Source organism: Lytechinus variegatus, chromosome 1 (assembly GCF_018143015.1).
Source record: "Lytechinus variegatus isolate NC3 chromosome 1, Lvar_3.0, whole genome shotgun sequence".
Classification (NCBI taxonomy): Eukaryota; Metazoa; Echinodermata; class Echinoidea; order Temnopleuroida; family Toxopneustidae; genus Lytechinus; species Lytechinus variegatus.
This window is the reverse complement of record NC_054740.1, coordinates 67,627,708-67,699,796: the sequence shown is the minus strand read 5'-3', so window position 1 is coordinate 67,699,796 and position 72,089 is coordinate 67,627,708. Positions and strand designations below refer to the sequence as shown.

General features: G+C 35.8%; 4 protein-coding genes across 6 annotated transcripts; 2 read left to right on the top strand and 2 right to left on the bottom strand.

The window, feature by feature from the left end:
- Positions 1–525: 525 nt before the first annotated feature.
- Positions 526–9,447, bottom strand: LOC121420641 (tyrosyl-DNA phosphodiesterase 2-like). Its single transcript, XM_041615308.1, has 5 exons — positions 9,282–9,447; positions 3,993–4,146; positions 3,278–3,494; positions 2,256–2,426; positions 526–1,105 (listed from the first exon to the last, which is right to left on the bottom strand). Exons 2-5 carry the CDS (start codon positions 4,121–4,123, stop codon positions 800–802), a joined length of 825 nt encoding a protein of 274 aa, XP_041471242.1. The 5' UTR covers positions 4,124–4,146; positions 9,282–9,447; the 3' UTR covers positions 526–799.
- A 70-nt stretch (positions 9,448–9,517) lies between these two features.
- On the top strand, positions 9,518–24,994 carry LOC121420652 (translocator protein-like). The gene is made up of 4 exons (XM_041615317.1): positions 9,518–9,602; positions 17,916–18,138; positions 18,850–18,956; positions 24,175–24,994. Exons 2-4 carry the CDS (start codon positions 17,925–17,927, stop codon positions 24,346–24,348), a joined length of 495 nt encoding a protein of 164 aa, XP_041471251.1. The 5' UTR covers positions 9,518–9,602; positions 17,916–17,924; the 3' UTR covers positions 24,349–24,994.
- Positions 24,995–29,732: 4,738 nt separating this feature from the next.
- LOC121420632 (60S ribosomal export protein NMD3-like) lies at positions 29,733–40,931 on the top strand. Its single transcript, XM_041615299.1, has 11 exons — positions 29,733–29,878; positions 32,106–32,240; positions 32,873–32,966; positions 33,675–33,884; positions 34,228–34,406; positions 35,079–35,175; positions 35,884–36,001; positions 36,976–37,127; positions 38,102–38,263; positions 39,857–40,064; positions 40,415–40,931. The coding sequence occupies exons 1-11, from the start codon at positions 29,838–29,840 to the stop codon at positions 40,555–40,557; spliced, it is 1,539 nt and encodes a 512-aa protein (XP_041471233.1). The 5' UTR covers positions 29,733–29,837; the 3' UTR covers positions 40,558–40,931.
- Positions 40,932–46,967: 6,036 nt separating this feature from the next.
- On the bottom strand, positions 46,968–65,958 carry LOC121420609. 3 transcript variants are annotated; one of them, XM_041615275.1, is made up of 3 exons: positions 65,869–65,958; positions 58,403–58,620; positions 46,968–48,803 (listed from the first exon to the last, which is right to left on the bottom strand). In XM_041615275.1, exons 2-3 carry the CDS (start codon positions 58,560–58,562, stop codon positions 48,475–48,477), a joined length of 489 nt encoding a protein of 162 aa, XP_041471209.1. In that variant the 5' UTR covers positions 58,563–58,620; positions 65,869–65,958; the 3' UTR covers positions 46,968–48,474. The 3 variants fall into 3 exon arrangements, with proteins under 3 accessions (XP_041471209.1, XP_041471222.1, XP_041471216.1); XM_041615288.1 differs by lacking the exon at positions 65,869–65,958 and adding an exon at positions 65,652–65,688; XM_041615282.1 differs by lacking the exon at positions 65,869–65,958 and adding an exon at positions 61,797–62,029.
- Between the last annotated feature and the right edge of the window lie 6,131 nt (positions 65,959–72,089).

The window sequence follows — 72,089 nt, the reverse complement described above, 5'->3', positions numbered from 1 at the left end:
AATTCTGGGAAATCAGAAAATGACAATTAAACATAGGAACTTTCTACATTCATGTTATATTTAAAGAATTGTTTGTTTCATATGTAGCTCAAAATTTTCTGCTTGCGCTCTGCATAGCATTTTGTAATTTTGTTGCTATTTTTCAAAAGTGCATTCAAGAAAAAAAGGTTAAATTTCTTGATTTTGGTCACTTGGACCAACTTTAGACTCACTTTGTTAATGTCCGATTTTTAATGAAAAATAAAATTTGAAAATTCGAGGAAATGTCTATGAATTTCGGGAAATTTGAGATACAGTTTCGGGACACACTGCTGCAAAGGCAAGGGAAATGGCAGCTAAACAGCCACTCAACACCTGTGCGCACAATCTAATTGCATTCAACATGAATTTTGAAGAACATTATTATTTTTACGCTCAACTGTATTTTTGACGACTTACAGCGTTTGTTTACCAAGGACTTCAGGAATGCTTTCCTATACTCATGAAATTTGGTCTCAAATATATTTAATGCACACCTAGAATATTTCCCCACAATGCACCACATGAAATTGGTTTGTCTGCCTTGCTGGTCTCTGATAGAGCTTAGTCCATCACTTGATGAGGGTTTTGACCTTAAAGTTTAGTTCAGGCTTTCCTATGACCCAGGAAAAAATGAAGCCAATCATCTGAATACTTGAAAATATAATCTTACACGGAGGTAATGCTTGACCGATAAGTGAAGGCGATCTAAGCAGTCTGTCAAGGTCACATTGAGCAAGTGATGGAGCACTGAAACTTCCAGGTTTGAATATCACCCCAGTCACATTTCTCCAGGCAAAATATCAAAGTCACACACAATCCCGTAGTGGTCACTAGGGAACCGTCCACAGCCCGGCAATCTGTCTTTGCCAATCAGTGTGAAAGAACTTATGCTCAAGTTTGTACAGTGCCCTGCTGCGGGTCGTATGTAGAGGCGATCAAAGCGGATTTTGGGTTTGTAACGTCCCGATTCCCAATCCAGATTATCATTGGTGGTGGTGTCCCAGGTGAACTTTGTCTTAGGATCAGCTCCGCAGGCTTCCCATAAGTCTATGATTCCTTTAGGCACTCCACCCATGCTGGTAATCTATAACAAAGAAAGAATAGATATAACAAGTCTCTACCAAAAAGTTTGATCGTATCAATGAAAGTATTAGCTTTTGCCAAATTCTACCTCCACGTCCAGGTAAGTCTTTAAATATCCGTTTTGAAGCGAAATGGAAGATGAAAATACGAATTCATAAGAGGTTATACCCCCTCCCATTTTTCAAGCATAAGCTACACAGAATGTTAGCAAATTATGTACTCTTTAGGTGTGTACAAAATACACATATTTTTAGTGTGCTTAAAAATCTTGGAAGGTGTTCTGTCCCTCCCAAGTTTAAACAATTTGTATGATTTCACAGCGAAAAAACAAGTTTCAGAATGTCTGTTATTAGATTTGATGACATGTCCACTTGCTCAGGAGTGTTTCATATCACAACTTAACCCATTTGGTCTAATTGCCACTTAGTCTAACTGTTGTATGGTTTAATACTCACTTGGGCTGTGATATCTGAGATATAGGCTCGTATTCTGAAGTCAGGTTTAACCTAGACGACTCAAAAATTCTTTTTATATTGTATTTTTCTTATATTTACTATTTTGTTTCCTTTTGCTTTCATAATGAAGAAATATATTTCAAAATACTTCAGTTATCATTCCCGGACAATTTGAGTGTCATGTGAGTTAATAAACTGGATGGGTACTGTTAGGGATTTGTGCCCCATTGGCTATCCATAGTTAAACCAAAACTTTAAACCAGGATTTAATTCAAACCAGAGTTGAGAATACAGGCCATATAGTCTAATTTGCACTTTGTCAAATAACAATTTGGTTGATAAACAGTTCATCTAATCAGCAGGTAGACCAAGTGGGTTATAGCTAAAATGGGTATATAGCTCTCCATAAGGTTCCTCTGATTGGTATGATGACATGACAAAACATTCATTTTCCACAACCAACAAATTTTACCTGCTTTTGGTAAGGTTTCACTTGCTGATCTTCAAAACTTACTTTGACCTTAATCCTCATTCTGAACCAAAAACTCTATCGCAATCATTACATTGACATTATGTTTTAAGAGGGACAAGCAGAGGAGCGATTGTTGCAAGAACAATTGTTGCAGGAGCAAACTTGCGTCTCATTATCATGGAAAATAGACCAAACAAAATAAAAAGAAACACAAAATTTCAAACCTCTTTATCTCTGAGATTAGTATCCCCTCCAAAGATTACTACTCTGTCAGGGTCCTGGATCTGCACCTCTCCTAAAGCCTGCTGGAACTGTGCCTGACGCTCAGCCTGTGCTGGGGCAGTACTCTCAAGGTGTGTGTTAAGGAGAGATATGTACATATTCTTGTAACAAGCCTGAAAGGAAATGAAGAAGTGAATGATCATAACAATGCACAATCAATAAATCAATCTATCACTCACCACATTTCTCAGACTGTAGATTTTCTGCCCCATATTCCAGCTATTGACTATTTATCCATGCAGTTTAGAGCTTCACATGCATTGAGGAACAGAGGTTTCAAATCTTTCCCCCACCAACTTGTCCAACAGATCCTTAAACCTTGGCTTCCACTATTCAAGTTGGCAGCCAGTTCTAGTCCGATATTCTCCTAAGCTCTTATATCTAGATTCAATTGTTTAGTGGAAAGTTTTTAACTTGTGTCCTCTTTTTGATGAATTGATTGCAGGTGCCAAGATTGTAGAATTAACAAATTATTCAACCAGTAAATCAGTCACTTATCTATTCATTCAGTCATGAAGCAATCAAAAGCTGAAAGACCCTGGACACCACTTTGAACAGTTCATGTTCTGGCTTCCGCAGTAAAATATAAATTATACTCCATAAATAGACAGACAAGCTGACTGATGTCTTATAATAATAAGCTTCATAGCTTGCTCACTAGACAGCAGGCACTGTGGCAATGACCACAACAATGTTCTGACATTTGACCTATCAAATTAGATGAGGGTCTCAATCCTTTAGTGACCGCTACAGTAAATTATGATGAGAAAAATATAATATTCTACAATATTCTAGAATGAGGCACTATACTCATGCACCAAATTTTCATCTTCACAAGCAATCATCGGGCATGCCATTCTTACCACAAGCAGTGCATCCTTGGTAAACTGCCATCAGAGCTTTGCGTCCATTTATCATTACTTTTCATTAAAGAATCTCTATGTTACATACTAGTCAGACTTACATTGACCATCAGTAGGTTTCTACCCATCTGGGAGTTCACGAAAGGTTGGACCAAGCTCTTGGTGATGCGGCACTCCGTTGAATTCTTCACTAGCGTACAGGTGAAGTAACTAACTTGGTTGCCTTCATAGATGGAATACTTGGAAGACAGTCTTGCCTTGAGGATTATGTTGGTCGAGGGAACCACCTCTTGGAGGAAGACTACATCTGGAGCTAACCTGAAGATAGAATAATGAACACAATCACCATTTCTAATTCACTGTCCCAGCAAGGCAATCTCCACAGTCTCAGCCTCAGGCACTCTCTGCCAGCTAGCATCTCTGAGACTACGACTATAATTTATGAGCAAATGTGAAAATAAAGTATGTTTGCTTTTATAAACGAAAAAAAACTCTTTTCACCATGCAATTACAGCTAATAATAATATAAACGAAAAGCTTCAGTCTCTGTACCATAGGTTGTTCTGCTGAACTATGTTGGTTACACTTACTTACATAAACTCCAAGAAGAGACCTATAGCTATTTCTGGAAAACAATAATATTGCTTTAAATTTGACCAATAGAAAATTTATGAATAGGAATTCTGTGTAAAAAAACAGGAGTTCATGCCTATTGATGTACAATCATTTCTGCAACATGAGCCCCAGATCAAAGCCTACTTGTAGTCAAGTGCATCCATTACCCCCTGGTATAGTCATTTGATACAAAGTCCTTACTTCATTATGGTATCACAAGCTGCCATTGTCCTCTCCTCGATGTTCCTCTCATCCAGTCCGTCAATGTTCCATGATATCAAACGAAAGATATTTGAATTCTCACTGGCCATGTCTGTATGCGATGATGCCATCTTGCACAATCCAAGGCTTGACACTGAGGATACAAAGTAGATCTATAAATAACACTGATAAAGGGATACAACATTGTCAGATAAAAGTTAAAATGATCAGGAGAAAGAAAAATAGAATAGCCACACCACTGTAGGCCTTCCTTAGCCTTATCTTGGTCTATGAGATGGTATGCTGGCCTCATCTTTTTAAAAAATACCAGGACTATGATAAAGAGCATAACTTATCATAATAAAGAATTATACATCAAATTTAGAATGTATTTACACTAAATTTTCAATGTGCAAGAAAATGAGAGGAATAATGCAAAGAGGAAGTAATAATAATATAATTTCATTTACAAAGACATTAAGAAAAAGGAATATGAATGGCAAAAATATCATTGCTGCAGCAACTTGTTTTCATCGAATCTTCACCAATCAAAATTTCTAATTTTTCTGCTTCTATCAACAAAAAAAAAAACTTCCCGACTCTAAGCTGAATGTGGATAAGCCCCGAGGACGAATAATCCAGCCTGGATGAGTGCAATTTTAATCAGCATGCAGTTATCTTTTGACTATCAAAGGCCATAAAAGGCAAGCAAACATGCTCATCTCATAATTGCAAATGTTGAACTGTTCATTTATACCAAGCAATGTGTGTGGCTATAAATGGGCTATTTTGCAATTTTGTAGTAAAGACACCCAAGTGTGGTGCGCATGGGCTGGCTGTATTATTTGTACACTGCCTTTAGAGTTTTAGACCCTATGACAACATAATTCAAACTTTTTGTCAGGGTGAACTTCCCTCCAAGAAAGCTGCACTGGTCACAGGCTATAGGCATAGCGCATCTCGAATAGTCTCGATCTTGACCCATCTTACCACCTGCATGGTCACATGCTGGAAAAAGGTGACTGGTCACTGCTGCAAAGTACTTTGGTGTCACTATCCAACAAAACATGGACTGGGACAGTCATATCAGTGGGATCTGCAGTAAAGCCAGCAACACCCTTGGCTTCCTTTGAAGAAATCTAAAAATAAGCTCTACAAAGATCAAGGAGAGAGCTAATAAAGCCTTTTTGTGAGACCTGTGCTTGAGTAAGCCTCCTCAGTCTGGGATACTTCTACAAAGAAACATATCGATAAGCTGGAGTCTGTACAGAGACGTGCTGCACGTTTTGTTATGAACAGGTACCACAAAAACTTCAAGTGTTAGTGAGATGATCAAGACCTTCGACTGGCAGACTCTCCAGCACAGAAGAAAGATCACATGCCACTCTCTATGCTCTTCGAAATAATCAATAACCTAGCACATTACCAAATTATGATTAACTCAAAACTTGTCCCACTACCAATCACTAACTCGCCTACATCGTTTTCAATTAACCTTATTATGTTTTTCTGTAAGTGCTTGGAGAGAATTTACTTTTTATATTATTCAACTAAAAGTTTTGACTCATCTGACTTTACTTTGACTTGAGCATGTCAATTGTATTACACTGTTGTGGAAACAGGCCTAACAAAGTTATGGGTTTGACTAACCCAGGGAGCGGGCCAGGACTCGTAATACTAGGCAGACATGGGTACTGTAGCGCCTGAAGGTTCTAATGTAGAAGGCGCAGAAGAAAAGAGATGAAGACAAAGAGAAAACGAACAGAATGTAAATAGAAGATCAGGAGAAAACACAAGAACTGTAATCCAGATTAATCGGTATATTGACCTATATAATCAGTTATTATTGTTCATGATTGGATTGTTAAATACTTACTCAATAAATTGTGTTAATGTGAATGAAAACCAATCACAGAAGGATTCTTATTTTAGCGTGAATCAATTGTGTGTGATTGATGTATACGTGAGTTCAGTGAGAGCTACATTGGAGCACACAGAGAAGATTGATTCGGCGAGATTTGAGAGTGTGGAGTGTTTACAGTACTCTCCAAAATGGGGTAGCAACAGCACTTTAAATAAAAGGGGTAAAAATAAATTATGCACTTATTACCTGCCAAGTAATGTTTGGACCTCATTGGTACTAGCAGTGCCCGCTGCCTAACTGGTAGTAATATTACACGAATGAGGACTCCTGGGGCCTGTTGCATGACAAGATGAGCGATACGTAGGAACGTCCTAAGACCATTCTTCCGAGATAGGAAGATTGCCGACAAATCAGCGCATTCCGTTTCACAAAGGCAATTTTGTCTTCCAGGTCCGCGACATTGTTTGATATTGATAGTATCAGAAAATCATCGTCACCTAAACCTTTTATTTCGGAATGACGACTTTTCATAGAATCATTTATTTCAATAAAAGGAGATCAAATTAGGTTTTATTTATTAACGATTGTAGAATTGATGTATGGAACTTACTTTATGAGGTAAAAAGAGAAAAAACTTTAAAGATTCAAAATACATATCTGAATAAAATCAAATTTTCATTATTTCCCTCATTTAGAACACGGTGTCCTTTTAGAGACACCCTTCATCGATATTTCAACGAAGAGACCCTTGTCCGATATAAAAATTGATTTAACTAAGTAATTTCTACATTTTATTAGTTCAATATTCTGTATTTTAAGAGAATACTTATATATAATGATAATTTTGCAAATTATGCGTTAATATGTTAGTTGTTGAGGTAAAAATAGGGTTTGAATGGAGTAAACAAAATCAACAGTGTCTAATTGTATGAGACTAAAAAGGAAAATATGAGAGGCTGCGTGTGAAAAATCTAATCTTTTTATTTCATTTGTCAGATATATCGCAAGAAATAAAAATGTGAGCGCTTGGAGTATAAACATACCTCAGTTTCATGATGAGTAACCGAAGACAAGGAAAATATGAACATTGCTGCAAACATGTCCAAGTGAATAAAGTAGTGCTTTGCAATAATAAATAAAACATGGAAAAAGTTGTGCAATTCGCAATGGAAAAAATACTATTAACAGATATAATGCTAAAAATTGGTCATATTTAATGTTGATCACTTAATTTTATTGAAGTTTATATAAGAATATAAGGTTTAAGAATATACAAAATATATATGATTAACATTTCAAAGTTAAGGAGTAGAGACCACTGTGATTCTTTTAACATGACATAAGAGCCGAAAGGTGCCTACCCTACGATTTAAAATGCACCTCTTCGTATGGACTTTCCATAATATTTTCTTTGATGAACTTATCTTCATTTGTAATGTTTGTGATGGATTACTAAGCTATAGGCCTAATCTGTATCTTAAATTTAATTAGCTATTTTGTTACTGCAGACTTTTGTTTTGTTTCACATCTCAAGTTATCCGAAATCCAAGAATTAATTTTCATTGCTGATTAAAATTAATCTCATCAAAAAATAATAATAATGAAATTAAAATAAATGATTTAGCATGTTTAACATCTTAGTTTAGTAATTTTTTTTTTTGCTGAACGTTATAAATGTAGGACTGTTATTTGACAATTGATTTCCTTTAACAGTTTAGTTATTTACAGTTCAAGCTTTGGTATTTAGTTCAGCTTTGTTTAAATTCTCCATGCTTCTGTTGTCATCCATTTAGTTGTCATCCACCGCTGCCACCAGTTGTAGGGTTGAAGAAAATTATATGTTTGGAGTTGAAAATAAATGAAGTTCTAAATCATGAAACTGAAGGAGGATAAGTAAAACTGAGACGCAAAATGAAGAGAACTTAAACCGAAGGAGTCTGGTTGTACACTGCTATATTTGCTGGGCTTCCTTGCCTCAGTAAAACTCATACAAAATTAGCATATATTCAAATTACACAAAATCAACCAATGAGAATAAAGAGAATGGAGAAGCCAACTGAAAGTGGAAAAGTCCAATTCATAAAAATAACCAATAAGAGATAGAGGATGGAGATGAATAAGATGTTGTGATGATTACATAATAAGAATGTTGAACAAAAGAATCAGATGTGAGAATGTAATGAATGAACACATCTGAATAGGAAAGGAATGACAGGAGAAGCAGGTTGAAAGTCAAATGTTACTAAATGGATGACAACAGAAGCATGGAGAATTTAAACAAAGCTGAACTAAATACCAAAGCTTGAACTGTAAATAACTAAACTGTTAAAGGAAATCATTTGTCAAATAACAGTCCTACATAAACATGTTTTTTTCCTTCCATGATTTCTTTTAAAGAAATTTGTTTTCATGTTGTTTAATTATCTATAATGAGAAAGCATTAGGGGTTAGAGAGATAGGTTATTTTTTTAATGGAAAAGGGGTGGGGATAGGAGTAGGGAGAATAAAAGAAAACATATTTTAACAAATATTTGGGCCTACCCCCCGAGAAGTTAAAATGACATACGTTTTTGGTCGTCTTGTCTACCAGTAATTGATGACAACAACGAGCCCCCATATAAAAAATAACTTGGCGCCATCCCAGCCCAGATAAAATGCATTATCAACCCCCTAAAAAAGTATGTTTAAAGGTGATATGTCAGTGTGGCTTGCCATAGATGCATTTTCTCTCAATGTTGATGGTGGTGGGCAGTGTGCAAAGAAGATCATGCCTACGTAGGACATGTCTGGAGGTGTCTTTCCAAGGACCATTCTTCGTATCGCCCAAATCGGCTTTGTGAAACAGTTGAGCAATATCTCGTTCTTACGTAGAGACCCTTTCATGCAACACTAACAGGCCCCCGGGCTCCGGCCCGCTTCATTCATGGTTCGATCCCTGGCAGTAGAGGCGCACGGCCAATATGGGAGACAATCTCCCATATGGGAGATTTGCTTTGCAAAAGGTCAAAAGAAACACCAACAAAAGCATGATTTTTCCACCCAAAATTTTGTCTCACTGAGGTCAGAAGCCCATTTGTTTTGTGTGTGATCGACAACAAAAATCCTTATCAAAACAAAAGTAGACGGTGAATTTTTAAAGTAGACGGTGAAAAGGGGTAATTTTTCATGAGGAATCTGCTTATCACATTTTTATTTGCCGCCAAGGTTTTGCCGCAAATGTAAACAAAGGAAATTGGTCTCCAAAACTAGAGACTGTCTCTGATATTGAAATTGGATACCCAAATTCTTTACAAAAGTCTAGTCTGATATTGGAGATAATCTCCCACATTGGAGACAGTCTCCAATATTGGCCGTGCGCCTTAGACTTAGTCTTAACTGCCTGGGTTAGGATTTTACATGTCCTCCTACTTTATTTTCAAACTTACAAGTTACAAACACAAGCTGACACAGTCAAGATCAACTCAAAGTGAATAAGAAACTTCAGGTGGTCATCCATGCATCCATCCTCACTAGTATTAGGCCATCCCAGATCTCATCTCTCAGTGGCAATAATAATGCAGGAGCTGAAGTGAAAGGGACTTAGTTTTACATTGATGTAAACAATATACACGTGGGTTGGTCACGTGGGTGATGATAGCATGTCACGTGATGTGTGATCCTTCTGACGTCATCATTCAATCATTACACAATTTTCCAAGTCCACCGGCAAGGCAACGACTCTCTGACTTGTCTCCAAATTTTGTAATGTGAGTCGTATTTATTCATTATTTATTTATTGTATAAAGCTTATTTAAAAAATATGCATTCCGGTCTGCCTACATTCCATTAACCATCTCGAGCTTGCACTTTGTAAGCCCTTTTTGGGACTAATATTCGCATCGCCCGATTTTTACTGCACTGTGACTGTCTCGGGTCTGGACCTGGCCTGGCCCTGCCCTGGCCTGGGACCGGGCACGGCGTCCGACTAAATTACGGTACGGTACTACTGTAACTACCGGTATGGTAGTGTCCCAGGGCAGGGACGCGTGCTCCGACGCGGAAGCGACAGTCCCACACTCCACAGCACAACCCGTCGCATAGTATGGCATAGACGGGAATAACCGTCGTTTGCAGAGATGCCAAGTTCAAAGACCATCTATGCGTACATGCGTGAGATTTTCTGTGAATCTGACTCTGAGTGAGATCACAGACATTGTGTACAATGTATATGGGGATAGGCTGTGATCACTCTAGGCGACTCCGCAATACTTACCCTAGACCAAAAGCTTCGGTCTCTGTTATGTTGGTTGTTCAGCTGAACTTCGTTGGCTTCACTCACCAAATACATAGACCGAAGTTTAACCGTCGTCTGTACGGGGGCTCAATGGCCACGGCTAATTTCTTGTTTTTCTCCTCAATCCCGTGATATTTTACACAAACAGTGCATTCATATGCACCTTTAGGTGATAATGTTTAAGTAACGACAGTTTCTTACCCTAAATTCCCGCTTTGAAACTGGCATTCAGAGGATTGTCTCTAAAAGTTGACACTTGCGACTCGGAGAGAGTGGGCAGCCATCTTGGTAATGAATTATTCATGAAAAGTGGCCGGCGAAAGTTAGACTCCGCCCCATGACCTTTACGTCACACATATACAGTGCCCGGATGTTGAAGTTTTATCAGCTTGCTTGGCGAGCGCGAGCAAACGTTGAAAGGAAAAGAATATTAATATTCATAAGCCTGACGTAAAAGAGATGATCTGATTGGCCAACGGTTTCGATAAGCAGTTGACCCGGAAGTTCATCTCACCTCATATGTTTGTGTACATTATCGACTTCGGAGGAACGAGTGAATGGGGAGCTACACGACAGCCGAGGAAAGTCACTGTTTTTGTTCCTTTCGAATTGATGTTTTACCACTTTGATGCCACTTAATGTCTAGAGGAAATAACAAGCTACATTTTGGTAAGCTTCTTTTTATATATATCTTTTTCATTAAGATAAAAATCGATGAGCCCCGCCGGGGGGATTTTGCATTGTACCTCCCCTAATGGCGGGGACACGCTAGCGAGCCGTCTGTCGACGAGGAGAAATTAAAAAAATAAAAAATGTTAAAAAACTCCTCGAAACAGACGGCTGCCAGCTGTCTATACTTACCCGTGTTAGGAAACTGGGACTCCACTCACTCGCATTTGGGCCGCCCTAGCTTAGAACTAAGCTTTCTTTCCGTAAAAAAAAATTATTCTTATGATTAAATAAATATTAATTAATACATGAATACTGTTAAATCGGTACTCACCGGTTCTCTTCTTGAATTTTCTGCCAATTTCCCACGATGTTGGCTACAATTCCGCGTTAAATTTTGTCGCCATAGAGAGCTGTTCATGCAACTTTATTTATAAATGGAGCGCCCTTTACGAGAGTTGTTAATGCCGCGGAGAAATCGTTAGGCATTTTGGCCTGTGTTCAAGGCGTAGCTGTTCTATTTTTTTATAAAATTATGTGTGAGATCGAAATCTCAGCGAGTAAACACTCTTCCAATATGGAAGAGTGTATACTCGCTGTGATATGATCCCGATAGGGAGGCGCAACACCCCCACCCACATGGGCGCAAACCCCAGGGCCGGGGGACATGTCCCCTCACCCAAAATAGTAGGGGGCACATTATGAAATGTCCCCCTACTATTTTTGGTCATTTCGTTCAAATTCGAAATGTATTTTGGAAGAGACGATCTTACTTTTGGCATGCCCCCTTTTTTTGCTTGTTTGCTTGTCAAATTTCTTTTGGTCAAGATGACCTTCTTTAGAGGGTGATAAACCTTCTTTTTTTGTTTGTTTTTTTCTTGTCAAATTTTCCAGCCCCTGGTCCCCCTACCTTTGGGGAGAGATTTCCGCCCTTGCAAGTGATTGTTTGCGAATCTGCACGGGCGTCGATCGAGGGCTGGGGATGAGGAAAAGCGGTGAGACGAGAAAAAAAATAGAACTTAGATGGGAAAAGGCGACAGAAAAAAAGTGAACGAAAGAAAAATTAATGGAAAATAAAAGGGAAGAGTAAATAGGGAGAAATGTGATGGGTAAAATAAATTATGGGAAAAGAGGACAGAAAAAAAGTGAACGAAAGAAAAATTAATGGAAAATAAAAGGGAGGAGAAAATAGGAGAAATGTGATGGGTAAACAAAATTATGGGGGAAAGATTCTGGACGCACTATTCATGTTTTATCATGAAAAGGATAAGTTATTTATCCGCGAGCAGACACTTTTTGATATTGTGATCTGAAACTGCATGGATAATGATTTAAATAGAGAACAATCTGCGTATCTGAATTAACGTGTGTTTTAGATTTCGACCTAGAATTTGGGTATTCTAAGTAACTTTCTTATCATGAAAATCAATAAAGAGAGCGCAAAGCGCGAGCTAAAAATATATGATATTACAAAGGGTGAATTTAAGCTCTGTAATGCAAACACTTTGTGGGAAAATTGTGAATTGTGATGGATCACAGTTAAAAAAGAGCTGATGTATTTTATTTTTATTACTTTGAGTTTTTACATAGGACCGGAACATGCTATGAGGGCATTATGTCATCATATGAAAATGATGACCATCTTCCTATTTCTCTCGCATGGGAGCGCGAAATGTGTTAATTTTATGGCCTGAAAACTGGACATTTAAAGCACTTTGTAATTATGCATAAGAGGCATTATAATATCAATGCGAGCAGAAATCGCGAGTCGATTTTTTTGATAAACTGTCATCAAATTAGTTTGATTTAGAATTAATATTGGGATATACATAACCGACTAATCCAAATGCTATAGCGTGCGGCGCTAGCTGATACGTTTTAACAATCTGACCTGAATAGGGAACTTTTTGAGAACTTTATGGAATACAGGAAAATAATACGTACCTGAAAATTCAAATTTTGCGAGCGCGCAGCGCAAGCAGAAAATGATAATGTTCAGATGATAACACAGACATTTTTACAGAGCACTTTTTAAAAATCAATTTGTAAATGAAACAAAATAATAAAAGTTCAATTTCCCAGCTGAAATATGTTTTGTATAATGACTTTAAAGTTTGATTTTTCAAGCTCCATATTGAGCAAGATATGCAAATACCCTAAAAGACAATAAGGCGCGAAGCGCGAGCGAAAATTTTTTATCCTAACAAATAGATTTAAAAAAAAATTATTTTCAGAGTCTTCCCCTAATGTTATTTCATTTAATCATGTTCCTCCTCTTATGTTTGCCTTTCTTCTTTTTTCCTCTCTTTTCCCTTCCTTTTCTTTTTTCCTTTCTTTTTTTGCTCCGCCAATAGGGGGGCCCGGGCCCCTCGGCCCCCCTGGATCCGCCTATGTTAGCGGTTGTAGGTATAAATCGCGCTCTAACGCTCTAAAACTGTGTTCTTTATCAAAAAGCTGTCTTTCATATTCATTTTGTTCGCAAAAGAATATAAAGTTAATTTCAATCATTGTATATAGTTATCCTGTTTATGATAAAAATACTTAGAAATTGGGTTAGGTTAGGGTTATCAAATTATCAGGGCAGAAAATATATATTTTTTTCTCATTTTGCGCGTCGAGCTGGCACTATTTGATCTGTGTTATTATGTTTTTGATGACATTCATTGTATTCACAGCAATAATTATTAAACATTGCGCACGCGCCGTGCGCCGCATGAATTATGTAGATCAGGTGAATAACTTACCGCTACACACGAGCAGTTGCTCTATATATTCTATGTAATATAATATATAGAGCAACTGCCCATTTTTAATGGTCCATAATACACCCACTTTCTTCTTTTTTGGAACGAGTATGAATTTATCTACTGATATACTGAATGTACAATAAAAGTCATTATCATGTATTTCTTGGCATTTCATTTACTTTTTTACCATAATTATATCACACAGCTGCTCGCATAGGCCTACGCCGTCACAAATAACAAAACAAAATCTCACTTTTTTTCTTTTTTGGTGGGGGATGGATTTTCCATATGCATACGTACAATTTTTCAAATTGTTTTTTCTGCTATTTTCATAAACTTTAAATGATTTCGCCTTTGCACTATTATTTTTTAAAGACAAAATTACATCATCATCATATCATCGTCACCAACTTCATTCTCATCTTTATCACCACTACCACCATAATTATTATCATCATCATCATCATCATCACCGCCACCATCACCACCACTATCATCTTCACCAAGATAATTTTCATCATCATTATCATCATTGCCATCATCGTCTTTTTTTCTTATTTTTTCTCCTTCCTGCTTTTTTTCCTTCCTATTTTCCTCTTTTTAGAGGGCACACCACCACGCCCCCGTAGTACTGGATATCCGCCTCTAACGTTTGTTGTTGTATATAAGTTGGCGGATGCCTCATGAAATGAAATAATATAAAATAAGGAAAGGGAAACTAATTAGAAAAAGGACTGAGGAGAAGAAAAAAGAAAGCCAAACAAACAAGAAAAAACAATATCAAAATTTTGTTGCAAAGTCTTCTACGTCAGTTTAATAATTATGTTTTCAATGAAATGAGAACATAAAAAAAATGAAACAAGTAAGATGGGCTATACATCGTAGCAAAGAAATAGAGGGAAGCTCCGAGACAATAAAAAGGGTGAGAAAAAGAAAAGACTTTGAAATACTCACAACACGAGCATAATAAAAAAATATGGAATAAGCAAGGACAAGTAGCTGAGGGACACCCCCCCCCCTCTCTCTCTCTAGTTATTTATGTATCAAACTCGCATACACAAGAATTTCTTACTAATCAAAATATTGCGAGCAAAAAGCACGAGCTGACATTTTTTTAAATATTCAAAACTGATAGAGAGACACATTTTAAACAATTCATGAATCATAATAATTATACAACTAGCTTACCAATCGAATCATTCGATTGCGACAAATGATCTGAGAATTAATGCTTTTAGGAATTCATTAAATTAAAGCAAAGTATCTCAACATTAAAATAATTAAGGCGGGCGCAAGGTATCAGCTAATACACCGATAATTTTTTTTTGGACATTTGAAGTATTTTCGGTAATCATGAAAAAGATTGATATTTCATGAAAGCTCAAATCCCGAAGAGCGGAATATTTTTATTAAATGACTTTTTAAAAAAATGTTCTGAGCCCCATTTAATATTTGATTATAAGTCGATGCATTAAAAGCTGAAAAATAAAGTATTTTGTGTTCCTCTATCATAATTGTCTTTCTCTTTAACCCTGGTTCTTTTTTTTCTGGGGGGAAGCATTTTGGTTAAAAAAAGAGAGAAAAAAGATAATTGCTGGCTTGTGGACGCCCGGTGTGGACGGTGGTAGGGACACCCCCCCCCCCCCGTAGTTACGCCAATATGGGACCAAATGATCCTAAATGTCCGAGGCGAAACTTGTGCAATCAAACGTTATTTCTGAATAAATTAAAGCTTGCGCTGTTCAACTTCAATCTCTTTCAGCTAAATTTGCGATGAACGCTGCGTTATGAAATATATAATTATCAACATCTGGCAAAAAGAATAACCGACCGATCACCTGACGAGAACGCGTATACGTGATCTGCATATCAGGTCCGATCGAGAGTCAGAAGTGAAGGACAACTGCCAAGAAAATCAGGAAAAAGTCGTCAAAATGTAAGTTCCCCTTCATTTCTTTCAATTTTTTGTTACTTATTGAAGCATAAATGTATCATTAAAGCAAAATTTCAACAAAAGCCTCAAATTTAGCTAGTACTTTTGTTGAAATTACAATAAATTTAGATCCACATAAATCTCTAACCCAATTTTAGCACTGATGTCGCCTATGAGGTCCATACATGTAATGTTTGGACCTCATTGGTACTAGGAGTGGGCTGTGATAGTTGCGTGAGACAGAGATTTGAGGGGATGAACAAGAGTCCAAAATGCTTGAGTCTCACGCATAATGCGTGAGACTTGGTAGCTCTGCGTTTGTGGGGATTTATTCAACAATTTGGCATTATCGTGATATTGGGAACCACCGTTCACGTCATACAGCAACGGCAACGCTTTATTCAGTCACACGTACGGTTCAATATTTCCACCTCCATTCACTTTGCACACAAGTGCGCGTATACAAATCGACGATTTGGCCACTTATTCAATGAACAAGGTTATGATATAATCTTGTTCTCATTTACATCTCCATGAGTGGCAAAATAAGGGTAGCAATTTTTGGCTTATTTTCTCTTTTTCCTTGGGGCAAATGTTTGATTTTTTTTACACTGACAGTTTCAATTACACCTATTTTTCATACAACTTGGCTCTTATTTAAATTTGATTCTCTAAATCATTTTTTTCTTAATTAAAGATAGAGATCAAAAAATGAAAATTTTCTTGCCATATTACTTTCCACCAATAGAGGGCGTACACAAAAATATGCCCAAAATTCAAGTTTTTGAGTGCTCTGGTGAATACAAAAATTATTCCCAAGTTACTAATGAAAAAATAAATTGCAACTGTATGAAAATTAGTAATTTTGGCCACGAAAGTGATATTTTAATGATTTTTTAAAGTGTGTGCTCTTTACAACATTGGCATGTATACATAGTCCTACCTGTAGATTCCCCACAGGCAGGGTGGTAGCAGTGAACAAGTGGATTTGGCCAACAATTTCTTACATTTTACTATCATCCCCATTCACCGATGGTAGAGCATGTAGAGTGTTACTGTTATGTTAGTGTGAGCTCGCAATTGCATGTGTTATCACGCCCTCCCGATCCCTTTTATCGATTGACTGTCCAGATTTCAATGTGCTTTTTTTACATCGAATTTACACTCCGAGTCCAAGCCTAAGGATTTATCAACTACAAGATATCAATTTATAATTTCTAATCAAGAAAAAATGTCTATATAAATGGTACTTAACGGTTTACCGATGTTTTCTTGTGACTCGGACGCCAGAATCACTCCCAAAAATAGCAGCCAAAATTACAAACGAACGGAGGGTGCATCAACAATATGCGAATGTGTTATCGATATTGCTTTCGATATTAATTATAATGCGATCTGCTCCACATGCGAGCTAAACTGCTACGATCACAGGTAGCAGACAACATTCGATATATCGAGACATTAACGATAATGACCTCATTCAAGATGGCAACTAGCGAGAAAAACAGTCAGCTCAGGTGAAAATGTCCTAGATGAAAGGTTTCTGGATCATCCAGAGGATTTTTATCAATAACTTCGGTCTAGGGTACGCAATTACTTATATTTCCCTGATAATGGAAACCATGAAACTATAAATTTCACTTTAAAAAAAAAGTTTTAAATCGCGACCTATAAAACGTTGGTTCACTTTACGTTGGCTGTACGTACAGGCTTCCAAGCTCTTCAGTCTGTCTATGCATTGGTGAGTGGAGTCAACGTAGTTCGGCGGAATAACCAAAATACAGAGACTGAAACTTTTGGTCTACCCGTCTGTATACGAGGAGAAATAATATTTTAAACAATGTGTTAAAAAACTCGAAACAGACGGCTGCCAGCTGTCTAAAAACAGAAGACTATGTCTGCATAATTCTCGATTTGTCTGAGTTTTTTGGTGCTGTTCCCCTGGAAACTTAAAAAAGTGTCAATTTTGCCTTAGAATACATGCTCATTTGGCATGAATTATCAAATCAATGTAATTTTTTCCCAGTAATTTAAGCAAAGACAAAAAATAAATGTTGTAAAAAGTAAGACTGATATCTTATAGAGGGAACTTTCTTTCGTGTATTGTCTTTCTGTTGATGCCTATTGCCCACAATCAAATTGTTGATTATCATGGCAAAGTTGAAAAAGTTATCTTGACATTTCCGTGATGTCTTAATCTGTTCTTAATCTGAATTTTTTGTTTGTTTTTTTTAGATGAAGAAAAAGACTTTGCTGGGGATGCCATTCATTGGGTGACCCCTGTCACAAATGTGTCAACGGCTGCAGCACACACAACCTCAACTGGTAGACAATTCAGTCCTTGACAATTTGAGGCTGGAATAAAGATCCCTTTTTATATTTTTAATTATAAAGATTGATTCAGATTTCTAACTAGTTATTCATTTCACCAAACCAGCTAACCCTTATGATGTCTGACTACATGAGGATAGCTGGGGCCATTGTCTTGCCCAACCTTGGGGGATTTGCATCGAGCATGGTCCAGAAACCTGATAAGATGGCATGGTATGACACCCTGAAGAAACCCTGGTGGACCCCTCCTAAGAAGGCCTTTGCACCTGTCTGGATATCTCTCTACGCAGCCATGGGATATTCTTCGTACCTCGTCTGGAAAGATGGAGGTACATGTAATAGAACTTTAATCATTGACTGATTTTGTTTCATGATGGGGGGGGCTATAGATAGGGATACATGACCATGGACAGGGGGGGGGGACAAGTGGGGCTGATAGTTCCTTATAAATGTCTCACAATTCCCCAACCCCCCCCCACCCCGGGTACCTACTTTTTAATTGCAAATTTTTGTGATGATCCATTTGAAATTTGCATCAGTATTTTGACTAAAATTCAATCCATTTGAAATTTGCATCATGATTTTTACTTCAAAATTTTCACATCTTTACAGCCATAGTACTGACAAAAGAGCAGCATGTAATTTGTCAGTTGCTCTTTCAAAGTTGTTATCATTGATTGCTACATGGTGTTACAAAGCTCATATTTCTTGACTTTCAGAATGAATGATAGTATTAATTACTATTTTTTTCTATCCATGTTTTATATACATGTAAGTGATAATATCATGCTTGTACTTTTTGTAGTTATGCTTGTATTAGCTTGTAGGTCTTTTGGGTTATTCGGTTATTCCCCAGAATGTATATCTACCATGACAGTGGTTGTTGTATAATTTGTTTGAGTGACTTTTGAGGGTCCTTGTGTTACAGCCGTTATTATTTTTGAATTGGTGGTGTATTGCATCCCACAGAAAATTAAAGGAATATGGGGTATGAAATCAAAACACTTCTTGTTTACATTATCAAACACTTCTATTTGCAGGTGGTTTTGAAGGCGATGCCTTGGTCCCACTTTGTAGCTATGGAGCATCGCTCGCCCTCAACTGGATTTGGACTCCAGTATTTTTTGGAATGCACAAGATGGGATTGGTAAGTACAATTTTTATTACTTATTGGAGAGAGAAAAAAAAAGATGAGGAAGACCTTTTGGCATGTATTTCCAACATTCATAATGGCATCAGCTGGTGTATTTTTTATCGGGTGAATTGTAATGAAGTGATTAATGTATTATGAAATTATTAAATGAAATAAAAAAAAGTAATGAAAATGAACTATGACCTACATTAACACTTAATGGAAAACAGTTAAATTTTTTTAACTGTAATGAAAATAAACAAAATTACAATGTTCCATAAATATTTCATCATCTAACTCATGTCAATTAATCTACATTTACACATGTACTGGTAAGTGAAAACTCTTGAATAGCAACCCTTAATTGCATGAATTTATTGCAGGTTGTTTTAAAGGCGATGCCTTGGTCCCACTGTGGTCCCACTTTTTTCCCCTCCAAATGACAAGTTCTCCCAACTTATTTCCATTTCATTGCAAAATCAATTTTCTTGATGTGTTTAAATGCAGCCGAGGAGAAATTATGACCCTGTATCAAAGTTCATATTTTGTTTCTCATATATATCCCGGTTTCTTGGATTTTGCACGAGGAATGTGAAATATATTTCATAATAACAATAATGCAATAATATAATTGGTTTACAGTGCTGAACTGGTAGCTGTGTTGCAAAGCTTTGTCATGCCGTCTGTGAATGAGCCCTTATTATATGAGATGGTTAGCATACTCCATGGCTAGAGAAATTTGATAGGTGATGGATATAGCGTTATCACCTAGCCTTCAGTTTAATTATAGAATGGCATGTGAATATGAGGTCTTTGAAAGAGATATGATACAGGTTATCTACCCACAGGACAATTACCCCTCCAAGTGATTGGCTTTTGAGAATACATAATACTCTGAGAACAGTTCTAATGGCTTGCTGTATTTTACATGTAATGCTGTATTAATATCATGCGTACATGTATTTCTTTGCAAAGTCATATGCCTAAAAAAAATTTGAAATAGTTTTGATGCCACTTGTGTGCAAATTAAGTAATATATTAGAATTGAAAGTGAATTAGAATTGTTTAGTTGTGTGTGTTGGGGGGGGGGTAGGGGGAGGTAAATCTGTAATTTGACTTTTTTCTCAACAGAACATGGCTAATATACAGTGTCAATAGACCTAGACCAATGTTTTTTATGCTCTTTTTTCTTTTCTCTTTTCTCCACTTTTCTTCCTCTTACTTTTTCCACCTTACCAAAAAAAAAATTAAAGCTGGTTCTCTATCCCTTCTTTAGCGCTGTACCTGACTTCCTGATTTGGGGGGGGGGGGGGTGGAACAAAGAGCTAGTCAGAGTTGGTAATTATTAAAGCAAATCTCTACCAGTTTTGTTTGACTATACAAGAGTCAATTCAAAATGCTTCAAGTGGGATGTACACGTAAACTGTTATTAATAGTGATTAATGATGGTGTGGGTTACTTTCAGCTCAGGGATAACTACTTTTGTCCTTTAGATGAGATAAAGAAAAGCCTGTCCCAATTTAATTTTCTTTTGCACTTAAACATCCATGTGCTTATGAGTTATGGTATAATGAGCTTGTATTATTGTTTAGAAACCTATAGTTGCAAATTCCGAATATATTTTTTTTGTTCTTTGTATCTGAGGACGTTTAATAAAGAGATATCTCAAGATTAACCATACTTTACATTCATAAACATGAAGACTTAATAACTTAATGAGAGTAGACTATCATACACAACATTCCTTTAAGCACCTGCCGAGATTTACACTAGCATTAAAATTTAACTTGGAGTAGTTCTGTTTGAACACCGCAGTGTTATTCAGGAATCATTCTTCGTTATTTATTGATTTAATTGAATTGATTGTCCTTTATAGAAAATAACTTTCAGATCTGGTTTACAAAATTATAAATGGATACATATACACATAGACCGAGATATTGCTGCAGTATTTCTGGGATTACAATCCAAAATGCTGTATTTATTTCTATTTCAAATAGAATATGTACAATTGCAAAAATATGGAAATTGATTAATTATCAAAGTATTGATTATAATTTGATTCCGTCTCCAGCTCCAATACAGAATAAGTCTGTACTGAGGTTGGGGGTGGAAGAAGTATTGCGAGGAAGATAAATTAAGTGTGAAGAAGTAATAGCAAAAAAGGAGGTTTATACCATTTCATTGTAAGAAAAAATACCCCACCCCTTTCCCCAGCCTATCTGATTACTGTACTATAAACACATTATGTTATTTTCAGCTTTAGATATGCTTTTTCTCCAGATGGCTGATACTCATTAAATTGAAGAAATGTATACTTGTGTATCATCAGTGTTTAAAATCTGTTTCCCCACTTTTTATGGGGTTGGACTGTTCATTTTCTTGATGGCTCTCTTCTTTACTGTCATGTCATTTGGCTCAATGTGGGTGATGTTTGACACTGATTTGTGAGGTCAAGGGGGGGGGGGGGCAAAAGCCACAAAACTGTCAAAGAAGACAAAAAATATTTTTGATTTTTACAAGATAGTCAGGCAGCATATGTCATGATTTACCGGCTACTTCGACAAAGTGGCTAAGTCTGATTTTTCACTTTTATGTGATTGATGACATCACAAGGAACAACTTTCAACTTGGTGACAAATTTCTCATGGTCATCTTGACCATGTTACGGGTCAAAATAAGGTCAATAGGGGTCAATTTTTTAAATTGCCCCAATTCTGTTGAATGACACATCAAATTGTTTGTCTTGTTATGCTGAACAAAAAAGTGTACACAATGATATACTCGTGACCTTTCGTTAAAAAGTTATGACCGGAAATGTCAAAAGGTCAACGAACTTTCGTTAAATGGCAAATTACACTAAAGGTGTTAAGGAAGCTCGTTTTCCCGTGATTTTATGCATATGTGTACTTCTTTATTTTCGATTTTTGATTAGTCCAACGTCAGAAGTCCTTATTCAGAAGATAAAGGGTCAAGACAAGGTCATAGAAAGGTCAAAAGGTCAACAAACTTTCATTGGAAGCCAAAATACATGTCTAAAAGTGGTTGAAAGTCTTATTTTTCGTGGGTTCTTAATTTTAAAAAGTCTATATCTAAAAAGACATTATATGAAAAAAAAATGAAAATGAAAAGCCATAATTTATTGCTCGAAATAGACATGAAATGAAATACTCCGAAAATTTGCTTTGCCCAATTGATCGTGGGCCCGTGCAGCGCCAGATCGACGAGGCTCTATCCCTTTAAATGTTGAACGCCAAACAGGGTAGCAGCAATTAACGTCTTTTGGTCTGACGCGGCCGGGGTTTGAACTCCCGACCTCCCGGTTGTGAGACGGACGCTCTACCAACTGAGCCAACACACCGGTGTTATATATAAAGGAATCCAATGTGCTTATTTAGGAACAAAATAGATAAACAGAGATAGACGTCAAATTCATTCAGTGGAGTATCATGTTATTGCATGAATACCTTGAAACGTCTTGACAAACCCTTATATGCCCTTAAAATCTTGTCATCTTCATGATGTGATAATTAAGTGCATCCAGGGAGTTTAGGAATTCAATTCAAGTTCAATTCATTTTCAATAATAACTAGTCTCTGATATGTAAAGAAGCATTTCCTTCATTTGCTTTGTACAGAATATTCTAATTAACAGAAATTATTGTAATGTATTGGGTGCATGTGCTGTTCTGAGCTTACCATTGGGGCCCTTTTGTATTTTGTAAAGTGAAATTTAAGGATTTCGTGCATACTTTTGGTCAATTATTTTTATTTTTCAGTAAAAATTCAAGTCTTCACAATGTCTAGGGGCAGCTGCCCCCTAAGCCGTGGTTTACTTCAATGACATAAATTATGTGATCATTCTTTCTAGTAACATCCAGGTAGTTCAGCAAGTAGGAAAAAAATAAGAACGACAAAAGAACAAAAACAAAATCTGCATCTAGCATCTATGCACATCACTATCGTGAAAACTGTATTAAGTTTAGTTTCACGTTGTATGCATGCTCTGGAAAAAAAAATACTTGACAAAATAGTACAAGCCGTTTTAATATCAGTACATAATCAGGAATGTGTAGTCCAGAGATCGAGTAACGGTCAGAATATATCACATCAGCATGATGGACACACATGACTGACTACAAACATCATGCTTGCACGATGTTGCCTCTTTGTCAGAAATGATAGAAATAATACAACCGTCACGCATTAGAATTAGTAAAGGGGCAATTGGAGTCTAACTTATCGTATCATCCTCAATCCTAATTACCTCATTATCTTATTCGTAAGTTAATCCAAATAAGATGTTGGGCATCTTTCTTAGGACCTGAGAGCACTGATCAATCGCATAGTGCACATAATCAGACCCCAATACATTATAATATCTATTTTTTAAATATTATGCACAAAGCAAATGAATGAAATGTATCTTTACAACTCAAAGACTTGTAAATTGAAAATGAATTGAACTTGAATTGAATTTCTACATCAAGGAACTCGGAAAGAGCACTTGTAACATCATTAAGATGATAAGACTTTTAAGGGCATTAGGGTTAGTCAAGTCGTTTCAAGGCATTCCTGTAATACCATGATACCACACTGAATGTATTCGACGTCTATCTCTATGTATTTTGTTCCTAAATAAGCACATTGGACCCCTTCCTAGATGGAGATTTTTCAAAAAAAAAACCAAGAAAAACAAGACTTCTAACCCTTTTAGACGTGTATTTTGGCTTCCAATGAAAGTTTGTTGACCTTTTGACCTTTCTATGACCCTGTCTTCACCTTTATATCTTCTGAATATGGACTAATCAAAAATCGAAAATAAAGAAGTACACACATGCATAAAAAGAAGGGAAAATGAGCTTCCTTAACACCTTTAGTGTAATTTGCCATTAACGAAAGTTCGTTGACCTTTTGACATTTCCGGTCATAACTTTTTAACGAAAGGTCAAGAGTATATCATTGTGTACACTTTTTTGTTCTGCATAACAAGACAAACAATTTGATGTGTCATTCAACAGAATTTGGGCAATTCAAAAAATTGACCCCTATTGACCTTATTTTGAACCCTAACATGGTCAAGATGACCATTAGAAATTTGTCACCAAGTTGAAAGTTGTTCCTTGCGATGTCACCAATCACATAAAAGTGAAAAATCAGACTTAGCCAATTTGTCGAAGTAAATTACATCTGCTGCCTGACTAAGAGTCCTTTGTTTTGTATTTTTCCTGCAGTCTGTAGCCATCATCCTAGCTTACTCTGGCCTAAGCTGTGTGAATGTAGCCTTGTTCTACCCCATCAATCGGACCGCATCCATGCTCCTCGTACCCCTCCTTGGCTGGCTCTCCATCGCATCTAGCGTCAACATCTACACTTGGCTAAACAACAGAGAAACCAAGACAGAATAATATCAATTATTATCTCGTGTAATGTAAACATATACATTTTTGTGTGATGAATCTGTGTGTAATAAAGAGGGTGTGTTCACATCAGTCTGGCTTTTCCTGGGGCTGGTTGCATGAAATGGTCTTTTCAAGGACTTTTTTGGGTTGATTTATTATGATGCGCCATATAAAATGCCTTTTTAACAAATTATTTGCCAACATTTGTTTATTTCTCATTAAAATGAATGAATCCATTGTTAATAAATATATATTATTTCATAATATGAATATGGATTTCAAAAGTTTGCGAAATAATTTTGATATTTGGCAATAAATTTACAAATTGCGTCATATGGTACATCAAAATAAATGGGTGACACAAAAGACCTTCCTTTTGAAGACCCTTTTGTGCAATCAGCCTGGAAGGTATATTAAATTAAAAATCAAATTTGTACGAGGTCTTGGGCTGTATGTTTCACAAGATGCTAAGAATATCACATTTATGCCATGTACAGTTAATCCCTTTTAGCACTGCCAGATACTTGATTGATTATACATTCAACTGGACAGATTATCCTTTTACATAATAATCTCAACTTTCTCAAGCATACATATATCTTCCATGATATTTTGATTGACAGTTTCTATTCAAAGTGTTTATATCCATCAATCATTTCACTAAAAATGGGATTTTTTTCTTAGCTAAGATGCATGTCCATTGCCTCCTGAAGTGAATACATGTATGCATTGGTGGACTGTGACCCGGAGGAGACAAAGCATTGGGGGGGGGCACAGCATTGTTCACAAACAATGCAGTGCCCCCCCAATGCTTTGTCTCCTCCGGGTCACGGTCCGCTACTGCATGTATGCCCCCTTAAATGAAATATTCATGAAAGCAGAAGGTTGACTGGATTTCATACTTAATGCCCGAGGTACAAACAATATTGCTACATGAACTTATCCATGTTAACCGAAAAGTACCATTTACAATGTGTTTAAAGGGGGCACAGCATTGTTCACAAACAATGCAGTGCCCCCCCAATGCTTTGTCTCCTCCGGGTCACGGTCCGCTACTGCATGTATGCCCCCTTAAATGAAATATTCATGAAAGCAGAAGGTTGACTGGATTTCATACTTAATGCCCGAGGTACAAATAATATTGCTACATGAACTTCTCCATGTTAACCGAAAAGTACCATTTACATGTGTTTAAAGGTATTTGATGAAGTACTGTGTGAAATTGCTTTTAATAGTATATTGTATATATCTTGAATGTAACAACATATGAGTGTTGTTAGAAAGTTTTAAATATCTATCTGAAGTAAATGCAGTGCAATTCCCAAGATGAGATTTAAAGATTGTTTTACTGAATGATAATCAAAATCTCTTGTTGATATATAATCCTCTTTGAGAATGGGAATTAGATAATTCAATTCAAAGTTTATTTCAATCAAGCAATCAGTCAGTCAATCAATCAATCAGTAATAGAATACAAATATATACAGATTTAGATATATAAAAAAAATGAGTGTTGCTGAGTACATACATGAATTGAATTGATTTAAAATTGAATGAATAGTAGATTTTGAAGCATTAACTTAATGAAAAGCACATGAAAATATCCTTGAAGTTGATAAAACGCTGTTAAATTACTATCCATTTTTTGGCTTTGAGATAGAAAGATTTAGTTCAAACCATAGTGCACAAGCCAAAGACAAATATAATATAAGTGCTATTCATGTTTACTTCTTTATCCCTTCTTATGCAGTTATATTTTTTGTACTGTTGGAAAAAAATTCAAATATGTTTCTTGCCAGATGATCAGTTGTAAGAACTCTAAAACTTTATAAATTTATTTGTGTTAATTTTCTTGTGATAAACAGGATGTGATATGTCTGACCTGTATAATTATGTAGATCTCTCTTTTATAAACTATTTACATTTATGTATGCATTTTCAGTTTATATCAACTAAGATGTAATTAATTATGTAAAGTAATCTTTGTGAAAATGTTCAATTTTTGTTGATTTTATTTCAGAAATACATTTATCCCTTGTTTAAAATAATTATTTGATGAGCCAATGATTTTTCCATGTGCGTGACAATGTCCAGTCAGTTTCAGTGGGAGAAGGCTTGAAGGGGAAGTCAACCCTGAAGAAATGTTTGTTGTAAAAATAGATGTAGTAGAAAAATCATCATAAAAAATATTGGTGAAAGTTTGAGGAAAATCCATTAAAGATTAAGAAAGTTATTACAATTTTAAATTTTGGATTTGTGACGTCATAAACAAGCAGCTGCCCCATATGTTATGTAACTATAAAATGAAATAATTTCAAATTTCTAATGGTTCACATTGACATATTTTGTTTCCTTTTTAGGAATGGGTATGAAATGGTACTGAAGGTTCAGTAAAACCATTTTCCATTTTCTGAGAAAATGACATTTCATTGATTTTTTACCATACAATACATAGGAAAGATGCTCGCATGTTACGTCACAAATCAAAATAAACTTTTTTTTATTCATTGATAGATTTTGCTCAAACCTTCAACAGTATTTTTATTATTTTTTCTGCTATTTTACAATAAACTTTTTTATGAGAGTGAACTTATGCTTTAAAAGCCAGATTAAAAGTTAAATGTTAAGAAAAAAGAGAGCACAAAAATATAATGTGGTTATCTGATTTATATGAATATGATTAACAGTGATTCTTGACATTATTTGCTCATTGAAGATGGAATAATTTTGATAACTGTTCCATACCGATAACAACTTAAATGGCTACTGGCTGCCAATATAATGGTTTGCATAATTTTTCTTTATTTCAAAGTCCAATGTGCAGAAATTTCATAAGTTTGAATTTTGTGGCCCCTGGCTGCCGATACAATGGTTTGCATAATTTTCTTATTTCAAAGTCCAATATGCAAACATTTCATAAGTTTGAATGTTAATCATAAAAGCTTTTATCTCACTCTGAGTGCAGTTATGAACCAAAGATTTATTTGTTTAGGGGGTTGTTGTACATGTAATTACTTTCAGAATAGTTAGTTGCAGAATGTCAACATTTACAGCAAATTTATGCATTTATGCACCTAGTATTGTCATGTACTGGAAGAACTTTCGTGTAATGAATCTTCAGAAGAACTGTCGATTTTAAATAACTTTAATACCCTGAGGATAAACATTCAGTATGCTTTGCTGATTTGCTCCTTCTTAATGTTCATATTACTCTTCAAGGCCATCTACCAACTGCTAATTGGCAAAATCATAAGTAGACGAAGAGGGAAGGGGATCCTCAAATGAATCATATTAATTTGGTACTGATTGGCAATTGCTTAACTTATGATTATTCTTCTGCACCCTGTTTTGTGTGTAGTCACAATGTTTAAAGAGCATTTTATAATGAAGTATTTGGAAGCATATCCTTTTCTGTTAAATGATTTTCATGAAAGTGATGAAATATATAAATAGTATTAACCTTCAGTTCAATTTCATTTGTCATATTTCCAACTGGAAATGGACTGTCAAGTATCTGCTACAGTCCATGAAATTTAAAGTCTGTACTAACTCAATTCCTTAGATATTTTACCACATACACTTGGAATTAGCCCTCCAAAAAAGCCTTGAACAAGTTTATCTTAAATCTGTTTCTGCCATCTGAAATCATCATGAGACAGTCCATAAAGGAGACATTCACCCTGATGATAATTCAGTTTTAACCCCCCCCCCCCCCAAAAAAATCGTTGCACAAAATATATTGTTGCAGGTTTGATGAAAATCTGTCAAAGAATATGAACTTTTAAGGTTATGAATGCTTCAAGTTTTATTTTGTGACGGAACAGACAAGTAGCCCCTCAATATGTTTGGTGATATAAATTCCCCAAATTGCCATTTTTGGGGTAAGAAATTGAACTCAAATTGTATTTGTGCAGGGAATGTATCATTAGAAGTATTATTTCATTCCTTCTATAAAGGGGTTTGAAAAAATACTTAATTCCCATTTGAATTTGTGGGATTATATCACATTAAGGGGGAGCTGCTTGCATTGTACGACACAAATAGAAATATATATTTATGGCTCTCTTATTTTATTGATTTCCATTACCCCTCACCAATATTTTTCTCTATTATTTCTGCTTTTATTAAAGTGGGAATTCATCCTGAAGAAAAGTTAGTTTTAAAAGTAGGAGAAGAAAATATTGAAGGTTTGAGGAAAATCCATTAAAGATTAAGAGAGTTATTAGAATATGAAGTTTTGGATTTGTGACATCATAAATGAGAAGATGCAGCATATATGCAATATAAAATGCATATATTTCAATTTTTTTATTGGTTTATGATGACTTTTTTTTTAGGAACAGTTGCGAATGATTTGTCTATTGTTATAAAGGAGGTACAAAATCCATTTTAGATTTTTCTCAGAAAACATTTCATTTTTACTATACGATATGTAGGAATGCTGCTTGCATATGTCACAATTCAAATTGTTAAAATTCAAATAATTTTGTTTATGCTTTGATGGATTTTTCTCAAACCTTCGGCAACATGTGTAAAAATAATTTATTTTCTTTTTACAATCAACTTTTTGTCAGTGTGAACTTCCCCTTTGAAACATTCTAAATGCATTTACTATAGGTGAATTAGAATACCTTTGAAACTATTACGTTTAAGCACACTTAAAAAAAGATCAAGTGGAGGTCAACAATATGTGCTTCTTTGTTGAAATTCAAGTTATGCTCCATTCCAACTCTATATCCAACAGGCTCTTGCAAGAGGATTTTATTTGGGGGTGGGGGACAACCCAAAGCTAATGCCATTTTGCCCTTATCATTTAGACTATAGAGGTATTATATTATAGAGTTACTCAACCCAGAAAGACTCGTACTCGTACTCTTCTCATTTCTTACTGTTTCCTTTCCCTTTTTTTCACCACTAACTGGAAAATCATAATGGGCTGGCACCAGAACTTCCTGATAGGATACCGGTAGAAGATAACTTGATATTATAATTTTGGCAGTGACAAGATTAGAGAAAGCAGCACCATAATATTCATATCCTTTAGGTCATATCATATAAAATGTAACTATTGCTACAAGTGAAGAGAAACGAAGACGAGGAAAAAGGGATGAGGTCGGGGGAGAGAAAAAAAAAAGAAAGGGGGTCGGGGAGAGAAAGAATGATACCTTGGTCACATTTGTTCTACGGCGGCCGTACGGCGAGTCGAAAACAGTCGTTTTAACATTTTTTTTTTGTACCAGCTACATAGGTGGTTTGAATAAAAATGAATGTTTTCGACTCGCCATACGGGCGCCGTAGAACAAATGTGACCAAGGTATGAGAAAAATAAAGGAAGCGAGAGAAAGAGTGAGACGCTAGCTAGCTAGCAGGAGAGGGCGCTACACCTCTGATTGCGCAACGGGGTGACATCCAACCATTTCTGGAAAGTGAGACGGCTAAATTGGGGCTTGATTTTCTGGTTTTCAAAATAATTGAATCGGCATTAGTGACAAAGCATGGAGTACATAGAGACCCAAGATTCAACACAGTCTATGATGTAAGTATTCATTATAATTTACGAGAGTTTTCTCACTTTTCTGTGATATTTCTTACGAGAGCATGCCACATGTCACTTCTTTTTTTCATCTTGTCTTCAGTCCCACGTACTACAAATTGTGTCTTTAACCATGTTAACTTTCACTTGATTGTGGCTCGTGGTTTGTGCAGAAAGTTTAACGTTAGAACTGGATTACTGGAAGTAGAACAGTGGAAGTTTTTTCAATTCCCATTCATTCAGATGAGAATTGTTTATAAGGTGAAATGTATGTTATACTGAGGTTTGTATAAATGTAAACTCATAATATATATATAGGCTAATAGGCATAAAGATGTTGAATCATATCTGTGAATAGTGTGATAATTGTGAAAAATATTAATGTCGAACTCTGAAAAAGGTCTAATTCTAACGTTAAGTCAGACAGAGGAATGAAACTGAAATTATTCAACCATAAAAGCTTGTTCTTATCAAATATCGGATGGCCAAATCTATGTGTTGCATTTAATATCTGCAACAAGTTGAATTATTCAAATATTTTTTTCAATTGTTCAATTCAATTTTTTTCCAATTCAATTTCATACATTTTCAAAGCAAAGGCTAAGCATTATCAACAATACATTGTAAGCAATAGCCTTAGCTACCTAAGCCTTGTAAGCCGCATAAGGTGACAGCTCTGAAACTGAAAGCATTGCTTGTAATGAGTACATCATCTGAGCTGACCATAGAAACATAAGGATTATCAGGCCTACTTGGGAAGTAATAAATCTGAAGCCGTGCGAGCCTAAAAAGCAGTGTTTGAAATATCACCTATTTTCAGATCAGCCTCAGCTTGTTTCCAGTCCAGAGACTCTCAGTAAATAAATTGGTGTTTTTTTTTTCCAAACTCCAAAATCACAAGTGTATGGGGATGAACATGCCATATTTGACCTCGGGGTCACAGGTAAGGAAACCCCTCAGAAGCTGACCTCTTCCGAAGATACACAAAGTTCTGCCCCCAGGACAGTCGCTACTACAAATCCATACAAACTGACATAGCATAGGAAAAAAAGACAACAGCAGCATAACAACTTGAACAAGTACTACATCTCAAATGTTTTCAGTGAATTAATTGTCAAGACGTCAACCATCCCATACTGAAACTTTGCAAATCCTTTTTAATCTAGATCCTAGATGTATGAAGTTTTTTTTTCTTTAGTCTTGTTTTAAAACAAAATTTGAAAGATCTTAAATAATTGTTTGATTGTTTGATTGTTGAAGCAACTTTTTCTGCTGTGCAAATCAAACTTTGATTACAATCAATAAATTTGATATAAAATATGTTAAATGATGATTATTTACTAATCAAACAAACCACTTTCATCTTCAATATCTGACATGTTTGCTCTAGGTTGCTCAGCATTGCTGTTTTTTAAGCAGCCCATTTTAGCTTTAGGACAAGTTTGCTGAAGCTGAAAGTAACTTCTCTTCAGTAAATTGTATAGTGTACTTTGATGATTGATAATAAAGACTTGGGTGACCCTTGCAGACCTGCCAAGTAGTACGATTTTGCTGTATTTCATACGGAAATCAATTTAAAATATGGCAGTACGCTTTTTCATGATAAAATATGGGGAAAAAAATATTAGAGAAGAAGAAGGTATTGTTCGCCCCACTACGCATCCGGGAGCTTTGTATGATGATAAAATACCATGTCCGTTGACCCAACATGACCTTTGACCATGATCATGTGACTTAAGATGTGTTCAAACACAATTCATGATCCTTTAAAATCCTTATAATTTGCGCCTGCGATTATCTGCAGCATGGCATCATATAAACAAGTGGAATGCCTCTGGCGGTCTCACCTGCATCACGCGATTCAATATAGTAGCAGTGCTGACTTTGTTTTCAAAGTCAGCACTGCTACTATATTGAATCTTAAGTCACATGATCATGGTCAAAGGTCATGTTGGGTCAATGGACATGGTATTTTATCATCATACAAGTGTGTTCTCTTGTAAATATTTTTTGCGAATAAGTTTTCAATAGCGGTTTTCAAAGTCAGCACTGCTGCTATATTGAATCGCGTAATGCAGGCGAGACTGCCAGAGGCGTTCCACTTCCACTTAAAAATGTACACTGTAGTCTGATGTTGATGAGAAACTATGAATCCTGCCTTTTTTCAAAAGTTGGATATAACTTCTTTTTTTTTCTTTATCTGTATCTTTTTGTATACATTTAAATAAAGATTGTGTTGCCAGTGTGGAACTCCTATTCAGCCCAACCCTGCTAACACGTGTGTAGCTTGTCTTCGGACCCAAGTTGACATCACAGAAGGAATTCCCAAGCAGTCGGCCATCCACTTCTGCAAAGGGTGTGAGAGGTGAATGCTCTACTTACTCTACAAAATTTTAATTGGGTAACCATGTGTGAAAGCAGAGATGAATGAAAGATTTTGGTATATTTGTCAACTTGCAGCCAGGCAAATTGTTTTATTTTTTTCATTTTCAGCAGCTACTTTCCACAAGTAACTGCATGAATCTGCAACATTTGATAAGCTTTACCATTTCAATAAATAGGTATTTTCTTGGGCTCCTGTACAAATTTCAATGGATCTGTTAAGTATTTTGGGGGGAAATCACCCGAGCACCCATTTAATTTTCACCCAGATTGCCACAACATGAATACACAATAGTGTCTTATTGTAATTCAATGCTCATCTCATAATCCATTATACATCCTAAGTGTTGAATATAATTTATCACAAATGTATTCTGAAATATCTGCATTTGTTCAATTTCTGTCCATCTCATAGCTTAGCTACTTCAATATCAAGAATTCATCTTTCTATTCTTATACATGTGATTAAGAGAGAAAAGAAATCTATTAAAATATTCTTGATTTGATTTGCAGAAATCATTGTTTTCCAACAAATAATGACATATCGTGACAATATTTTTCATTTTTGTATATTTACAAAACTCATCAAATTAGCCGATGTTACTTTTATTTCAGGTATCTACAGCCTCCAGCCCAGTGGGTTCCATGTGCATTAGAATCAAGAGAGCTACTTAGTCTCTGTCTCAAGAAACTCAAAGGACTTGCCAAGGTAAGGAGTAAGGTCTCACTTTCAGCAGATTTCTTTATCCTGTTTCATAAAGAATTGTTATAATGTTATAAAAAGTGAACAATTTTTATAACAATTTTACAATCAGCCAGTCAGACTGAATGATTTCAGTAGCTTGCTACATTTTTTGCAAATGTGTTATTAAAGTTTAATCAAACTGGCCTCTTTTTGTATGAATAATCAGTAGACCCATTTCTATCAGCTCCAATTTTCAAATTAATTACCATTGCTATCCTGATAAGCTAAACTATCTTGTTGAGGTAGCAGGGGCACATTGGCATTGACATTTCTTGCGATAAATCCATAACAGAGAGGCTCACGCTGTGTTGTTTCAGGTCTGTTTTCTTACAAGTCTTATGCAAGTTATAGACCAAATTTATACTTGTGATCAGAATCCCAAAAGAGTCTCCAAACAAAAAATTAGCAGTTCAAGGACTTAAGTGCCAAGTTTTGAATTTATAATTCATAACTAATTCATGTACATTTATGCATGTAATAGCCGTATACTGCCAAGACTTAAAATACCTGGGAACTATGAGGGCTAAATGTCCATTCATTTGAATTCTAATGTATGAATTTATTGAAAAAAAATTGTTTTAAAAGTATAGTTTACATTATTTCTCCCTATGATCTTTGCGATCGATGTTCATAGTAAGTTGAATTATTCTTCTTTTGTGTGTGGGTATTTAGGTGAGACTGATAGACGCAGGCTTCGTGTGGACCGAGCCCCATTCCAAAAGGTTAAAGGTCAAACTGACCATACAGAAAGAGGTCCAGAGTGGGGCTATCCTCCAGCAGGTATTCATTGTGGAGTATGTCGTCCAGGGTCAGATGTGTAATGATTGCCATCGGGTGGAAGCCAAGGATTTCTGGAGGGCTGTTGTTCAGGTCCGACAGAAGGTAAGATTTTATCACATTTGAATATATGCCAGAGTAATGCTTCAGCTATATTTTAGATATTAGGTTTGCATATCATTGTGTTCTTTTTAAATGTTACTTTCAAAGTTAGATTTTAATTGCATGTTTATAATTATGAATATATGAGTCAATTCCATATATGCATCAGCCAATTCAGAGAAATTCACCACAGAATTTTTAAAAGTTTGGAGATGATAGAATGTAATACATGTGTAATATTTGATTACTTGTTGTTATTATTGTTTTCTGTATTCTGCAGACTCTTTACAATCTTGTAAGGTGCAATCCTAATTTCTGTTGTCTTTATCTCAAATCTTATTTTCAGACGACCCACAAGAAGACGTTTTTCTACCTGGAGCAGTTGATCCTGAAGCACAATCTCCATGTGAACTGTCTGAACGTCAAGCAGCATGATGAAGGCATTGATTTCTACTACGCCTCCAAGGATCAGTCCAATGGAGCCAGGAAGATGGTGGACTTTCTTCTCTCAGTCGTCCCCTGCAAGTCAGTTGTAGACATGAATACTAAACTCTTGTTGTATCAATTGAGTATATTAAAACCTGGAGAGAGTTTCATCAACATTTTTGTTCTACTAGTTGTTGACACTTTCCTAATCCTATCCAGACTCTTCAAATCATAATTTTAGGCAGGTTCAGAAGGGCAAGAAACTTAAAAAATGAAGTTTAATGATTAACATGATTAAGGGGAATCAGTGCACCAACTAGAAAGAAATTGTGAATGATGAATAAAATAAAGTGAACAATGAAGGGGAATCCACAAGTTACACTTTGCGTAAGGGGACTTAACCAGTGGAAAAAAATCATTTAAAAGAGTATATTGAATTACATTGTTGGGGGATCCTTAACTGTCAGCCTTACTAATCCATTTTCTTGCTGCTCTTTGCTTTATTCATATTGTTTTTGTAAATGTCTTTAGGAGGTCCATTTCCAAGCAATAACATTACAATGACCCTCATGTGCTTATCTGTGTTTTTGGTCTTCAGTGTGATTTTTTTTTCAGCGTAGATGTCATGCTTGTACAAATTTTAATAGGTGTATGTAAATAAACCAGATCCAGATCTGCCACAATATGATTTGAAGGACTTTCTTGTGAAATCATTGTTCGCTGCAACTGCATTCTTATAGCCTTAATTATCATATGTTCCTATTTTTGCAGGTACAAGTTATCCCAACAGCTGATCTCACACGACATCCATAATAACACCTACAACTACAAGTACACATTCTCTGTTGAGATTGTTCCTATTTGTAAGGTGAGACCATATTTTTTATTTTGGAAAAAAAACTTCCTACCAGGTTTTATCATTTGTGAGCATTGTTTATTGTTTTTTTTTTAATATTCCCCATGAACAAAGAAGTTGGCTTTGTGTGAATTCTTTCCTGTGCCATGTTTCACAAACTATATACCTCTCAGTGGCAATAACATTTAAACCAGGGTGCTACATAAGCACTTGCCCGATTGCCCGGGGCAAGTAAAAGTTAGGGTCGGGCAAGTGTTTTGAAGTAAAGACCAAAACTACTTGCCCGAATTGGGCAAGCGAAATTCTTACAGTAGAATGACCCAAATTAGGGTCGATATATGATATTGACCCTAATTTTAGTTATGGCAGGCCAGATAAAATAAATTTGGATAAAAGAAATGCAATAACAAGGTAGATCGGTTAATGTCAAAAGAGAGAAAAGGGTCAATGGTTTATAAAACTGCAAAACTTTCTTTTAAAGATGTAAAACTATTTTTTCAAGGATTTTTTTCGGGCTAGTGAAATAGATTTTGGGGCAAGTATATTTCAACTATTCAAAAATTTACTTGCCGGACTGGGCAAGTGCTTTTAAAAATTTATGTAGCACCCTGATTAAACCAATCAGCTTTCGGAGATGATCTCCAAATATGATGATGACTCTCCTTCATACATCCCAATGATTTATAATAAGTAATTGACATTGTTTTTGTTTTTCTTCAGGACAATGTCGTATGTCTGCCTAAGAAACTGGCTGCCTCTCTGGGAAACATTGGACAGATCTGTGTGTGTAACAGAGTGTGTAGCACAGTCCAGTTGATTGATCCTAATACACTGCAAAGTAAGGACAAGATCATATTAATGTACTTTGGTGAAATACTTTTTCAATCATAATTGATATCTTTATGCCCTGATATATCCAGGGGCTAAAGTAATCCAAGACCTTAAAGGGGAAGTTCACCCTGAAAAAAACTTTGTTGTAAAAATAGCAGAAAAATTAGTAAAAAATATTGGTGAAGGTTTGAGGAAAATCCGTTGGAAAGTAAGAAAGTTATTAGAGTTCAAAGTTTTGGATTTGTGACGTCATAAACGAGCAGCTGCCCCATGTGTTATGTAATATAAAATGCATGAATTTCAAATTTTGTATGGTTCCTGATGGCTTAATTTTGTTTTCTATTCATGATCGGGTGTGAAATGATTTGTCTATTGATATATAAAAGGTACAGTGAAAACCATTTTCAATTTTCTGAGAAAATGACATTTCTTTGATTTTTTACCATTCGCTATGTATGAATGCTGCTCGCATATGACGTCACAAATCAAATAATTGAAATTCTAATAACTTTTTAATTATTTGATGAATTTTTCTCAAACCTTCGGCAATATTTTTCATTAGTTTTTCTGCTAATTTTACAATAAACTTTTTGTCAGGGTGAACTTCCCCTTTAATGGCTATGGCCTCATATTGAAAGGTCAAATGCTCCTCTTATTTGCTTGTGATATGACATGTGCCCTTTTGATTTTTTAATTTTTTTTTTACTTAATTCCTGAAAACACTTTCTTGATTGAAGAGATTTGTTTTGATTTAGATTGTAAAACAGTTAGTGATTGTTTTTCTTTTTTTTTAAATATCAATTTGCAGGCTATTCTATAGATTTGGGTCAGCAAGGGCCAATGCCCAATCGCCAACTGTTACTTTGTTGGGCGAAACAGGATCTAGAACAGTAATTTTTCTGTGGAAGTGTGCATGTTTTGACTGTGTGATTGTATGATGATGAAAATTATTACATGACATGGTATTATTCTCTTTCATAGTTGTGGAGCTGAATGCAACAACATTTTGGCGTAGTCCGTTCAGCTCGTTATGTGATCCTCATCAGCTGACAGAGTACATGGTGCTGCAGGTGGAGAGGATAGCTGAAGGAGACATTAAACATGTCAAAGGAGGAGGAGCTAAGTCAAAGAAGGTAAATGATGATGGTGTTTGTAGTGGTGGTGGTGGTTGTGGTGGTTATGGTGGTGGTGGTTGTGGTGATGTGCCATCATGGTGGTGGTGATGAGAGATTAACTATTTTCAAAGGAGGAAGAGCAAATTCAAAGATTGTAAAAGAAGGTGTTTGTGGTAGTGATGGTGGTGGTGATGGTAGTAGTGATTGTGGTGGTTGTGATGACGGTGTTGGTATTTGTGTTGTTTGGTAGTGGTGCATTTGATGGTGGTAGTGTTGATGGGGTGGTGGTGGTGGTTATGGTGATGATGGTGGCGATGGTGGTAGTGACCTTGATGATGGTGAAGTGGTGATTATGTGCGTGTAGGGGGGGATGATGCTTGTAATGGTGGAAGTGGAAATGGTGGTGGCGATGACAATCATGATGGTAATGGGTGTTATTTTGAGAATGTTGATTGCATTAATAGTAGTGGTTGTGGTGGTGGGTGTCGTTATAGTAATGGTGGGGATGGTAAGAACAGTAGTTATAATAGTGATGAATGTATTGATTGTTTTAGCTAGGGGCGGTGACAGCGAATGTTGTGGTGGTAGTGGCGGTGATGATATTGGCAAATTTGTATTGAATTTAGCCATGATTGTTGTCTGTGATTATTGTTGTGATGTGATTATTACTATTATTATTGTTATTAGGGGGTGAAGAGAGAGGACAAAGAGAATAGCTGTCCATATGTTGGTGAATAGTGATAATAAAGATAATGATTCAGCTACTAAAGTAATTGTAAAGTTTGATTTATTTTAGAGTTTTTCTGTAAATGATCAATGCCTCCCTCCCAAACCTCCCAATAAAATCTTCAACAGAATTATGAAATTGGGGAAATCATCTTTAACTACTTGATTTTTCAAAACACACTTCCTTGATATAATCCAAGTAATATGACTGTCTTCATTATCGCCTTTGTTTAATGATACTATTCCTCTATTTGTGCATCTCTTAGCATCTGTTGGCCGATGTCTGGTTGATGCGGACGCAGGACATGGGTGTGGTCGACACACAGTATCACTGCCGGACTCACCTAGGGCACCTTCTCTCTGCAGGAGACACTGTCAAAGGTCTTGATCTGGTCAATTCAAATGTCAACAACAAACATCTGGAACAGGTAGCAGCATTGTCCATTCCTTGATATGATATTTGTAGTATTGATCGGCCATTTTGCAGAGTAGTCATTTGTTGTGCAAGGTTTAAACAATGAATTATGTGTAAGAGAATGAAAACAACTCCAATTGTAAACATTTTTGTTTAGATGTATTGTAGAAAACTATGGGAAGGAAATTGAAGAACATACCTGTATTGTAGACTTCTAGTAGTTTAAAATTGATTTTATAGATTAGTTTACTTGAAATGATAATTCCGGGAGCCAATGATTTATCTGAACCTGTTTGGTATGTGCCTGGAAATATGTCTGGGAACAAACCTCACTATGGTTTCAAGGCAGCTCCAGGTCAGCCTTTCTGCTGCTTGATATAGTTGCTAATCATCCATTCTTGACCTGTTGATGTCGGGTACTGTTCTTTGTATCAATATTGTCAATTGCTATGAAGCTATTCTGCATTTACTTGCAAAAACTCTGGGAACAAATCTCACCAAGGTATTAAGGCTACACCAAGTCAGCTTCACTGGTACTTGATATAGTTGCTGGTCGCAAGTCATTACTGTCAATTCTTGACCCGTAAGTGTTGTCAGGTACTGTTCCTTTATCAATGTTTTCTTGGCTGTTTCAGGTTTAGCTGGAGCATTGTCCAAAATGATAGGTATACTGCTCCTGTCTAAGCCTTTAGTTGCTTTCCACTGCCACATTTATGCTCGGTCAGTTATTGAAACTGGAATCTTTTGATAGTTCCTGCGATCCGTAACTGATAGGGATATTGCTTTCTTGAGCTTTCCTCTGATCTTTGATACTTCCATATTGGTTAGAAATCACTCCTCTTTGTGCCAAACCGTATCCCACATCATTATTTTTTTTGTTCATTTATGGCTGAGCTTCATTTAGACTTTTCCAGCAACATAGTTTGCTGCTTTTGTCAAGTCCAACTTCCTCCAAGCGATAGTCCTTTGTTTGTTGGGTGATCACCATGGCAACATTATGCATTTGATTTCTCACCATTTTGGAAGAGATTGGGCATCAAAATTGTTGACAACCACGTATACTAGCCTGTTTCTGCTATCAAAGCCTGCTAACCCTCTTTTTTTTTATTTGCCATTGCCAAGTTCTGCAGTAGAGATCCTGAGTGAATTTCACTGTAATAAAGATTCCCAGGTGTGAGTTGAGGAACTGGTCCTTAATGCTCCGTTGTTGCTCAGAATTGTACTTGATTTTATAGAATGATATTGTATTTCTTACTCTTCTAACATGAAAATTATTACGATAAGAATGTAAAATGTACATGGACGTCCTTCTCATGAAAATACACAGAACAATCATTACAAACTTAATTAAATGAAACTGTGATCTACATGCTCTTCTTTTCCATATAAGATATTGCACATAATAAAAGTTTTTAATTTGAATTACACATTTATATCATAGCAAATCAATTTTGTGGCCATTTTAACACTGAATAAATCCCCAAACATAGCAAGGTTCCTTTTTTTATTGCACTCAGCCTGAATCTTTACACATCTTCTTCCACCCAGAAGTTGATATGTGTAACACTTTGAACTTACATGAGAATGATTGTTTCTAATCTTTCAGATGAAAGCAGAGAATGTTCCGGACGTCGTGTTGGTCAAGAAGCACTTTGGTGACCGAAGTCGCAGACATCGCAAGCGCAACTGGAAGCTGAAGACGATGACCAAAGAGATGGCTCTTCATGAGAATGCTGCTGAGAGGGACTACATGGGCTTCTTGGAAGATTTGGAGGAAGATGATGATTACAGGAAGAACGTCAATATTTATCTGGGTGAGAAATAAGTTCAGATTCATTATGAGGTTTTGTCAATAATGGTGCAGTCTCATCCACAAAACTGACTCTCACGTTTTGTTGCATAATTATTCATCGTCATCATCATTATTATAATTGTCATCATCATCATCATCATTATAATCCCTATCATCACTATTTTTATCAACACCATAGTGTCAGCGATATTACAGTTATTATTGTTACTATTATCTTATTTCGTATTGGTATCGTATAGGAGAAATCTTCCCAGGTATGGTAAAAATACTTGAAAATTTAGGGAAAACAAAATCATTTAGAAAAATTCCCATTTGCATTTGACTAATTGACATCCATGTCTACTCTTACAGATCGCAGCAAGAACATTGCAGTGGAGAGCAGCGATGATGAGCCTACACCCCAGATTAGTCTTCAGGAAATGCTGGAAGACTTTCACATCGGAGACAATGAGGGTGCTGCGCAAGGTGGAGACGAAGCAACGGAAATGGAGTGATACATTTGAGACGCATCAGTAGCAGAATTTCTTCTCTTGAATGAAAATTATGAAATCTCTCGTTAAAAACTGTCTCATTGAAAGTTCGATAACCGGGTATTGATGAAATTTAAAAATGCTCATAATTTCAACCCACTGTTACATACTAGGTCTGTGGGACTGTGAGTACTTGATGATTGCAGATTGTCAGCAAATTTAGGAGAATACCAAAATAGCAGAAAGAAATTTTGTATAAGGGGAAAATACACACAATAGCACCTAAACAACATTTTCAGGCTCTAAAACAGGTTCCGTGACATTTTCTCTAGTAACAACAATTGCTCCGATGGGAAACCTGCATATTAAAGGAGAATGAAACCTTTGGAACAAGATAGCTTGTGTGAAAACAGAAAAAAAATCAAAGAAACAGGTCAACGAAAGTTTGAGAAAAATCGGGCAAATAATGAGAAAGTTATGAGCATTTGAATATTGCAATCACTAATGCTATGGAGATCCTCAAATTGGCAATGCGACAAAAATGTATGATGTCATTTTAGAAGAACTCTCCCCATAACTTAAGTATATATTGCATGTAAACTGCCTCTTTTATGACATCTATCAGTAGATCATGTGTTCTTTCTATGGGAGGGCATGTAGTACAGAATTTAAAAGAAAACATCATGGATAAAGAGTTTGATTCACCATAAGAAAAAGAAAAAAGAGACATTTTGGGGTATTTTATAGTCCATCAAAGGGAAAGTTGTTCACATGTGACATCACACATCCTTGCTGCATTGCCAATGGGAGGATCCCCATGGCATCAGTGATTGCAATATTCAAATGCTCATAACTTTTTCATTATTGGTCTGATTTTTCTCAAACTTTCTTTGTTCTTATTCTTTGATTTTTCTGTTTTCACACAAGCCTACTTGTTTCAAATGTTTCATTTCCCTTTAAGCCAAACATAATGATTGACCTCTGAAACTAAATATACCCTAGTCCTTATCTTTTTATCATTCTGAACCAATAACTTTATTACAATCCAAACTCTAACCCCATGCCCTCTGAGATATTAAGAGTGGAGCAAATATCGCGTCGCCATATAACATACATGATGAGGTATACAAATTGATGACATGGTGTCTGTTTAAGGTGTGAAAGATGGTTATGAAACATCAGTGTAACGGTTGCCAGTTCATTGTAGGGTCCATCCTGAACACCTTCATTGAGAGGATTTATGTGAATGGAATGGGTGAAATCCTCATTTGATGAAAAAAGAATTGTAAAGTGATTTTCCTTTTCTTTTTAATAGAGCCACAAAGTAATGAAGAAAAATTGTAAAAAGTGAGATCTCTTGGGTACTTTAATCTCATATAGTTCATTGAAGACCATTCTATCAAGACAACGATCATCTGTATCTAGATGTAATTGTATTTACATTGACAACCTCTATTCTTCATGTCCTAAATTAAAAAATATAGTTGATTTCTACTTTATCCAACACTATAAATGTAGGGCGGACATTAATATGTAATATTTCCAGTGATATGAAGATGCATAAATGTTTTCCTTAGGCCTATTTTATAGGACTGTATGCTCAACACTGTAATATTATTAATGCTTCTATAATTTATCTCATTTGACAAAACAAAATATTAAGGAATGTTCTTATTGTATTAAGTTTATTTTGAAATCTATTAAATCAAATATGGTTATTTCATTTTGGCTTGTATATTCTATCAAGGTGTTTTAGTTGTGAAGAATCAAAAGACTCGTTAAGCATGTATGTTTTAGTTGTAGAGAATCAAAATTTGAATGTAAAGGGCAAAGAGAATTTGATTGGAGAAAGAATGTTGAAAGTAAGAAACGGGTAGAACTGTAGAGAGAAAACGGGAAAATAAGAGAGGGAGGGGATGCGAAACAGAGGAGGAAAGAAAGTACAAGATGAATAGAAATGACGAGTGAATGAGGGAGGGAGATGGAAAAGGAGAGATTAAGTAAAACTTATATTGGCTGGTCAGACTGGAACAATGCATTCTGTATCATTCTTGCCATCACCAAAATCAATCATCAGTTTATCATCAGCATAACCACCACCATCTTCGTCATGGTCATCAAGATCTTTATCAACATCATCATCACAGATACCTTCATTATCATCATGATCATCATCACCATCCCCATCATAATCACCGTCTATTAAAACAAACGGAAATAAAACCAAAATGTGATCACAAGAATTTGATCCTCAGCATATTTGAAAACTTTTATTCTCATTTCTTTGGCAGGAAAAGTGGTAAAATACAACAAAAAAACAAAAGAACATGGAGAGAATGATTAAAGTTTTGCATTGTCCACAAATGTTTGGATAAAAACACGCTGAAAAAAATCTTAAAAATCAATGACCAAGAGAGTCTAATGGATAATGGGGAAAAGTTCATGCATGAATTACTGGACACATTTACACACTTAAAAATATATTCTCTGTAAAGCATTTGATACATTTTATTTATTTTCAGGAAATATGAAAAAAAAATCCCATCTTGGATAGAATGTTCAACAGTACAATGGGGCATATTTTTAAAAATGTTTCTTCATGCCCCCAGAACGAATGACCCTCTGGACTAAATACAGATATATTAGACATTGCTTAAAATGTGGACTTGGGGTGAATTTCTATGTGTTAATTTGAATTGGAATATAAATGTAATATGAAGACTGGATAAAAAAATTTAAATGCAAGAAGGCAGCATCTTGCAGCACATTTTTTCTCACCCATAATCCCCATTACTTCATATGATAGTAACCAGCTAATATTTCCTTAAATACATAAATGGTGTATGAAAAATAAATTTTTGTAAGGTCTTTAATATTTAAGGGGAATGATTTTCATTTAATCATCAATTGAATAACTTTGTTCTCAAATTTTGGGTAAATCTAACAACGGTAAAAAAAATTTGTAATATGAACGATTCCAGTGAAAAAAAGGCTAATGAATTTTAGCAAGTATGAAACAAAACTAGAATCATGCTAACACTAATCACAAATTCAAATTCTACTCCAGAGGTTAATTCCTCTGTTAACCAAAATTCACTAAATTCACAAAAATTACGGTACAAATTTTCTGTGTGAAAGGTCTGATGATTCTAAAGAACTGCGATCATCATTACAATGATGATTCAAGATTTACATGTGTAAAGGACCTTTGTCGGTAACTACCAATATAGACACATTTTATATTCACATAGCCTATAATAATCACAATGAACATGCATCAAATGCACCTATAAATATGACAACTATGTATCTGATTCTTCGAATATCAAACGGCCATTTCATAAAGCTGTTCGTAAGTTAAGAGCAACTTTAAGAAAGGTTGGTGAACCTCTTACTCGCTAAACCATCGCCAATGGTGTATACCATTCACCAAAAGAAAGGATCCCCAGTCATTCTTAAAGTCGCTCTTATCTTACGAACAGCTTTAATGAAACACCCACCAGAAGTAGAAAGCTCCCTCATATTTTTATACCGACTCCTTTCATTTCAAAATGACTTTCACTTGTTATTTACATTTCTGAAAATTTTATCTTAGATACATACAGTACATGAAAATTATTTCTCTTGATGAAATTATAAAAATTTCCTGTACAATATACGGTACATCAATTACAATTAAATAGTGCAAATTTTAAATGTTGCTGAAACATAAATGTTATTTACTTATTTTTATGGGGGACAAGTCCTAATTTATTATTGTTTTTGCAGTAAATCTCTTTCCTAGTCCTACTGAATCAAATTACCATAGATTTCCTTTTCAGGAAGGAATACTAAATATTCCCAGAATATTTCCCTTGGGTCGGTTGTAAATATGGTTTCAATATGGCTACCATCTCAGTAGAAATGTACAATTCTAATGTTATTGTACTCACATGTTATGTTTTTACTGTATTCTATTATGTATTATTTGTTATAAGCTAAGGAATGCATTAGATTTGAAATGTATATTTTATATTGCAAATAAAGAGTCAAAATGATATTTTGTTACTTCTATTTGTTAAGAGGGGAAAGGCAAGTCACAATTTTGATAAGAGATTATTTTAGTTACCCGGTACTCTTTAGATAAAAATACTGTATCTATTAATCACTGGCAGTATCATTGGTCGAAATCCCTGATCCCAGATCCCTGATTCTCTCATAAGATAATACTATTATGTTATTCACATATACATATGCTCAAAGTGGTCTACAAGATGACAAAAAATGTTATGTTGAAAAAGCTCTAAAACATGGTAAGTTTCAAATGAAAATATGAAAACTTGATCTCTGAGAATAATAAATGTAATGATAGGCACTATGAAAGGTCAAGTCCACATCAGAAAAATGTTGATATAAATCGATAGAGAAAATCAAACAAGCATAATTTCATCAAAAGAGGGTTATTGCATTTTCAAGTTCCACTTAATATTCTTTTACAAAATAGTTATATGCACAATTTAGTCACATGCAAATGAAAGAACTGATGTCCCTCACTATTTCTTTTATTTTTTATTTATTGAATTAAACAATATTTCTATTTTTACAGATTTGACAATACAGATCAACTTGATTGAACCATAATATATTGAACAATGGTAATTCCATATGTTCAGGCACAAATAAATAATTGGGTGAAATTTAAAAATGTCATAACTTTCTTATGTTACATTATTTCGATGAAATTTTCATTGTTATACTGTTAGATTTCCTCTTTTTATTCAAATCAACTTTTTGTTGGAGTGGACTTGTCCTTTTAAGTGCATCTATTCTATAACATGAGGTACTACTCTAGTATACCCAAAAATAAAATAGATCAACTATTAGGATGATTATGCCATCGGCTTTGTGGTACAACTGATATTACAATTGGGTTTCAACCTCAAAATATGTATATTTTCAAAAAATATAATCTTTATATATATTTCACCTCATCTAGAACATTGAACGTTTTCAAATAAAACTCTAAAATATTGTGCAACAAGTATTACATTCCATGATTTTCTCAACACAAGTCTTCTTGGTGTTAATGGTGATTTGTTATTAAACAAAGTTCTTGTAATTACATGTACATGTACAAAATACTGTTTTTATCCACAATGTGGATTCCTTGCATCTCCATATCAAACATGATATATCTGGCTTTGAATTAAAGACTCTAATATAAATTTGATTCACATCCAAATTTCTTTTTATGAAAATACTGAATAGCAATATAACTAGCTCTATTTCTTTAAAGTAAAACTAGTACATGCCGGTGTTTCATAAAGCTGTTCATATGTTAAGAGCGACTTAACAAACCACTGATGATCCTTTCTTAGGTGCTATATCAACATCAATGGAAATTTGGTGTATATCATTTAACACAAGAAAGGATCACCAGTCATTCGTAAAGTCACTCGTAAATTACCAACATCTTTACAAAACATCCATCCGGTTGCCAATCTGAAACCCTGATCCCATAAACACAAGATATTGGGTAGGCGTAAATGATCCTCTGGCTTGTCAAAATCTGTTCAAACTGCAAGAATCCCCGCTAAATTACGAGAACTTTTTAAGGCTAAAAAATACCCGTTAATTATTCCTGCATTCACACCGCCCCGAAACACATCCTTCGGAATAAGTTCCCGAAGTTACGAGCATGCGTAGTATGGTCTGATAAGCAGACAAGGCGCGAGATTCAAAATCACTAGCCCAGCAGCCACCCACGCCGCCGCGCCCAACGACACGCTGGGATAAAAGTTCCCGTAATTTGCTTTCACATCGCCAAAATACCTGCGACCTTGGAAAAATCCCCACGAAAGTTCTCGTAATTTCGCCAAGTACCTACTATTTAGCGGGTATTTTCTTTCGGGGAAATTACGCGTAGTTTGCTTTCACATTACCAAAATACCTGGTATTTTCTGATCGGGGTAAATTTCCCGATCAGAGAATACCTGGAACTGGCGAACTTCGAGGCGGTCTGAAACCGCCTAATGTAAGTCTTTCACAAGGCCAAGATGGCAGGCCAAAGCTTCTTCACTGCATTGGAGCAGGCAAAAGCACCAGACATAACCACAAACACAGGCGAGCTTAAAAGCTTAAGATTTGGGCTGGCTACGTAAGGCCAAATATTTAGCCGACACAAGTGGTTTCACATCAACATTTTGGAAAACCATAAAGATCTTTTCGGAAAGGGGCAGGGATGTGCATGAGGCCAGAATTTTTGAATCACTAACTGGAGGAAACCTCCCATAGACTTTGTACATGTAACTCGGCCTAAAGCTGGGCCAAGGCCGGAAAAATATGACCTTGAGGCATGCCTCAACAACATCCATAAAAAGAGGTACTTGCTTTCCAGGGCAATAGCTGTACATGTAGATCACCTTTAATAATATACCCACTATTTTTTTCCTGAATATGGCCCCAAAACACCTTTTATACCATCAGAAAAGTTTCATTTTAACATGATTTCACATTCTGCAACATCTTGATAAATTAATTGGTTCGCACAACCATGTGGAATGCATAATATGTTCAAACTTTGGATAATTACCAACATGATCTACTTGATAATTAGTATCACATCGCTTTTAAAAGAACAACAAACAAATACTTGCAATCTATTTCACAATCACATGACATGTTTTCATATACTGTACATGCATAATACAATTTCCATTTTTTTTTATTCAATATCGTAAAAGAGAAAAACTTTCTATAGAAAACAGAAAGATATTAGAAACATGATGATAATGGAATATTCAGAAAAGCATGATTTTTTCTGAGTGACCCTAATATGACAGTTGGTGATGTTAATCAACGCCACAAATTCAAAAAATATTTGTCCGTTCAGAAAGGAATGATAGAGGGCTCACTCATGATGCAGTTATAGACCCAAGCAGGGGCCTATTGAACATACAGCTAATTCTAAGATTCATTACCCATCCACACAGATTGGCTAAGAATGGTATTGATTCTAGACATACATAAGCAGTGGCATTCAGAAAATCATATCTTTGCAAGGGGTGACATCGAATTGAGAACACCCGCATCCATGACTCACCTTTTAAAAAGCGAAAAAATTAAGTATGTCGCATCCCCCTTTATTAATGCACTGTACGGATAAAATCTCTATTCTTTCAAATCCTTTTCAGGATTTCCACAAGTCTTCTTTAGAGCCCGTACTCTGACATCCAATTATTCTTATTTTTATAGAAGAATGTGTGACTTAGATTACACACCATAAATATCAAAAATATATTTTATATCTACTATAATAATCATAACATTATATTTACCTAGGGTAGCCCCTATTTGTTCTTCTGCAAAATGACATGTCAGGAAGTTTAAGGCACTACAGTCCATGTATATTCCCAGCTTTAATAAAGAACTCAAATAATTGCATCTGCTGAAGCTCTTATTTGTCCAAAAGCCAACTTGTGGTAGACTATGCCCTCTATTGCCAACACTTTCTGTGAGATAACTCAAATTATAGGGTCACTCAGACCGGGCAAACAAACTCTTTGGGTGGTATATCTGCCACAAATAGTTCAAAAAGCTATGGGGCCCTTATAGCAATCAATAGCACAATGATAGAAAAAGATGTTACTGTTTAAAGTGAAAATGAACTCTATAACTGCCATTAAAAAACATCATTATATATCCACTATATTAAATTTACACAGACAACACACACACACACACAAATCAATGCCCTAATAGGGGTCTTCACTAAAGCACCATACAGTGCACAACATGGCATTTCTACAAGTATAATCTTTAGCATATATATGATATTGCAACAAAACACAGGTTCCTTTTCTAGTTTCACTCTGAGAAAGAGCTGTGTGGGTATGTTGGGTCGTGCCTGGCAGCGCGACGACGTCTTGGTTGGGTTTTATGTATGCTGAGGGTAGGCTTAATCTACGTCATGGAGGTGATGGAGGAGGTGTGGTGTGACGCCTCCAGGCTCTGGGTCTGGCCGCTCGCCGACCCTCCGACCGATGTCTCCTGGTGATGCATGATGGGAGAAAGGTTGGAATGGGATGCATCTAATCCTGGGCTGGTAGGACTCATAGGAGGGGACGTCATATCACTCTCATGGGATACGGAGCGATGGTGAAGGAGCTGGGAGAACTTGGAATGGGATGCCCCCTGGCGGGGACTACCAGGAGCCCCTATCTCCCCCTCCTGGGGCATGGAGCGGGGGTGGATCAGCTGGTAGAGCTTGGCAAATGTGTTCACACCAAACTCTGTATGAAGAGAGAGAGAAAAAAGAAAGGGTATACATTAACTTCAAACAATAACTGTACACAGTACACTGCATTAAATGATTATAAGGTACATACATGTACATGTAATTACAATGAAGAGAAAAGGGATTGTGAAACACATAAAAACTGATCCAAGAAAAGAGCATCAAAACTAAGGAACAAAATATAAAACCAAACCTCTTGTATTAAAAAGATCAAAGATGGAAACAGATCTACATGTATATAAGCAGAGGAGTTTTAGAAAATAGAAGAAATATCAGAGAGTACATGTAATAGAGAAGAAATAAGAAAGGGGAAAGGGAAAGAGAGAGTGATATAGGAGTTCTATAAAAGTTCTATTAAAAAAACAACCATATACTGTAATTTCTTAATTTCATTACAAGGAATTATTTCCATCAAATTCAATTCCAACTTACTATACAAATAAATGTCAATAGCCATCTATCCACATCCTGAGCTTTGGATGTTGTGGTTTCGATCCTTATTGCTTTTAATAATGTGCATCACTTCAAAATTATCATGAATTCATGTATGCATGTCAATTTCAAAGCAATTATGATGACATAATTCTTTGAAAACTGTTTACTTTGTAAACATTGCAACCCAAATTCATGTCTACGTGTATGTTCTTGTTCACATCAAATTTCAGTTTCACATAGATTATTCATCACTGTCACTTTATACCTGTTCACATTAGAATATTTACACAAATACACAGACACTCTAATATCAAATCATCTTGAATCTGGAAAATCAACAAAATATTATTTGTAAAAATAATACACTACATGTACATGCATATAGCCTGAAGAAAAATGCATAATCTAGGTGTTGTAAATTGAAGGATGCTTCATATTGAGAAAATGTAAATAGAATTTTACAAAAACTACCTGTAACAAACATGTTCATTTCAACACTTATTTTCAATCAATTCGACAATAAGAGCATTCTAACTATTTCTTCACAATATAAATTTGGTACAGGTTCAATAATGTAAATTTCAAAGTGAACTAATGATCAATCTTGCCGAACAATTGTATCAACTCTTGTATATTAAACTTCATATCAATATCTATAGTGATTCTTTATTTCAAAAAATCACTCTCACTTTTGTACCATTCTTTTTCATGTTTTTTTTTTTCATTTTTCTAAAATAGGCCCACTGCACACAGACTCTAATCTTGTATCCAAACTTATTCCAAGACTGACCTTGAAATCATAGGGATATTAATATAGTGTTTCTCCATGCTAAAATTCTATTTCATAGGGGGACCCAACTTCTTTTCAATTCACAATTTTACACATAAATGTTAGATTTTAGATTGTATATTTCACACAGCAAGTATTTCATGATTCTTTTTATACTTTTATTCATAATCTTTCATAACACTTGTCAACAAATTCAAATTGGGAAATCTAATCATCTTTAAAAGTCAGAAAATGAGGACTTTAAAAGTTCTCCTCACATACCATGAATTTTGTATAGTGTGAATGAAGCAAATACTACGTGCAGGGTTGCACACATATATCTGTTGACTCAATCAACTCATGTTTTCGTAATAGGATATTGCGCAAATTATATACTAGACAGAGTTCAAATACTTCTATATCATGGCAAGCAAAACTTAACTTTTTCCGTTTGGGACCTGGACTGAACATTAGAATGAGTCATACGGTGCCCAACTGCCCATGAGATCAGTACTAGATGTATATGATTAGATTAATGGTTTGATGATTCTTAGATCTTGAAAACTTTGTTTTGAGCCCGGGGGGGGGGGGGGGGGGGGGCGGCACTCGACCAAAAAAGTGGTGGGGGTGTGCCGCGGGCGAGACAAAAAACGGGGGCCCTGGAGCGGGCTTATTGTAAAAAGGAGGGTCCTCGGAACGGGCTTCGGAACTACAAATGTTTGTGAAAACGGGGGTCCTTGGAACGGATCGCCAGCGTGTGAGTGCGTATATGCATCCCTGTGGAACGGAAATGCGTGCATGATGCAGCTAACGCGGCCTCCGCCGGGTGCGCTGGCGCAGCTAGAGAGCTGAGGCGATGGTCTGAGAGCGCTCGGCGGCCGCTTTTCACCAAAATTGCAGCTCATTGTAGCAAAACAATGCGATCGGAACGGCGCACCGAAAAATATGCGAAGCTTTGGAGCGGATTTCTTTCTTGTTTTTTCTCGATAAGAAGAAAATGCTATGCCTTGGAGCGGCTTTCTTAGTTCTTTTGCTCAAAAAGACAAAAATGCTATGCCCTGGAACGGAAATTTGAGTGTAAAAATGGGGGTCCCCTCCGCGGCACATACCCACTATGCGTTATATACTGAGTGCCCCCCCCGGGTTTCGAGCACAATCAATGCATCAAATCATTAAAGAAGGGCTTTACTGGGGTAGGCTTTGGAGTGGAACACAAAACTATCACCTTTACAAAATGGTATTCTTTTCTTTTCCAGGCAGAAGGGACAAACTACTGTGACAGGTTTGCACAGATCTGAAAATGAAATCAATACACGTCTCAAATTGTGTGTAACTATCCTTTTCAGGGGGGGGGAAATCACATAAGGGCTGAGGGCAAGATTTAACCCATGCAATGCTCAGAACAAAAAAAAAAGAAAGAAAAAAAGAGCCCTCTAAATTCCCATTCATAGCAATGTTAAAGCTAAATCCAAAGTTGCAGATTTAGGCAGTAAGTTGTGATTTTTTTTTGCCTGATCCTTTCCCCTCACATTTGTAATCTATACAACCAAGCTAATTGTTTGATTTTTAGAAAAATCATTCATCAATTTTGTTGTAATTCAAATATAAACCTTAAAGTTTACAATTACAAAAAACATACAAACATACAGGTGCAGTACGTATGTATATCAACACAGTCTAAAGAAAACACACGTATATATGACAACATTTCCTGTTTACTGTTCTTTGCTTTATAGTTTCATATTGTTTCGCTTTATTTAATGCAGGCTTGGATGCATTAGTGCGTGTACAGTGTAAAAAAAATGCTTAATAGAGCGAACCGGCTGAAATAACATACATTTCGGTATGATGTGGTGAAGTCAACAAATTAGAAAATATTTCATACCTTCATCCATTCAATTCTATTAAATTTGCAAATTAAATTGTTGGAGAATGTATTTTGATGATGTACAGACTGTCTCTTTTGTAATTTGGTGAATGCATACTGGAGTCTCTAATACTCGTACTTTCCAATTTGATAGGCCAGGATTAATGAAAACAGGGTGAGATGTCGTACATGTACCTATACCACAGACTGTACTGTTCACCAGCAGAATCCATTTTGTAATTTTGTCATGCGTAAATTATTTTTCCCATCTGATTGTACTTTTCAATTTCATAGATGCCTTATCTCAGATATACACTGAACCTACATGTACATTCAAATGGTGCAATTTGAAATTGTCGTGTGACAAAAAAAAAGTGTATAAAGGGGTGTTTTTACAGTTTTGGACGTGGTCTTCGCGTGCACTCGTTAAGGGTATCAAAAACGCTGATTTTCCAAAAAAGGGTAGTTTTGAAATTCTTGTCAATGCATCTATTGCAGGGTCAAACGTATTTAGGGTATGTTTCTTTTTTCCAAAGATTTTTTTTAAAGACTAGCCAAACGTGTTTAGGGTATGTTTTTTTCCCTCAAGCTTTTTCCCCAGGTTCATATTCTGGCGACAACTTGTTTAGGGGCCAAAATGTGTGAAATAAAGCCCGCGATAAAATTGAAATTGTTTAGGGGGTTATTTTGCACACAGAGAAAATTTGATAAGGGGGTGTTTGGAAATAATTTGGCCACACGTGTGTACAGCAATACAATTGACTGGTTCCCCCCCCCCCCCCCCGAGGCATCTCTGACAAAATATCAGAAAAATATAATGGTATACTTTCAAACTTGAATTTTAAACTTTCAACAACAAATCTATTAAAGACTGAATTACTCAATTTTCAAATCATGCAATGTGGGCACATACATGTACATGTGTGTGTAAAACCTCTTGGAACCAAGCTCCTCATTTGATACATAACATATTAAAAACTTCACCATACTGCAGTAGCAATGTAGCATGGTCATTTTATCACATGCAATCTATTCCAGAGTCCCTGACTAATGGCACTTTTTGATGAGCACAATTTGATAAGCAACATATGTTCTATTGGTATATATCTGGAGAGTGGAGGGTATGCAGTACTTTTTCGCATCATCTGACCTTTCCAGCGCAGAATTCAATTGTATTCTAGATTGATGTATGCTGTGCTCAAAATAATCTAATAAAGATTTTAAGATAGTATGCCATGAAATACTGCTTGACAAAATATGTAACAGCCTACAAACATGGCAGTTTGCCAATTAGGGGGGGGGGGGTGTAGCATCGACAAATTTCCTCAACGGTGTGCAGTTCTTATCAAAATCTTTAATTCATCCTTCATTTCCCCACAACATGCACTGTTCTGAAGATGCCATCAGGAGTAATTATTTATACTATTATAATTTCAATTGGCCAGGGCATAGAATTGCACATTGACATAAAATAACTGCAACCCAAAGGGTCCACATGCATACATGTAGGCCTCGATACAAAAATACAAAACATGGCTGAGAATGGGCTGAAAATATGCGTCCTTGAATCAGGCGTAGAACCAGTAGGATTAGACAAAATAATCATGAAAGCAGACTTTTGTACAAAAATAATTTGGTCCCTGAAATGGCATTGTGTTCAACCTGGCATCCGCAACATCCTTCAATGTTCATTGAAGTCAGTATTTCTCAGATGCTAGTAGCGTACATGTGCATGTTTTACGGTAAACCCAAGGAGGTAAAAAAATGGTATTAAGAGGCTATAATAATAATAGCATTTTATCTAGTTGCTTATTCAAGACGCACTATATACTACCCGGCTTGAGCTCCAGCTGCTAAAGCGGGTTATTGCATTCAAGGAATTAATCCTGCCTGGTACCCATTCACCTCACCTGGGTTGCAGCAGCACAGTAATGGAAAATTTCTTGCTGAAGGAAAACACCCCATGGCTGGTATTTGAACCCATGTCCCTCTGATTGAAAGAAGAGAATTCGAAACCACTACACCACAACACCCCCATGTTGAAACTTTTACTATTGTATAAAGAACAAACAGGGAAGTGGGAGTGAGACACTTCCCTGGTACAAACATGGGTACGAAAATAAAATTCAAATGCCTTTTTAAATAAAAGATATTTCATTGCACAATAGAATGATGCTTGAGCAGTCTGTTCAGGTGCACAAAGTTGACGTTGTACTCGGAAAATGCCTAAAAAGTGTTTCAAACAAGCGGAAAACTGTATTGGGACAATAAACAAAGTGGTTGTATTGGGAATCTTTTTGGGACAATAGAAAAATCCGAGATTTTGAGGTGAAATTATGAACCCTGTGGAATTTAGTAGGCCTACAGCTGTTGCCTATTGCTAATCTGATCACAAGTCTGCCAAGTCTCTAACTCATATTTCAAGGTAATCAACCCACTATTGGGGTCATGACTTTGACTTAAGGGTGATTCACGCAAAATGCATGCTGAAGAAGCATGCTTTATCACTATGCTTTCCTTTTTCATGTCACAGACGATCTAGTATAAAAATACAAGTAGGTATATGGCCCATGACTAGGCCACTTCATTCTGCTCAAATTGATTGTAAGAAGCTGTTGAAAATATGAACCAAATGAGAGATCATTGCAAAACACCAACTTGTTTTTAATGAGCCTGTCTACATTCCAAAGGCACTTTCATTGCCCATCTTGAAAATGAAGAAAATAATGATGCAAATGATAGAGTCGACAATATCCATTTTTGAAAATTTGATAACAATTAGGAATCTTTTGATAGAAGCATGATAAATTACAAAATGGACATTGCGAATATTAAGGAGTAAAGTAAACTCAGTAAAGGCAAAACAGCCATGATTTGCATCAAAAGAGGTACATACATTACTATGAGGGATAACAAGCAAAAGCAGGGCAATTCCATAAAATATGTACATCCGAATTCCGACCCCCTATATCAGGGTGACCAGGCGTCCTGTATTTCCCGGGAACCCTTCCCAGGACACGTTTTTCTCCTTTATTTCAGAATATTGAACAAAATGTATTTTAAAGTGACAAATTTTCTTCAAAATAACCAACAGATGACGAAGCAGAGACAACAATAAAATCGATAAATTAACTTTTGCAAGTTCTGGGGAGATTTTCTTAAACCCAATACATCGCAAATGAACTGGCCTCCTGCCACTGTGTGGCAGGCTACTACATGTAGCTAGGCATGTAGGATCGGAGCAGATTCTCTCCACCAAACATGCCAAAATAATCACAAAATCGGAGTGAAATTTGTATTATATTATGGGTTCTCAGATTACTGATTTGGAGATGTACTCAGAAGTTATTGAGTTTTCATAACTAGATCTGGTTGTTTCAATTCTTAAGTTTAAAAAAAATATCACTTCGAATTTTTTTTTCGTTTCTAATACACTTTTTAATTTTAGATATACATGTACATTTGAAAAACATCAAATATCATGATTTTTGTTACATGGTTGGATTTTTTTTTGCTTGAAGTTTGAACTTTTTTGCTCTTTCTTTCTTTTCTATCCTTCCTGCTTGCTCGTTTTTGTTCCATCTATCTTTATTTATCTTTCCTGATCCTTTCTCTCTCTCTCTGTTCATTTTTCTTTCTTTCCTCCTTTTTCTTACCCGTCTTCTTTATCAAATTTCCCTTATATATTTCCTTTTTTCTTTCTTTAATTAAACATTTTTCTCCCCCTCCTTTCCTATCCTTTTTCTTTTAAATCTTTCACTTCTTCCATTATGTTTTCATTCCCTCCTTGCTTCATTCTTCTTCCCTCTCTTTCCTCCTTTCTTTCATTCTTTATTTTATTTTCCTTCTAATTCTTTCCCTTATTCTTTCTCTCCCTCCCTTAATTCCTTCCTTCCCTCCTCAATTACTGTTTTCCTTCTTTGTTTATTTCTTTCTTTCTTTCAAAGAATTAATAAAGAAAACATTTTTCTTTCCCTCATTCTTTCTTTCCTCCTCCTTTTTCTTACTTTCTTTTTTTCTTTCTCTCCTTTATTTTGTTTTTCACACATTTATTCTTCTTCCATTCCTTTCTTTTTCTTTCTTTCTGTATTCGATTCTTTTTTTTCATCCTTTTATTCTAACTTTCTTTTATTCTTTTTTTCATTTTTTCCGTCATTTTCCCCTTAATTTTTTTCTTTCTTTCTTCTCAATTCATCTCTTTTATTTCTCTACTTCATTCTTTCGTTCACCCTCCCTTCCAATACTTTATAATTTTTTGCAGGTGTAACACTGTGTAGCCTTCTTTGTTGATCGTTTTTGTCGATTGTCCCATATTTCATTTTGTAAAATCTGGTCACCCTGCCCTATATGTGGGACTTTCATGAAATTCTCTGTCTCTGAGGCCATTCTCATTACGCTTTGCTAGCGTTCCCACTTGATCACACGAAAGTAATATTCAAAATCACTTCATGTAAAGCGCTCTTGTTGCTATGGAAACGCTCTCGGTGGGGTGAAACATTTCGCGCGAAATTCGAAACCGCAGCTTAGGCATTCTACACCTGTCTTGTGGAGTAGCGCGCTAAAAATGTGCGAAGATCGCTTCCCGAAGAACGGTTGTGTCCTCACGCTAAAACCACTTTAACGAGACAAAGCAATCTTGAAAACTGCATCGCGAGGTGGTTTTCCAAACTGGTTTGGAAGATCACTTCCAAGACCGCTTTGACCGTTCTCACTATGCGTTAAACTAGTTTCCACTAAACTAGTTTTAGGAACGTAGTGAGAACAGCCTCTCTGATTTCTTGTTCTTTTGATAGTCTGTAATGCTCTCACCATGACTTGGTCAGTCTATGAAGTGAAGTAAAACTTGGAAAAATTGGGGTACGATGTACTTGTAAAAAGGTTTATTATTTGGAATTGCCCAGCAGACACATCTGGATCAAATCAGCCTCAAAAGAATTCATGAAAAATATTCCTTGAAATGCCAAGTATGTTGGGATAAATGCAAGCCAATGACAATTCAATGCCAATGATTATCTTCAGTGTAGTTGCAATAAATATTTTAAAAATTGCTGATAATTATATCCACAGGAAAACTGTTAATACAAAAGAAACGGTTTGACCAAAAAGAAAAAAAAAATCAGTAACAAAAATCATAGAGTAGGCAATTAAACCATGAAGATAGTGCAAACATGGCTTCTACTCCTAGCAGCTCGAGTTAATGGCATTTTTAATACATCATGGATTTCTGAAAACCAGTCAGATAAAAAATCAATAAATGCAGGCAGCGAGGGCTGAATGAGGCAAGTCGTCAACAGAGTGAAAAACCCACATTCATCAACTACATGTATGACCTTCAATATTAATGTATTTTGAAAAAATCCCAGATCTATTGATGCACACTACCACTCACTGTAATAATGAATTTTTACCAAGGCAAGCCCTGCCATGCAGAAACAAAGTTCTGCACAAATACTGGTTTTGTGACGTTTGGATTCATTTCATCACAATATTTCATGTGTGGCATACAGGGTCTGACAATTATGAGCTGCATTTTCCAAATGTATTATCCGAGTACAAACATCCCTGTCTCCAGCATGTAAATATACATACACCCATTCAAGAAAAGGGCCTCTTTCTCAACATGATGATAGGCTACCAGTATTTTAATTGCTTTTATAATAAAAAAAAAAAATATATTTGTACAGTTCACTGCAACTATCTTTGTTACATCAAACAAGGAAACAAATCATAAAATTGAACACCTGTGGTTTCTGTACATTTGGTAGCTACATGTAAATACTTTACAACGTGCTTGCTCCCCGTTTGCTTATTTTTTAACTTTCATTGGTTCATGAATCAGAATGACTGTACATTACAACCAGAGCAGTTGAAATAAGAAAGGGGACTCTTCTAAGTACTACATTTAGATGTATTTTCAAGACGATACATTTTTGCTGTAATTGGGCATATAAATAGTAAAATAACAGTTTCTGTCTCGCTGATGTTGATCAGTCTGCAAGATGTATGGATGAAACTCATGAAAGTGTTTGGTATTTGTAAAATGTCAAGATAGTCGGGATTACAGAGAATGGACGACGTGACAGACCTACACTCACTTCCCTCTTCCCAAAAAAACTTTCCAACTTAACATACATGTAATAAAGGGATGCAACATAAAATAAATATAACAATGATGATAATGATGATGACAACACTAATAATGATAATATAAAAATATGCAACATTTATATGATTATATCGCAAAATTACAATGTTTCTAAGAGCTGCATAATATCACTGCAGCTTTACATGGTGCATGGCTATCCTGATGGATACTCACCATTAATAAAGAATTTCTTCCTAAAAAATAACCATTAGCAATACCTGGGTACAGAGTGGCAAATGTAGATAAATGCCTTGCCAGAGGATGCGAGTGCTGCTGTGGGATTTGAACCCCAGACCTTGTGATTCAAAGTCGGGAGAATTTATATCCACTTGAGAGACAGTCCCTCTGTATTACACAACACACAGCGAAGCCATATACCTGTTTTTCTTGGGCTAGCCGGAGGTGTGCATTCTGGAGATCCTATCGGAGACCCAGCAATACCGATGGGCTCTGACCGCAGCGAAGCCAATTTCTGATGACGCTGTACCTCACGACACCTCTGTGCTGCTAAGATTGTACCCGTGGGAATTGTAGCCATCTTTCCGTCTTAATCAATGTCCGACTGATACCGAGCAAGTCTAGACGGATGATACTGCCTGTGTATGGATAGGAATGAATGAGAAATGAAGATGGTGGAGTCAAGGCAACTCAGTCGAGTAGGTTATCTAATACTGCAATCTATATAGCTTCAATTCAGGCTCAAGATATTATAAGTGGAAGTCTACTGTAGTCTGCAAGTACAGACCCTGATAGTAACTTTAATCAACAAGTGTGCCTCCACGCAAAGACTAGCACATACAAAACTTGCAGAGGGCCTTCAGTACACAAGGCATGAGTAGGCTGCAATTCAGACCCTTTACTCGAGTGAAGGGTTTGCCCAGCAGACTAGAAGTCTACAGTCATAGAGATTGTAATGTAAAGTATGAAATCAATTCCAGCTTCACTTTTAAATAACCAATCAGAATCATTCATTTCTTCCTGTAATATGCATTCCAAAATTTCAATTTCCTGTATTGACTCGATAAATAATTAAAAGATTTTCTCTCACATTTGATGAATTTTTATTTTGCAGCACATCTTTGAAAGATTCCTTTGCACCCAGCTCTTACAAACCATTTTACAAACACAGGCTCTTTATTTCAGGCACAAGTTCAGAAATGCCACATTTTTCTCATGAATTACTTTAGGCTGCTATGAAGACTGATATAAATTATAATAAATATTTATATGATATTGACTGGCCTTGAGGGGAACATCAAATATATTGCCAGCAAAAGAATCATATATCCGCCTGAGTCTTTAGACGAGGGCAATATGGGTCTTTTAAAGGACAAGTCCACCCCAACAAAAACTAGATTTGAATAAAAAGAGAAAAATTCAACAAGCACAACACTGAAAATTTCATCAAAATCGGATGTAAAATAAGAAAGTTATGGCATTTTAAAGTTTCGCGTATTTTCAACAGAATAGTTACATGTATATGAACGAGCCAGCTACATCCAAATGAGCGAGTTGATGACATCATTCACTCACTATTTCTTTTGTATTTTATTATATGAAATATGAAATATTTTGATTTTCTCGTCATTGTCATGTAAAATGAAGTTTCATTCCTCCCTAAACACGTGGAATTCCATTATTTTAACATTTTGTGCTTCAGGCAAGGAGGTCCTAATTGTCTAATTCGTAAAAATTTAAATATTGTATAATTCAAACAATAAAAAACAGAGAGAGAGAGGGGGGGGGGGGGCAGAGGGGGTGGTTCAAGACATACATGTATCCACAATCACAAAAACTGCCCTCAACAAGTTTTACCCAAAGATAATTTAGGAAAATTCTAAAACAGAAAATAGTAATACACATGCTCATTATTATGTGTAAGAACTTCACATGTAGCATCAATAACTTGAGAATAATAGACTATTTAAAGTCACAACAAACAATTACTGTTACTTTGAAAAGTTACAAAAACGTTGAAGCAAAAGAAAGACCTGCACAATGAAATCTGTGTGAAAGAAAAGTGCATGCTTGAAAGAATCTTCAACAAGTCTAATGTGTCTTCCTTTCTCAACTCGGGATTAAGGAGGATAATCCTAATTTTCTCTTTTTTGTATATCCTTCATCCTTCACTTGGTACGATGCATTGTACCATGGCATAAATGACCAGGGTGGTCAATGAACAAATAAAAATCACAAATAAACAAATATGTGCAGTACAGTTTCATCAGAGTCATTCTGAGTTTTCTGACACAGGCAAAAACATACCATTTTATTTTGATGGGCTATTAAAATTTTACAAAGTCCACCCCCAAAAAAACTTTATTTGAATAAAAAGAAAAAAATTCAACAAGCATAACACTGAAAATGTCATCAAAATCGGATGTAAAATAAGAAAGTTATGACATTTTAAATTTTCACTTTATTTCACAAAACAGTCATATGCACATCTCCGTCGGTATGCAAATGAGGGAACTGATGACATCACTCACTCACTATTTCTTTTGTATTTTATTACATGGAATATGAAATATTTTGATTTTCTCGTCATTGTCATGTGAAATGAAGTTTCATTCCTCCCTGAACATGTTGAATTCCATTATTTTAACATTTTGTGCTACAGGCATGGAGGTCGTAATCATCAAATTCGTAAACATTGAAATATTGTATAATTCAAACAATAAAAAACAAAAGAAATAGTGATTGACATCATTGACTCTCTCATGTGGATGTAACTGGCTCATTCATATAACTATGTGTCAAAAATATAGTAAACGAAACTTTGAAATGTTATAACTTTCTTATTTTACATCTGATTTTGATGAAATTTTCAGCATTGTGCTTGTCTGATTTTTCTCTATTGATTCAAATCAACATTTTTCTGAGGTTGACTTGACCTTTAATAATCTACAATTGGGGATTTTCTATAGCTCTTGCTTTTATAATAGTTTCTGGGGCTACTTTTAGCATTTCAGCCCCAAGTAAATTTTTTCTCAGCTCTGACAGAGAGATGAAAAATAGTAAAGGCTTAAAAAAATGGAAGAAGATCATCAAATACAAAATTTAGTAAACACTATGAAAATTTCAATTTGGCAAAATAAGTGTCATTCATTTTCAACATGAAAGTTGATCAGGGATGACAAGCCAGTGGTTCAGAGGACTTCACAAAGGCAGCTGGAGATGAGAACAGATATCAAGCAGTTTATCATTTTCAGTCCTGTATTCACATACATACATGTACATACATGTATATATTAGCGATTAATCATATGCTTGATTTTAGCAATTGATTATTGTTTATGCAATCTATCAACAAAAATATATTCTGCGATCATTGCTAATCTTTGCAGACTCCTGGTCAATTAAAACATTTATTCCATATTTTCAAATAAACAGCATAAAATGTACACTGAATCACAAGGCTATCAAGTCACACAAGATCTGTCAAAAAGCCAAAATAAATTCATGTCTACAAAGGTGTCCACGTATTTGTACATGTAAAAAAAGCAAGTATAAACATATATTGTAATGTGGAAATCACACAAAAATCAGAATGGTGAATTTGGTGCCAAAGATTTGTCATCTTTTTAAATTACAGGACTTCATTTTATTTTCGTTTATCCAGAATACTGTACAAGATACTGGTACAATCAACAATCAATTTCCTAGGGATGACACAAATGACAGAACCAAAAAATCTGCAATGCAATTTCTCTGAATAAACTTACAGAATCCAATAACACTGAAAAATATGTTAATATGTTAACATTTTTACCTGTGACCTTCTAATTGAACTCTACATGTACTTTCCAAAATTTTGACTGCACTTGAATCTTCACAGAGGACATTAAATGACCATGTGACCTGCATGAACCGGCCGGCCTAGTGTACATTGGGGTACAGAGAACTGCAGGGGAACAGGGTTTTATGTAATTCTCCGCCACTCATCAATAATCAAGATTGAGAAACTAGGCCAAGGAGTTTGCACAAAAGCCACTTGCCCCCTACAGGATGGCAGTCATAATAGAGATCGATACTCTGAACAGAATAGACCACCACAGGAGACAATGGGAGTTCTTTTCACTAGTTGGTGACAGACAAAAGAGTAGTGACAGTGTCCCAAACAAAACATGGTTGAATCATTGCATAACCTTGTGTTCTCGAAAACTCTTGCTCTACCATCCAGTCAATAGATTGGGGGCATTCAAGAAGCTCCATTTTTTTTATATTCATTCTGATCTTGAACAGAATAAAGGTTTTATAGGTTCTAGAGAATAATTGAGAATTTGGCCTACTTTTGATGGTATCCTGAAATCAATGGAAACCCATATAAACCCCACCCTTATGAAGAAAAGCTGATGAAATTTGGGGCATGTATTGTCCAAAGATGTACAAAAATTACACAATTCCTGGATAATGTTACATGAAAATCTATGAAAATTGCATTTAAGATATATTTTTGTTCCTCAAAAGAAAGAGCTTTTTTAGATAACACTTCTATAACATTAGATTTTATCCAAAATTGATGTATTGTAAAATTAAAAAATTATATTTACATCATGTAAAACTTATAATACTCTTACAAAATTAAATACATGTAGAATGAAAAGAGGTCAAGTTTTAGTGACTTCATAGACCTTCAGAGTAAAAGATGCAGATCGGAAAACAGTAACGGCTGTAAAATCAATAATGGAAGTATTTGAAGGCTGATGATCGAGTTACCTTTGGTATATACAATCCCCAAAACAATTACAAGAAATGATCATTACTTGTAGGGTGCATATTATTCACATAAAGAGAGTCCCTATGGCCTATGCACTTAAGATACAGTTTAAGTAAACAAAACATACACCCAAAAAATTGTCAACCATACAAATTATGTCCTGAAAGAGCATCTTCTAAAAAACATAAATTTGTTTACCATTTTTATAATAGTTATTTTGCACTTGGATATAATCAGGAGATAAAATTGCTGTGCCAGAGTAAGGTATGACTGCAGTCAACAGTTTTAAAATAAGTACATATAGCAAGAAAATCCATTGCAAGCTACTTTTTAAAATGAAATAAACATAATCTTTTCCTAGAAAACTTTTTAGAATCAATTAATATCAATAAAATAAGAAAGGAATTTCACAATAAAGCGAAACTCATATTGAGAATTATGACTTCATGGACATTTGGATGAATTCATTGCAGTCACTATACTTTTGCACAAATCAGGACTCGCTGTCAGTATATAAAAGCTACAGCAGATTGTTTCCGGACAGGTTGTTTGTCTGGACAAGACAACATTTTCAGGAACTTTGAGATCAATATTTCATTAAACGATTGGGCCAGAGAATCATCTTTTGACACTGTAATGAAATATAAATGATAAAGATTGTGTACAATTTTAGCTAGCTCTTGACTGGTAGTTTTCTATTCAATTATGAATTGCGTTTTAATACTCCTCTTCTTCTGGGTTGATTTGCCTCCTTCAAGTTCGAAGATTCTTGCAGATATGGTTGACACAGTGTGTGTGAGTAGCTGGGTTAAGGTGCATTGTGCATATTTACAAGATGCAAATATATGGTATTGGTGATGTAGCTTCTGCCTTCTGTCAAGCTCTGGGGGGGGGGGGGGGGCACTTCCATTGACGAGTGGATACCATGTGCAACCATGAGGTCTCCAAAAGCACCCTAAATATTTTTTTTCCATATTCTGAAAATGCACCACTTAAAGGACAAGTCCACCCCAACAAAAAGCTGATTTGAATAGATAGAGACAAATCAAAGAAGCATATGTATGTATATTATTATATAAAGTACAGACCTTACCAAAGATAAGAAACTCAACGAGAGGCACATAAGCATATTGCTTTACGTCTCAACATCCAAGTAAATACAAGTAAGAAACACTGAAAATTTCATCAAAATCGGAAGTAAAATAAGAAAATTAAAACATTTTGAAGTTTCGCATAGTTTTTAAAACAGTTATATGCACATCCTAGTCAGAATGCAAATGAGAAGACCGATGACATCATCCACTATTTCTTTTGTATTTTATTATATGAAATATGAAATGTTTTTATTTTCTCATCATTGTCATGTGAAATAAAGTTTCATTCCTCCCTGAACACATGTAATTCCATCATTTTAACACTTTGTGGTTCGAGCAAGGGGGTCCTAATTGTCGAATCCGTAAAAATTGAAATATTGTATTATTCAAACAATAAAAAACATAAGAAATAGTGAGAGACATCATCGACTCTCTCATTTGCATATCACTGAGTTGAGCATCAATAGAACTGTTTTGTGAAAAATAAGCGAAACTTTAAAAACTATTCTTTGAACTGAATAAAGTGTTATTTTAATTGTTATATGTCACGAACTTTGGTAGTCGGTTTTACCTTTACCTGCACCATTGGGTTTACATTGTAGTACTGCCCCACCTTCCACATCTCGCGCAAATCAGATTGTAGTTGATTGTTGGGGCAAAAAGTAGATCCTTTACAAATTTTTTTAGTCTTTTATACACTCCCAAATTTGAAATAGATACCTTTTTTCATTATTTCGTGTTTTTTACACCCTTATTACATTACGTTCATAACGTGCCCTATCTTGAAAAAGACGTCCTTTTACGTGTTTTGGTTGCGGATAGTATCCATTCATCAATGCAAGTGCCCCCCCCCCCTTCAAGCTATGACAGGAAGGCTGTTACCGTTGGACTACTCCACTGACAAACCATGCAAACAGACGAAAATAAAAGAAACCTTGAGCAGTTTCAAGATGATGGCTAGAGATAAGTAGACCAAAAGCTTTGGTCTCTGTTATGTTGGTTGTTCAGCTGAACTCTGTTGGCTTCACTCACCAAATACAGAGACCGAAGTTCTAGCGCGATCTGTACAGGGGACTCAATGGCCATATGTTTATGTACTTAAGATCGGACAAAACGGGGAAGTGAATTTGCGTGACAGCCGAGGTAAGTCACTGTTTTTGTTCCTTTTAACTTGGTTTTTCACCGTTTTTTGGCAATCAATGCCAAGAAAGAGGGAATATTAATTTGCATTTTGGTCGCAATAGTTGTTAATTTTTATAGTCATTATATAAAGACAAAAATTGAAGAGCCCCGACAGGGGGATTTTGCATTGCAAGTCCCCTAATGGTGGCTGCACGATAGCGACCCGTCTCTGTGTACGAGGAGAAAAAAAAAATGTTAAAAACCTCCTCGAAACAGACGGCTGCCAGCTGTCTAAAGCCTAAGCAGCTAAGGCTGCACTTTAGCCATCTATTTTCTTTGTCTTTGAAAACTTTGAGTCATGGGCTGCAGCACTCATTGAAGTCATTCAATGAACAAGCAGAACTGCAGGGGAGAGGGGGTGTGCCTAACTTACGTTAGGGGGCTTCACTGCTTCAGTCCCCTCCCCCTCATTTCTTTTCGTATAGCTATATAGCCTAGGCCTATTCAATTTAGATCTGACTATAGTAAATTAGGCCTAGTGCTAGTGGTAATGAAGTGGAGTGGAGCCTGCACAAACTTCACTCGAGGTACCCCCCCCCCCCCATAAAGATTCACTCATAGCGAATGATGGAGTACACATCCACTCACAAAAAAAAACACAACACACACACAAAAATATGCACATGTACACCTTGCCCGCCTGCATAAGCACCGCCGACCGAGACCCTCCCTGGCTGAAGTGAAGCCATCGCATCGCATCGTCCCTGAGCCGATCAGCGCTTGGAGGCTCAGGCCTCAGTCTGATTCTGCCACTTTTTTTTTTATTTCTGCATCAGTGCATGCATCTGCCAAGTTCGTGCTCAACTCAACAGCAAGATGGAAAGATGGAATAAAAAAATGATGCTTACCTCTGTTTTATACCAATAAGCGTTCTAGGTAAGCCTAAAACATTCAGATAATAATAATCAATGGATGTTTTGTTGTCCAAGACTGAGCTGAGATGCGATATGCATGCTCAAGTTGTTGCTGTTTCAAGTCTATCAAGATCATAATGCGCTGCGTGATCAGCTGGACTGCAATTTGTGAATTAGTCTAGTAAAACGTGCGTTTTTTGGTATACACAAAATTATTTGGGAGACAACTGTCACAAAATATCAAATTTGACGCCATACCTGAAACGTAATTTCTAAAATTATTAAACGAATAACTGTTTTGATTAAAGTTTCAATCGAATTATACCATCATCTTCACGTATTCGAGATAATAATTTGTGAATTTGGAATGAAGTGTCTAGTTGTGTCTGGGGCTATGTTTACATCTAGAAAAACCACCAATCAGAGCAGCAGCTGAGCGAATGACTTTGACATCGCTTCGCGTCCTTCGCTTCATGCACAGGATAGGCTATGACGAGGGCGCATACATTCGTAATTCCGAGGTTCGTTAATCCGAAAACGAAATAAGGTTCGTTAGTACGAAGGTTCGTAAATCCGAAAACGAAATACGGTTCGTTAATCCGAAAATTAAATTAATTCATTTTGGTAACAAGAACGGAGCTGTTCTTGCAAGATAACAGGATATTATGCAATGATAAACTAACGAACGGTGAAATATGTGTGTGTTGTGGCCAAAGCATGTATTGATTAAAAGGTCAAGTCCACCTCATAAATTTGTTGGTTTGAATCATAGAGGAAAATCAGACAAGCACAATGCTGAAAATTTCATCAAAATTGGATGTAAAATAAGAAAGTTATGACATTTCAAATGAACGAGCCAGTTATGTCCAAGTGCAGTTGATGAGGTCACTCACTCACTATTCCTTTTGTTTAATGACGAGAAAATCAAAATATTTCATATAATAAAATACATGAAGAAATAGTGAGTGAGTGATGTCATCAGTTCCCTCATTTGCATACCGACCGAGATGTGTAACTGTTTTGTGAAATGAAGCTAAACATTTAAAATGTCATAACTTTTTTTATTTTACATCCGATTTTGATAAAATTTTCAGTGTTATGCTTGTTGAATTTTTCTCTTTTTATTCAAATCAGGTTTTTGTTGGGGTGGACTTGTCCTTTAAGAATAGGCGCCCGGATTTTATCTGAGCAAATGCTGCCCAAGCAAATGGTTTAAAGATGCAGCTAGGGGATTAAGTGTGTTGGTCGTTTGCGAGTAACCTCCAGATAATTGGAGGGGATGTCATTTTTAATAAGAGCTTCTCCTGAAAATTAATCTAAAATGTATAAAGAGAGTATTTATAAAAAAAAATCCCATTTTGGAAAAATAGCATTTCCCTGTTATTTCTTTAGGGGTACAAGTGCCCCCTGCTACCCCCGGCGGATCAAACTTTCGCCAATGGGGGGGGGGCAGCACTGGGGGGGGGGCGAAATATTTTCACCCATAATTTCCCTGATCATAATAATCGCAAACGATGGTCATAATAAAAATGGTGATAAAGAATATAAATGTTAATTAAATTTAATTGATCGTTTTTCTAGTGTTAACAATGTTAATCCGTTTTTCATGATTACAAAAAATGCTCGGAATATTAATTTTTTATGTGGGGCGTTGTGGCCCAGTGGATTGGTCTTCTGACTATGAAACAGAGGGTCGTAGGTTCGAATCCCAGCCATTGCGTAATCCTTCAACAAGATATTTCACACTGTGCTACACTCAACCCGGGTGACGTGAATGGGTACCCAGTATAAATAAATTAATTAAATACCTTCCTTTGGGCGCCTAGGCAGCCCATCTAAAGCTGGGGTAATAATAATTGTAGGGCCCGCTGGGAGTACGTTTTTCAGAACTGAGATGGCTTCCCTTGGTCTTATTCGGCGTACCGTGAAATTTCCAAAAGTTTGAGCTCGTGATTCGCTTGCAACATCTCACTTTAACAGCAATTTTTGATTGATTGATTGATTGATTGATTTTATTTGTCAGGTAACTGTGAACAAGTACATGAAAAAATATGAACAGTAGTGTATACCTTGACAGGATTGCCCATGAAAGCCGAGATGGCTTATTTCCAATGGGGTCCTAACATCAGTAATTGACAACAATGTACATATATATGAAAAACACCTATAGAAATCTACAAACTACATCAATTAAGTCTAGACCACTGAAATTACACGAAGAATTGTAAAACTTAATATATGAAAAGACAAAACAAATAAGTTTGCCATGAAAACCATTTACGCAAAATATGATTAAAATAATTGTAAAACAGGTTGAGTAAACGATCATTACTTCTAGGTTACATATGAAAATTATACTATAATCAGTTTTTAAATAGCGCTAAATGCATCGTAACTAATACAAGATTCATGAATCGTAAAACCTAAGATATGAAAAAGTACAAATAAGTTTGACATCAAACTTTCACGCAAACAACAAAAGATGATGATAAAATGTAAAACAAGTTGATTATTAAAATAAATCATAACTAAATAGTTATATATAAGACTACATGATACACATGAAATTAGAAAGAATATTTAACATTACAGAGTGGGGACATTTTTTAAGTGTTGTTTCAATACTCTTTTAAATTGTGTAAAAGTCTTAACCGATTTAACGTGAGTAGGGAGGGAATTCCAAAAATGTATACCATTATAATAAAATGTGTTGCCAATTTGACCTTTTCTCATAGGTACAACAAAGTTAAACAGACTATTTCTTGTTTCATGCTCGTGAATATTAGATGACCGTGTAAAGTTTTTTGAGATGTAATGATATTCGTTTGAATAGAAAATTTTATGAACATGGTGAAGTATAAGTTGTTGCGACCTCAAGTCTATGCGAAGAAGGCCAGCTTTTTCGATTTCATTCTTCCCAACATGTGTTCTTGGGTGTAAGCAAGTAATAAATCTAACAATCTTATTTTGAATAATTCTAAACTTTTTTTGATCAACCTTTCCAAGACTGCAGTACCATGCTGCATTAGCATAATCAAATAAACGGTTACACTTCGTAATTCCGAAGCTTCGTAATTCCGAAGGTTCTTTATTCCGAAGGTTCGTAATTCCGAAACACGTAAATTGCCTATACCTCGATGTTCGTTAATCCGAAAACGAAAAAGGGTTCGTTAATCCGAACATTTGTGGCGTAATTCCGACGATTCGTTATTCCGAAGGTTCGATAATCCGAAAACGAAATAAGGTTCGTTGTTCCGAAGGTTCGTTAATCCGAAAACGAAATAAGGTTCGTTGTTCCGAAGGTTCGTTAATCCGAAAACGAAATAAGGTTCGTTGTTCCGAAGGTTCGTTAATCCGAAAACGAAATAAGGTTCGTTGTTCCGAAGGTTCGTTAATCCGAAAACGAAAAAAGGTTCGTTATTCCGAAGGTTCGTTGATCCGAAAACGAAATAGGGTTCGTTTTTCCGAAGGTTCGTTAATCCGAAAACGAAATAAGGTTCGTTAATCCGAAAACAAAATAAGGTTCGTTTTTCCGAAGGTTCGTTAATCCGAAAACGAAATAAGGTTCGTTAATCCGAAAACAAAATAAGGTTCGTTAATCCGAAAACAAAATAAGGTTCGTTAATCCGAAAAATGAAAACCGGGAAAGCAGAGGCAGAGGCAAGGGGAGGGGGGCGGGGGACACTGTTGCCGTTTAATTATCATATGAGGATGGGAAGGCAAGGGCGGCCGAACGAATTTTCGTTGGGGGTAAAGCCAAAAAATGAAACTCATACGTCAAAATTGGGACTGTGGTGATATTTTCACCTTAAGATTATCATCTGCTTGAAGTCATTGTCTGTTTGATAGTGATTAAGTAGAGAATAACTTTTTTGAAGTGACTTCTTATTATGGCAAAATGTATATTTAGGTTTTATTTTTCGGGAGAGAGTATAATGAGCGAGCGGCTTGGTAAAACAAATTCAAAGGTGAAGTTGTATAACGTTTTTTGTGGTCAGTTATTCTTAAAATGGCATTATTGCGAGGTGTTGCGAGCGTGAATCACAAGCTAAACTTTAGGTTATTTCAATAAAAAATGAAAATTAGTTTTTAAAAATCCGAGCAGATTTCTGCTGTCATTAAAAAGATGTGCATCTAACTAAAGAATTAACACGAGCGCAAAACGCGAGCTTAAACATACTGACCAGAAAAGGAACCTGTTAAAGAAAGCATTTAGTGACCTCTTTAGGATGCATATTTCACCAATCGAATGAGAGTTCGAAGCGCAAGCTGAAATTTTTCAATATTCCAGCCTGAAAACTTAACTTAACTTGTATACTTTAAAAAGAGTATTTTATTTCGAAAAAAACATGAAAAACGGCATATTTATTTTTGAAAAAGGAACTTTCCCATTTTGGAAAATATTAATTCCCCTGTTTTTTTATTCCATTTTTGATGCCCCCTGCCTCCCTCCCGGCGGATCCAACTTTCGTCAAATAGAGGGGGGGGGGGGGGATTTTTTTTTAGCCATATTTTCCTTGATCGGCAGTTTAAAGTTGATTTTTGTTTGTTTCTTTGAAAGGGTAGTCCTAACAGTCAATAATTAGCTTTATCCTTATAAAATAAAGTAAATATGTAATAACATGATAAACCCTTTTTAAATAATGCGAGCGCGAGCTATATATTTGTTAATATGATGGGCAATATGTTTGTGATCTTCAAAGCGAGATGCCTATGTAACTAAATTTAGATAATAACTGCTAGCAAGAAGCGCGAACAGAATTTTTAAATAATTATATAAGCTCTGACCTGATCTAAAGGGGACATTTTAAGAACTTTTTGCAGTTAGCCATGAAGACGATGCGTGTTTTAACCAATGGCGGCGGAACGTATTTTTTTTTTTGGGGGGGGGGGCAAAGTAAAAAAAAGGGGCCAATAGGGGCAATTTGGTGCAAACGGATATTTTCACCATTAGATTATCATCTGTGTAAAGAGGTTGTGTGTTTTTGTAGTAACTAAATTGAGCACAATTTTTTAAGTGATCACTAAACATGCTAAAGTTATATATTTACGTTTCATTTCTGCGAGCGTAGAGAGCAAGCGGTTTGGGGGAAAAGGTCGAATCTGAAGATGTAAAATTCACCTTTTTGGTCAATACTGTTAAAAGGGCATCCTTGTGAGATGTTGCTAGCGAATCACGTGCTCAAACTTTTGGAAATTTCATGTGGGCCTAGAATGATGATATTGATATAGATATCATTTACCCAGGGAAGCCACTTCAGTTCTGAAAACTATTCTCCCAGCTATTATTTTTTTTTCCAAGAATGCTATAGAATGTCCAGTTTTCAGGTTGGAAAATCGGAAAAATTTGGCTCACGTTTCTCGCTCGCATCAAGTATTGTTTATTGAGGAACTCATTCTATTCCTGGTTACAAAAAAGAAGTATGAAATGTCCAGTTTTCAGGTTGGAATATCACAAATTTTAAGCTTGCGGTTCGCGCTCTCATTATTTAGTTCGTGAGATATATATTCTATTCATGAGTCACTAAATGCAGTCCTTAAAAGATTACTTTCTGAAGCCTGTTGCATAAAACTTTTTACCTGAGAAAACTCTGGTAAAAACTGAAAACTAAGGTTAGTCTGATTTCCGCCAATTACTTTAGCACAGGGCAAAAACTCCTGTAAAAACAACCTGAGTTTTCTCAGGTAAAAAGTTTCATGCAACGGGCCCCAGGTCAGTATATAAACAAATTACAACTCGCCCTCGCATTAATTCTTTAGAAAGATACACATCTTTCTCACGATTACAAAAAATGCTCCGAATGCTCACTTCACGTCTTGTTACATGAAATGTCTACTAGTTTCAGCTTGCGATTCGCGCTTTCAACATCTCACAAGGATCATTATTAGCATCATTTTTATTTTTATTACCAGCAGAAGCTGTTATTAAAAATGACATCCCCTCCAATACAAATCCTATTATCTAGAGGTTGCTCGCACGCTTCCAACACACTTGATCCCCTGCATCTTTAATTAAACCATTTGCTTATAGGCAGCAATTGCTCAGATAAAATCGAAATTAGCCTATGCTTGATCAGGGCGCCATTCTTAATGAAATACATGCTTTGGCCCCAACACACATCATCGATCGTTATTACTATCATTGCATAATATCGTGTAATCTTGTAATGACAACATCGTTTTTGTTACCAAAATGAATTATTTTCATTTTCGGA

Coding starts and splice junctions, on each gene's coding strand:
- LOC121420641 (XM_041615308.1), bottom strand. CDS start 4,123: ATGGCATCATCGCATACAGACATGGCCAGTGAGAATTCAAATATCTTT. Junction 3,495..3,992: donor GCTTGTGATACCATAATGAA/GTAAGGACTTTG, acceptor TTCTATCTTCAG/GTTAGCTCCAGATGTAGTCT. Junction 2,427..3,277: donor GAAACCTACTGATGGTCAAT/GTAAGTCTGACT, acceptor ATTTCCTTTCAG/GCTTGTTACAAGAATATGTA.
- LOC121420652 (XM_041615317.1), top strand. CDS start 17,925: ATGATGTCTGACTACATGAGGATAGCTGGGGCCATTGTCTTGCCCAAC. Junction 18,139..18,849: donor CCTCGTCTGGAAAGATGGAG/GTACATGTAATA, acceptor TTCTATTTGCAG/GTGGTTTTGAAGGCGATGCC. Junction 18,957..24,174: donor GAATGCACAAGATGGGATTG/GTAAGTACAATT, acceptor TTTTTCCTGCAG/TCTGTAGCCATCATCCTAGC.
- LOC121420632 (XM_041615299.1), top strand. CDS start 29,838: ATGGAGTACATAGAGACCCAAGATTCAACACAGTCTATGAT. Junction 32,967..33,674: donor AACTCAAAGGACTTGCCAAG/GTAAGGAGTAAG, acceptor GTGGGTATTTAG/GTGAGACTGATAGACGCAGG. Junction 33,885..34,227: donor TTGTTCAGGTCCGACAGAAG/GTAAGATTTTAT, acceptor TCTTATTTTCAG/ACGACCCACAAGAAGACGTT.
- LOC121420609 (XM_041615275.1), bottom strand. CDS start 58,562: ATGGCTACAATTCCCACGGGTACAATCTTAGCAGCACAGAGGTGTCGT. Junction 48,804..58,402: donor GGCTAGCCCAAGAAAAACAG/GTATATGGCTTC, acceptor CTCTTCATACAG/AGTTTGGTGTGAACACATTT.